The sequence below is a fragment of the Strongylocentrotus purpuratus genome, unplaced genomic scaffold (assembly GCF_000002235.5).
Source record: "Strongylocentrotus purpuratus isolate Spur 01 unplaced genomic scaffold, Spur_5.0 spur5_scaffold_17, whole genome shotgun sequence".
Lineage (NCBI taxonomy): Eukaryota > Metazoa > Echinodermata > Echinoidea > Camarodonta > Strongylocentrotidae > Strongylocentrotus > Strongylocentrotus purpuratus.
In genome coordinates, this window is record NW_022145602.1 from 16531877 (window position 1) to 16603965 (window position 72089).

Genomic DNA, 72089 nt, shown 5'->3' on the forward strand with positions numbered 1-72089 from the left:
AAAGACTAGATGGGTCATCGACTACGCGCAGTCGAAAGCAATGCCTACGCCATAAAGTGATGTTACAAACGAAAACGGAAGCAATCTTCAAAATTCGAGTTTGATTGTAATCCATTAACAGGTTCTCAGAATGCGGTGATTACATTTAAGCTATTTTGCATATAAGCCTACATGTATGACCCTTTGTTCTTTGACCTCATGACCCTAAAATCTAATCAGTTTATTGGCTCTGCAAGATACATACATGTCCTGAGCTTGATAGTAATCCATCTGTCAGTTCTAATGCTAATGCGTTCACAAGCTTTTTTTTGCATACATAATGAGCCCCATGAACTTGACCTTTGACCTCATGACCCTTAAATCTAATCAGTTCATTGGTTCTGCAAGATACATACATGTCTTGAGTTTGATGGTAATTAATCCATCAATCGGTTATAATGAAAATATGATCACGAGCTATTTTTGCATACATAATGAGCCCTGTGACCTTTGATCTCGTGACCCCAAAATATAATCAGCTCATTGGCTCTGCAAGATACATACATGACCCAAGTTGGGCGGAGTCCATCAATCGGTTCTTGAGATAACGCGATCACGAGAACGTGGAAGCATGACTACAGCAACAAAATGGCAATTCTTGGGAATCAATAGTTCACTGTGACGGCAAATGCAACATGGTCGATAGACAGGGTTATGTGGCTTCAGGTATGTCCAATCTTTTCCTGTATCACTCTTCTCAGTTGTGCAAACGTCATGGATGACTCATCTGAAATGAGGATAACAGGGAAAAATCAGTTATATGTTTAAATACTTTGTGTTATTATAAGCAAATAATTACCGTTGGTGTAGGTGATGGGACAAACTATCACTTCCGAGGCTATCTGGATGTAGCGCTGAGGAAAGATAGCGTATACATTCAGATCGCCGAGGAAGTGATAGTTTTCCATCGCCTGAAACCAAAAGGTGATTATTTGCTTTATATTCCACATCGATTCCACATCAATTAACAGCTAACAAACGGTGCACGATACGTACAGTGCAAGCAGTATACGTACGTACGTATACGCAACGTATACAATCTTCAGTGAAAGTGCGTTGCACTGTATAGATAGTGCTACTATCGTCAGTGAAAGTGCGTTGCACTATGTAGATATATACTACTATGTAACGAACTTTTCGTCTCCCATCAATGATGGGCTAACTATCTTTCATCACGTCGTGATTTACTTTTGACCAATCTTAGAGCAAGTTTCTTAGTATGTTGAATATAATTTAATTTAATCCATCGATGCTTGCAGCTCTAGAAGCGTTGACAGATTATTTGGAATAAATATAACTGTAACACACTATCAAAGTTAGTTGTTTTTGTGTGTGGCAAGGAGTGTGGTTCAAAAAGGAAATCCAATCCAATAGTACAGTCAAACCTGTCTATAGCGACCGCCCACGGGAAAACACAAAATTATGGCCTTTGTAGACAGGAGGTCTTGGTAGACAGGTTCCTTTAGTACGTGTTTTTAATTAGAAGCCATTTTGAAGGGAAACATAACATGTGGTCTTTGTTGACAGGTCACTAAAGCAGGTTTGACTGTGAAACAATAATGATAGGGTAGGGGTGTGACTTATCAGCTATTCAAGGGTGACATTGGGTTAGATACCAGACTAACAAATTGAGTAATATCATAATTAAAATTTATAATTTCGTCTTATTTACCCAAAGCAGTATTAGCAACATTTTTCATGTAGGCTCTGCAATCATTATTACTTCAGCAACGTCCTGCATGTTTGTTGCCTGGTTAAAGCCCATTATGTCAGAAAAATCAAGTCAGGTCACATATTGCTTATGAAGGCTGTAACTTATCAGCGGAAATGTTTGAGTTAAAGGTTTTTGTATTGCCATCAGAAGTTTAAAACTTTCAAACAAGATTTAATAGTAAATGACAAAGTTGTCGAGTGCCATCTCAGTCTCAGATATGATACTTACGTCCATGCGGGAAAATGTCGGCTGCATATCCCAACCCGGCATCCTTCATGGCAGTGCGGAGTCTGTCCACCTGGTCACCCGGCCTAACCCTACGTCTCCAGTCACGGAGCATCTCGTCGAAGCCTGACCTGGAGACACTGTTGAAGGTCGAATCCGGTCTGTTCAGATACTTCTCTACGGCTGAATGCGCGAAGCCGAGCTGGTAGCCCAGACCCTGGACGTCCTTAGGTGTGAACAGGACGTTGGTCAAGGTCTTAAGCAGCTTGTCTGAAGCAAAGTTCTGCTGCCCTTGCCTGCAGAGCATCAAAACAAAGATGGAGATGTTAGAAAGCAAATTCATGAAGAAGAAAATGAATTCGGTTGTAGATATAAAGGGACAGTTGAGTTCTTCTTCCAGACCGCAAATGCCTTCAAAGTGCATGGTTATTGCTCTTATTCTTATTTATGACATTTCTAGTGCCTTGTAAACCTAAAACTGCTATGAAGGTAATTTAAGACCTCAAAATGTGTGAAATTTAGCAAATTCGATCATACCAATCCCCCAACAACCTAACAAAAAATACGCAGACCGTTAATTAATGAATTAATCAACAATAAAAAATACATGGGCCGGCTGGTTGTGCGTACTATAACCAACAACAAAAAGCCAACAAAAAGTCAACATCAGTATTAGCTGGAATAACACGTATTAAATTATTTAATATTTGTGGTGGTAGGCCTACACAAATATTAGAAATGGTTATATTTATGCATATTCCAGCCGTCTCTGAACCGATTTTGATCAAACAAAGATGATTTTGTCATTGAAATTGAATGTTCTTTCAAATTTGACACTCATTTTTTCATTATCTCACATACAAATTATTTTGTGTACCGCCCTGTGCGACGCGGTACACCTTAACCCTCATGCAGATATGACTGGGTAAACTTAAAGCCTCATTAAGATATAACTTGGTAATTCTTAAACCTCATTCAGATATGACGCGGTAAACTTTAAACCTCATTCAGGTATGACGTTGTAAACCTTAAGCTCCATTAAGATATAATTGGGTAAACCTTAAGTCTCATTCACATATGAAGCGGTGAACGTTTAGGCCCATCTACATATAACTTGGTAAACCTTAAGCCTCATTCAGATATGATGCGGTAAACCTTAAGCCTGTTCATATATGACGCGGTTAACCTTAAGGCCGTTCCGATATCACGTTGTAAATCTTAAGCCATATTCAGATATGATGCGGTAAACCTTAAGCCTCATTCAGATATGACGCAGTAAAGCATTAACCCTAATAAGGCCGGGCTATTTGAAGTCTTACTACGGCCGGGGGGGGGGGCATTATGCCCCCCCCCCTAAGATCTCGGCCGTGAAACGGCCGATCTCCGCGAAAATTTGCACGCATGTCAAGTGAAGTGTATAGAACAATATGATAATTTCAATTTTTTGAAAAAAATCCCTCATTTGCATATTTATGGTAATTTATGCAAATAACGTCATAAAATCCCATTTTTACCCATAAATCCTATATTATTCATATTTAAGCATTCTTTTTCACTACATTATATTCATTAGACCATTTGGGACAATAATACGACAAAAAAAAAATTGGAAGAGCCAGCTTATTCCTTATGTTATCTCTTGTTTTGATAATTTCTTTTTTAACTTATTTATGTTATTGTTTTTTTTTTTTTCATTTCTTCCTACAATTCAACTATTTTGACTCCCAAAACAACCACCTTAACTTTAAACAAGACTCAATAACCAATGTTTGATCTATTTTTAGGAAAAATGACATTTCCATATGTTTTGTACACAAATCACAAAAATGAGCGATTTTCGGGCTGACATGCAAAGACAAAAGGTCACGTGACCTTGTAACTATAGGTCCGATTTTTTTTTTTTTTTTTTAAAGATGCGCAAGACTCTTAAGAAAAAAGTCAGCGAGCGGCGAGGCGCCATCCATATGCGTTCTCGAACAATCAGAAAAATCGTGGAGGGGGGGGGGGGGGCCATAATGGCCCCCGGCGTTATTAGGGTTAAGCCCCATTCTGATACGATGTGGTAAACCACAGCTTTTCTATTATGATGTAATGGTATTTCTGTATCTTATAATACCGACCTCAATGAATACGGTTATGGTTTTTGCTGCACGCAGTTGAAGAAAAAAACGCTACGATTTACTGCTTCGAATCCGATTAAGCATTTAGGGTGGGGGTAAAACAAGATTGTACATCCTTTTTTAAAACCATTATGGCGGACCCTATGTACACAACTCACAACAAATTATCCCCTTTTTTTAATCTTTAAAGGTACCTGAAATTGCGATAACCATTTTCTTTGGTGTCGTAGTCCAGTGGATAAGTCATCGGACTGAAGATCACAAGGTACAAAGTAAAGTCCTTGCCATCATTACACTTATTACCAATACACTCTGGCAAGACATTAATCTATTTTTGCCACAATCTACCCAGATGAGGTAAATGGGTCCCAGGAAAAATAAGTCCTTCGAATTCGCTGTACCCTGTTAAAAATGTGATATCACAACAAACATTCAATATAAAAGGGGAAATTGGGTGTTACTTACGCGTCAGTGATGTTAACACCATAATCTGGTTCCGCTGTTGTTAATAGAATTAAGGGAGAGAAAAGACATTGAAGAAAGCCATAATTTGGATATGTCCAATTCAATACGAATTTTGTTTTTCTTTCTCACAGTTCATAATTATTTTTTTTTTGCAATACAGGAAAGACTGGAAACAGAGTGGGAACAAAAACAAAAATGATGTAAAAAGTTGACACAAATAATTTGTATCTTCCTGTCTTAAATTGTCTAAGATGAATCAAATGTATTTTTAAATGAACCAATATCATTGAAAATTACAAAGTGTATTTAAAAGTACAAGAAAATAGTGATTATAAATTGTAAAATCGGTCTTACTCAAGAAATCAAACACTAATTTACAAGGCTACTGATTAGGTGGACGTCTTAGTTGAGGCGTTTTCCCAATCCCTTTTCCCGTCTCCCTTTCCTTTTTTTCTTCTTCACAATTTGACTGGGGGCACGTTTCCCTACCCCCAACATCCCCCTGTATCTATCTACACAACTGTATATGGATACTTACCTTCTATTGAAGTAGTGAGGCTCTGTTTTACGAGTGTTGACGTTCCCTGCTGGATTGAGAGATTGAAGGTCTTCTTTCCCTCCTCAGACGACGAGAACTCGAGCTCGATGCTCAGAACACTGCTCTCCTCCACCAGTAGATTGCCAATCGGGATCTTAAAGTTTTGAAGTGGAAGGAAATAAAAGATAAAGGCTGGCGCACTGTGTTATAAAAGAGCTTGAACTCACATGGTTGTGAATTCAATTACTCTAGCCAAATACTTTTATGTGTCTCTCTCCACCCAAGAGTAGGCAAGAAGTACCTGACAGAACGAGATTCTTTGAATGATTTGAATCTCACACTTTGTGCTGTTTGGCTAAAGTCCCGGATAGAATTTTTACAAAAAATTGACAAACTAAATGGCATCAGTTTGGTAGAATTTGTGCTTGAAACACTAGAATAATCCACAAATTGTATGAAGACAAAACGAAACAAATCGAAAAATTGAAAAATATTAACTTCAGCCTCCTTTTCATCATATTTTCTTTTCCTTTCGTTATAGCAAATAATAATATCTACTATTTTAATGCTAATACCCATCCCAGAGGATGCAAAAGGCACCTAAACGTACTATTATTGGCCTGGCTTTAGTCAAGATGCCCTACGTTCTGCAAGCATTCATTAACTTAATCAAGCAGTAGATTAATGATAAATTATTTTGTATTATTACTCACTGTTTTCTGCTTCTCTATGAAACGATCACTGAAGCACATCAATAGATCCTTTGTCGTTGATTCTACTGAAAACTTGGTTGCATTCGTCACGGGGCAGAATGGTTCTGACAACTCTTTTTCGGCTCTCTCAATATCCTAAGATAAAACATGGTCAAAGCTCGTATTGAATGGAATAATACAAGAGAAACCGCCTCAAAATCATTTAAAAAAGTTTATAAAGCTCAGTGGCATGTCCCCTTCCATCTATAATCCAACTACAACATGAAAATACAATTGTTGAACAAATTTTAAATGCAAAAGCCTTTCAAATAGTCTGTATTTTAAAAATAAATTATAGTTCATATTATCAATGTACATTTTGTAAGACATGTTCAGTATTTTCATTTTTGGGGGAGTATTGATTGTGATATTAAATTCATTTTTTTTTTTTTCTGAACTATATATGTACTGAAATATTTTTTTTAATAGCTGTAATAGGCTCTTCTAGCACTTGTGCTAGTATCTGGCCCCTTTTACCAACCAATAGTTTCTATTCTTGTATATTTGAATATCATTGTATGAAATGTATTGCTGTATTGCTGTTGGTAAATAAACCAAATCAAATCGAAATAAATTAAACAAATTCAAATCAATCATACCTTTATAGGTCTCCTATAGGGGTGAGTGACGTAAACATGGAGGATGACTTTCCGGGAAGATGGCATGAACAGAGGCTGGAAGGTTACACATCTGAACTGAACTCCTTGGACGTTGGTGGAAGACAAGGCAAAGAGTTGCAGATGGTTTGTAGTGAAATCAACCTTGTCCTTGGAGACGTTGAAACCTTCTGATGAATAAGGAAGCAACCTCCTGCGACTGAAGGTTCCTTGATGAATAAAAGAGAGCTTACTGCTATATTAAATCTTTAAATCTCGCTAGAATATTTCAAGAAAATGAAAGGAGTAATCCACTCCGATATAAAGTTGGCTTTAATAACAGCAGCAAAATGAGAAATACAGAACTGTTAAAGTTTGAGCAAATTTCGATTAAACATATTAAGAAAATTATGAGTTTTTAAAGTTGCAATCTATAAAACACATGTTGACAAGTCTGTGATGTATCTTACATGGGCTATCCCATTTGTTTTGTATTTACATTTCATTATTTCCTGATGAAGGAATAGATGTTTGTTGTCATTCAGGGTTTTTGTAAAAGTACCAACATTGTCATATACAGATGAAACAGTGATTAGTTCAGCCCTTAAATAATTTAATTTATGTCTAGAAAGGGTTAATACCTAGTCCTGTTTGGGTGTACAGGATCATCCCTGAGCCATCGCCGCGTTGATTAGGACCGACGCAATGTGGAAGCACTACCGTAGCAGGTTCGAGCAGTCTCTGAGTTAGAGAACACTCCACGACTGGAGTAATCAACACCTCACCGTCCCTGAGAGGAATCCTGGCAGCGCCCTCTCTAGGTACTCTGATAGTGACCACAGACCTCATTCCCCTGTGTAACGCCCCGACAGGAATTGAAACCCGGATATCGAGTTCACGCAGCTCCACTACTCCTTCTCTGTGATCTAAGATGCTGCTCGAGATAAACTCTACAAAGCCTGGATCAGCTTTGATGGCTGTAATGATTAAAAAGTGACAAGTTTAAAAATGTAAGGGGTAAAAAGGAGTTTTAATGGCAACGAAACAGGGGTAGGAGGTCAACTTTGCTGGGTATCTTTATCCAACATCATGAAGTCAATCTACAATTTTGGTAAGCTAACACAAAGCCACTCTGTTCTATATGTTTCATTCACTATTTTGTTTTGGTGGGGGGGGGGGGATATTTGTGATATACGAAGAGATGCCAAATATTGTATATCCTCTCTTGTATTGATTTATAAGAAAATAACAAAAACAATCATTACTTGCAGCTATGCTTTCTACCGCATCGTTGAAATGGAAAGCTTGGACAATATCCAAGAGTCTCCCTCGGGTTCCTCCTCTCCTTAGCCATTCTCTGAGCATGTGCAGAACAACCGGATGTACTACGTACGGGGGCAGGGTGACGTTCTTACACATGGCACGCATGATGTCAGAAGCGCCAATGTCCAGGCGTGGGGCAAGCTGAAGCAAGTCTGACATGGAGCACATCGTTTTGAAGAGTTCTTCAAGAGAGTCATCTAGAAATAAGCACATGATAATGATAGAAAAAAACAACTAATATCATCATTTTCATTATTATCATCAATAATATCATTTATTATTTACACCATTGTTACAATAAATATTAATTTAATTATCACTAATATTTTTAATTTTATTGTCGATATTATTATTACAATTATTATTATTATTTCCATTTCTATTATAATAATTATCATTATTATTATCATCGTTATTATCATTTCGGTTGTTGTTGTTAATGGGCTGAATGCAGACAGGAAAAGAAAAGTATTAAAGAAAATGAAAGTATGCAAAAGGAATATGACTTGCAATGTGAATCTAATGGGAAGTCAAACTTTTGGCAATTTACAAGGTTCTGGAACCAAGGACATGCTCGTTGTTTAAAATGATTGTCAAAGTGAAGGTACGGACAATTCGATAGAGTCTCTTAGGTACCCACCCACGCACCCATCCATAAATCCACCCACGCATGCTCACCCACACATCCACCCACACACGCGCTCAAACATCCAAGGCAAACCTGTTTGGTTGTCCTGAATATTGTATTCCAGGAGAAGCTCAGCCATTTTATCGCTCCTTTCCTTCCTATCTAAACCAATCAACGATTCATCAACGAGCTGTCTTGCAACCTTCGTCAGTGTTGTCAAATCAAGAGGCTCAATGAGTGGAGCAATGACGTCGTCCTCCAAGCAGAGAGCTTTTCCTAATTCCCAGGCTAATTGCAAACTCTTCACTGCCCGAGCGACACTCCAAAGCTCCTCCGAAGTTGGCGATCCTCCAGACATGTTGAAGTCATCAACAGAATTGTCCTGATCTATAGTAAATTCAACAAAAATCGTTTTGCGATTGAAGGCTTTCGGTACCAGCATGTGACAGAATTACTGAAAGGCTGTTTATATATTCTATCACCAAAAGTATCCGTTTATGGTGTGTCCAGAGGAATTAAGGAAAATATAAAGGAAAGGGCAGAAAAGGAGAGAGATATAATGATGAAATTAAGTTTTTGTATACACTTCGAGACTTTGTTTTTGGTGTTCGTACACAAAAACTGAGGTGATATGGAAAAAGGAAACGAAGGGGAAGGAAGAAGTGATCTAGATCAAGAACTTTATGAGCAGATCACAAAAGTTGAAGTGTGAAGGGTGTAGTACTGAAAAGAACTACCGGTATTCCTCTGTAGAGAAAGAAAAATCAAGGTGCGCATATACCCTGAATCATAGCTATTTGAAAGAGACAGTTGCATCACTGAATGTCGTTTCTAATCAATCAGTTGTTTCATTGAGTATACTTTTCTATACTTTCTATGGGAATTTTGTTGTTGTCACCTACTGTTTAATGTTCTTCTATTATTATTATTATTTTTTTTATTTTTTATTTATTTATTTATTTTTTATTTATTTTTTTTTGGGGGGGGGGGGGAGAAGACAATAATACCATTCCCGAAGCAAGATGATTAAACAAATGAAATCAAAGAATAGAAAATATTGTTTGATAATGAAGAAGATGTTACTTTCCTGAATCCGTAGTCCTGATGATTTCCACATAGTCCGCATCCGTTCCTTTGCTTGGTGGAAGTCTCCTCATAGGTTTGGTTATGGTCTGCTTCTTTTCAGGCAAACTTCTCTCATCTACAACTAAAGATATAATAACAATTAATGATCATATGATGATCTAATAAAGGTGTAGTGGTCTTGTGAAAACGTCACCGGACTGTGGATCACATGGTTCGCGGTACAAGTCCCGCTGCGGCACTAATGTCCTTTGGCAAGTCATTAATCTACATTTGCCACTCTCCACCCAGGTGAAGTAAAATGGGTTCCCGGTAGGAAGAGATTCCTTGACAGCTTAAGCGCCTTATTATGGCGGCTTAGCTACAGCTGGGGTAAATATATCATACTTTGTATCAAGCACATTTAGTATATTCATATTGTTGCTGCGGTATAAAATGGACTTATAATTATCATTATTATCATGGTAATATATCTATATTGCTATACATGTATATCTAAAAGGGGCCTCAAAACTATCAATTTTTGTTGGCCATGCAATGTAATTTTTTCTTCAGTCTGGTGTCGGTCTGTATGGTCTCGTTGGTGCAATTAAGGTATTAGGGGTGGTATTCTGCACTTAATCATCATTTGTGTATGACTTGTGAAAGTCGTTTAATTGTCTTAAGAAATTGAAACATACAGTTGAGAGATATCTGCGTCAGCCATCCATGGTCATTGTCTTTCTTTTCCGGGCAACATTAAGAAGTGACGATTAGCGACATTAACTAAAATGAAAGAAAAAGAAATTTCCAGAATCTGGTCCTAGGCCAACCTTTCAATTCCTCTGTTCTCGATGTAGGCTCAGGTTCAAGAGAAAACACTCCATTCCTTGGACTAGAATGTCAACTCGAGGCCCCGCGCTCCAATGCACTTTAATACGCTATACTTCTCGCAAAGAGTAGGCTGTAGACCTCGTTTTTAGTGTGCCTGTTTACAAAACTGGTAATCTTTCTACAAATCTTTGGGATAGGCTGCATAGCCCTTGAAGATTAACAGAAGAAGAAGAAGAAGAAGAAGAAGAAGAAGAAGAAGAAGAAGAAGAAGAAAAGGAGACAACTATGTCAGGGTACAGGCCTACCTTCAAATTTCTCTGATTTTGATGCTGTTTGGATGGACTCCCAAACGCGTTTCAACACCTCTATAGCTTCTGGTCCCGAATGCTGGGATGCTTTCCAACTAGACAGCATCTGGATGTTGGCATCCTTTCTGTTTGCAAACGTTCGATGTTGTATGTGTTCTAACTCCGTGCGGTTGAATTCCAACTTCTTGCCAATCTCAAAGAACTGCTCTGCTTTGATCTGACTGGCCAACGCAAGCAGCATCTTGTCGGGAACCTCACTGTGATGGATAGTAAAGTGAACCAGTTATTACTTCGCGTCGGGTCGGGTGGTCGCGTTATAGGGCCTTGTGTGACAACATCCCATTTAATTAAAAAAGGTGGGTGGTCATGCTTGTAAAATAAACCCCTCTCATCTAAAAAAAAATAGTGTAATCCAAATTACAAAACACTTGGTGAAAACCCTATACAGCAAATCTACGAATTAAAGGTCGCACCATCTTCCACTTTCGTCTTCGTTTCATGCAAGGTCGTATAAGGGACCATCAAACTGGACGATATGACCTAATGATTCGAAGTAATATAAGCTCTTATTAAGGACGTTGCAATTATTGTCTATCTATGCATAATCTGTTCACGTACATGGAATTTCACTGCCATACAACCTAACATGTCAAATCCTATGGCATCTGTGTCATCATACAAACTGTTTTTTGGCGGGCCAGGACGCACAATAGTTTTTCGAAATGGTGCGCCAAATACTGACTCGCAAAACGAACCATCATATGAATATACTTACCCAGTTGTAGCTGGTTATGATACATGTCGATCAAGTGGCAGACGTTTTTGATAATGACGACACATGGCCAGGAAAGTAGAAAAAGAACACAAAATTATGATAAGTTGGGAATCACTCCAAAGACATAATATAGGAAAGAAAGATTTAAACAAATTTAGAAAAAACCTTCCACCTGAACCTTTGATAATCACCCTTGCATGATGGCCTGGCCAGACCGTACCTTTAGCGATATAACTATAATGATGAATCGTTCCCGATTCAGAAGATATTATGAGGGCAGTGCTCCTACTGATTTATTTACAGAGCCCCAGCTATTTTATTATTTAGGGCTCCGTCTAATAAAGAGTTGAGAATGAAATATATATGGATCAATCGCAAGTCCTCTAATCAATCTCAAGTGTGCAGTCCCCCATCTCTTATGTACGTAGTTGCAATTGATATCAACTCTTTATAAGACGGGCCCAGGTGTACATATGCAGATCATTAATTGTTAGGTTCGACCAGGCCTTTCTTCAGTTTTTTGACATATCGTTTCTTTCCTCTTTTCTGACAAACGGCTTCTCCCTTCTTTTTTTTAAACGTTAAACAGAATGGCCCAAATCCGCAAAAAACAAAAAACTGGTAGGTAGTCCATGGATATCATGGGATGCCTGCATGAAAGTCGTTAATCCCATTGACAATAAATACTTACTTTCTTGCGGGTATTCTACCATATACTATGATCAGCCTAGAGAGGAAACGTGAACAGTCATAATATGTATGAAAACAAGCACAACATCTTTATTCACGTTTAAAAAATTAAGAAATAATCATTACAAATACTAGCACTATAAACCTGACGGTGATTGAATTTTCTCCTGCAACAATTGATCCAGCTTATATTTTGTCAAAACTAAGGGGTACGGATTAAGGTTAGGTTAAGGGTTGTAACTGGGTTTTAGGATAGGTTTAGGGTTAGTATCAGGCATAGTGTGGTGCAGGGTTGAAAATAGCTACTCAATTGTAGGAATTTACCGCAGAGCGATTGATGCAAGAGCAAGTGCCATTCAACTAACCTGAAATCTCTGTCTCTTCGGCTGGCGAGACCAAAGATTTCATGAGCGAGATGAAAGTCTTCTTCGCTTCTTGGCCGGAGGCCTGTCTCTTTCTCCATGTCACTAGCATGTCATACATGGCCTGCTGTCTGTCACGGAACCTCCTGTATTCTATGACATCCAACTGTTGTATGGTGAAACCAAGAGCCACTCCCAAATCATAGAATTGGTTCACCGTCATCATCTGAGCTATCGTGATAACATTAATGTCGGGAAGGTCACTGCCAGAGAGCTCTTCCACAGCCCTGGAAAAATATACAGTCAAATCTGATTTGGCAACACCTATACAGAGATACTATGAAGACCGTATACTATGTGCCCCTATTGTTTCCTATTGAGTCTCGTGTGTAAAGACGATCTGCCTTTAAAGATCGCTTTTCTTTTCTCCCTTAAACAGTATCCATATACAGGTCCCCCTACAGGAACTCTCACATTTTGCTTGGGGGGGGGAGGGGAGTGGCCGGTTCAATACAAATTTATTTCCAAAATAGGAATAGACTTATGGTTAATCCTTCATAAATCTTTGATTTCTCTGCGTTGACATTTTAATATTTTTTCTTATAATGTGAAGAAATGATTAGTGTCAATGTAGTGCAATGAATGATATTAGGTGTGTATAGCTGTAGTCCTTTTCTTGAGAGGTATCATGTATATCAAATATTAAATCAACAAAAAGAAAGTGAATCCTTCAGAGATACATTTTTTGACAACAGTATCATAAACAAGAGAGCTTACCGAATAAATGAAGAGGGCTCAGTAGATACTTGGCATGTCGAGTCATCTGCAATAAAAGGAATGCATGATTTTAAAAAGAGAAAAGAAGAAATGGGTGTGGTAGAATAACATTTTATTAATAATGATAACACTAATTATAAAAATAACGATGACAATAATAATAATGACAATGATAGTACCAATATATCTTATTGACCAAATGTAGCCTCATCAGTATAAATACTGTTTTCTCTGGGGCGCTGCAACTTGTCACATGAGCCTACATGTTAGAAAATTGAAACCACAATCATTAACAACAACAGCAAGTACGGGAACAGGAATATAAATAGGAACAACAACAAAAACGATCATAACAACACCACACTCAACCGTAATGATGATAATACTGATTAGTATATGGTCGTATTTACCCAGGGTAGCCTCATAAGTATTTAATAATACTTTAATATTTTTAATATAAATTTGTTATTTTTACCTTAATCCTGATACTATGCTTCAGGCGCTCAGTGTTTTTCAATGAATTATTTTGTACTGGGTACCTATTTACTTTACCTGGTGGAGAGTGGCAAATATAGATTAATGCCTAGCCAAAGGATATTGGATGAACTTCGATGACTTTATTAATATGACATTCTAAATCTAAATTCAAATCCATTTTAAATCCAAATTCATATTCACACCCAAAATAAAATTCAAATTCAAATTCAAATTCAAATTCAATTTCAAATTCAAATTCAAATCCAAAATCCAAATCTAAATCCAAATCTAAATCCGAATTCAAATTAATTAAATATACCTGTTTACTAATTATATGCATAATTTTCCCCCTTGAAGACTGAATAGCTTGCTAGAGGCTTACCCAACATATCAACAACTAATGTATGCAAAGTGAATTCCATCCATTTTACATAGCAGGTGAATCAAATACTTGGTAACAAAGGATTCAGGACAGAAATAAGCATAAATTAAAATACATTTTAAACAGGTTTATTTGCCCCCCCCCCCCGCCCCCCTCCCACAAAACCTTTATAAATCTCTTTTTTTTAAAAACTAATCTGAAAAAAAATCTTAGAATAATCATCATGACTTTCACCAATCTCTTTCATGGGGAATAACATTTTCCACCCACCTGTGTATCTGATGACGAACGCCAACGATTGAGACCTCCTGCCTAGTCTTCCAGCCTGTGAAATCGTCACGTAAATGACTGAGAATTCTGCATCATCCTCGCCAGGAGTCATTGATAACAATAAGTTGTGTCTCTTTCGGCTGTGAGTATCCTTCAAAGAAAGTACCTGTGGGCAAACAAATACAACCAAACAATTAAAGTGAAAGATCTGTATTAAAGATCAACCAGGGGAGGTAACAAAAGTGGTCTTTACGAGCAGGCAGTCTTTATGTACAGGTTTCTATAATACATGGTTCGATGACAAACACAATTCAAGGAAAACGTGGTCTGCATAGACAAGTGATCTTTCTTGCAAGTGGTACCTTAAGGCAGATTTGACCTTATTTTATTCAATGCAATTAGCTATTAAATGAAATTTGAAAGGAAAAGAGCCGATTAAAGATTTTAAAAGATGTTTGAATGCCAGTCAAGGGGAACAAATGTTACCAAGCATTTTTCGATTTTTTACTTGTTGTTGTTTCATATGGAAGGGAACAATCAGAGTTTTACATTAAAGATAAACTTTAGTACTGGTAATGCGATTGCATTGTGAAAGAAAAGGTGTGGAAAGGATCAGAAACAGTTGATCATGTAGCATGTAAGTATTGGTGTGCACTGCAAGGTTCTGGAGTCATCAAAATCATAATAAATTTGACCGAGTCTTGGTAAAGTAACAAGCACTCACATAGAAAGCTATATATGGGACAACAGTCATGGTGTCGGGGCTATTACTACCTTGATTTCCTTGTCTTTCTATGCTCATTACTCAGCCAGTATACATTTTCTTCCAAAATTGTTTGGCACATGTAATTTATTTGTAATCTTGAACATTCAGTGTAAGTTTCGTTTGATTCTGTGAGAATTTTTTACCAGTACTGGAGTTTATCTTTAACATGTGTCTTTAAAGGCCCGGTCCCACTGCACTTACGGATGCAAAGAGGATATAAAACGTAAAAAAATCTTGCCATCCGTTGGAAAACGCTAGGCATCCGTTGTGTACTCATTGCATACGTGTTTCATACGCTCTATCCATCGAGCATCCGTCCACTGTGATTTCATCCGCGCAAAAAGTTTTGAGCTGCACAAAACTTTTAGAACGGATGAACTTCCGCCGTTTACGATGTAAATCCGCGACAAATACGAGCAACAAACGTTCTATGTTCGTTATCATCCGTAAAACGTCCGCTGTATCCTCTCTGCATCCTCTGGGCATCCTCGCAACTCACATCCGCTGCAGCGGACAACGGAAAGAGGGAGGAAAGATAAGGTACATGGAACGTCTATACATCGGTAGTAGCACGGAAATAGAAAGGATGTAAGCGTATGCATCTCGTATATAAAGTATTCAAAGCTGTCATCCACTTCCATCCGCTTTCATTCGCTAGGCTTCCGATGAACATCTGTTTAACATCCCCGCTACATACTACCCACGTCCGTTATTTTCCGTTCTGTTTTCGCAAATTTTGTCCATTTCTGGAGCGGATGAATACGGATGGAGCCACCCCCGAAATTTTGCTCGTCCGCTGTGTCCTTTATACATTCGTTTTGTGTCCATCGGCCAGTGGGACCGGGCCATAAGCTACAAAGTTACAGGTGTTAAAAAAGTGACTTCTCAAGGCACGATTATTTCTATCATTTTACTGCAGAAGAAAAAGAAATGAATACAAATAAACCTGCTTAAGCAAGCAACTGTACATTGAAAGACCACCTGGCCATAAAGACCACATTATCTGTTTCCCTTGAATAGCGTTTGTCATTGTGTACTAAAGGAACCTGTACATAAAGACCACCTGCTTTTTCTGTCTCCCTTGATCGGTCCTAATACATTGAAACCTGTATATAAAAACTGTTAAAGGAGACTAGAAAAGTGGTCTTCAGTGGCAGATGGTCTTTACAGACAGGTTGCTTTAGGACAGGTTTCAATATGAATTAATGTTAAAGGGGAACACCACATAGGGTCATTATAGGCAGGTAGGCTTTCTATACAGCTTTGTATACAGGTATCACTTAATTGGAACATGTTTGCATACCTTAATGTTGCTCATCTTAACTGCACCATCACAAGTTACTGAAATGTCACCGGATTTAGCTTCGATAGAGATCGGAAAGGAGCGATGTGCACTGTGGTATGAACTCTTCTTCTCTTCCTTTTGTACCTCCTATTTAAAAGAAAAAGAACAGAACATAGACTGTATCTCATTCATTAACCATTACAGGTCAGGAATATAGCTACGAAGACAGATCTTTCGCCAACGCGGCACCCGTTCTCTGAAACTCACTGTGTGTGTTATAAATACATATATCTTATTAAAGTTATCTCTGAAGGGCTCAACTGGTTACATAGTGTTCTTCAATTGGACAACAGTAACTTGTTAAAGGGCCACTCTAACCAAAACGGGCTAAAAAGAAAAATAATTTTTGACGGAGATTCCGAACATGACATGAATTTCTTAGAAATCATCACTAATTCTGGAATCTAGCTTTAAAAACTACGACTCAGAACGCTCAGAAAAAGCCCAGTTTCGGAGCTGTATTGCGCAATAGAATATGATGTCACTGCAGGAGCCTCTCCGGTGAAAAGGAGGGTTATTTAGGTATTAAAATGTCTTTAAAAGGGCAAACTATGATATTGATTGGGGGGAAAAAAGACATTTATTCGAGAGAAAAAAATATACACTTGATAATCTCAGTACGTTTCTGGCAATTTTGTCATTCCTAATGTAAGATCCTTAGTTGTAGGACAAATCGGACATGCCCGCAATGACGTCAAATACGTCTTCAAGGCCACGTGACCGTTTTACCCTTTTTCGAGGGGCGTAGCCCAGCAAGCTTTAGAACTGTGAATAATGGATGGTTATTATTATTTTTTGGTCAATTTAGAGATTTTCTGAAAAATCAGAGACTGGAATATTAATAAGTAGAGGTGTATTCATGTTTTGAAAGGCTATGTTAGTTGGGTAAGGGTGGCCCTTTAATGAGACCAAATATTCCAATGTCAGTTTCTACTTAGTTATATGTAATATCTTCAATCTACTTGTATGGACCCAATGTATCTACATGCATGTCTATAATTATGGTGGCCCAACAGCTCCGCAAACAATTGGTCCAGGATATATCTAAAAGTCTAGAAGCTCGTGTGTAGAAGGGACACACCCTATGCAAGCTAGTTTATACTCTCTCAAAGATAAGGGTGTATATTTGGTTTTTAGTGTGCTCTCCAATGGCTGCAAATTACAAGAAGATGAAGGAATAATCATATGGGCAAAATGGGGTTGCCCATATAGATCCCATTTGAATCTTCAGTGCTTACTCGTATGGGGCCCATATGGGGATTCCAAAGAGGGGGCTATATGGGAACTTCCACCCTTTGATGCCCATAAGGGATAGTGCACATCATGCCCACAATTTTCCCCACACCAGATAGGCCCTGGGACGAACCCATATGGGCCACCTGGGATGGCTCATATGCTCCCTATACGAATGGTGGGTGCAATATCATATATGGAGTCTATATGGGCAGACCCATGTGGGACCCATATTGGAACTCAAGGTACATGTGACCAATATGAGCATGCTCCCTGGGAAGATATCTTAAGGGAGTGAGATCATAAAAGTGAACCGAGTTGAACCGAAGTATTTCTAACTGACCATTTCAATCCCCGGGATATCTGCATTCAGGTGGAGATGAACATCAAACTCTTTGCCTCGTTCAATCTTGTCCGGTACGTATGGGGTACACATGAATTGAAGCTGGATGATTTGTTGCTCAAGAGGGATAAGAACCCACCACTCGGCAGGGTGGTCGATGTACAACTCAAGATGTCTCTTAAGGACTTTGCAGTACGGCCATTTGTCAGCTGCAGCAGATGATTTTGTCCTCGAAATACTCGGTAAACCTATGATTAGAGTCACAATGTCTTACATTCTTTAATGATCATTTGAGCAACATGAGGCAAGATACATGCCTATTATGGAAAAGAGATTACTGTTTGGAATGATAATGACTTTAAAGATCAAGTTGATTACTAATCATGCAACTGGATGTTTTTAATGATTTTCATGAAAAGAAACTGACACATTTTCCCATAAAATCAGATGCACAGACAGAGATGTGTACACGGAACTAAACACAAATGTTTGGACCAAACTTTATTGGTATTTATTACCACATTTTGAATAAGAACATAAAAGCAATCTTTTTTCAGGAGACTTTTCTACTAGGGTATTCTTCCAAAATGACAAATGAAGAATGAAAAAAAAATCAATCATAAATTAATTTTCATCTTAACCAGAGCTCAACCTTCTCTTTAAGTCATTTAGTATTTAAAGTACTTTGGTAGCCATTTTAAGGTAATCCTTTCAACAGTTATCATAAATGCATTGTCCATATGACATATTAAGGTCATCCTGTCAACAGTTAGCATAAATACATTGCCAATATGACATATTAACAGCCCTTGAGTCACGTTTCAGTCTATGAAGATTTAAATTAAGAATGATTTTTCAAAAGACATTTTGGTCCGTTTTCTACTCATTCAATTACCGTCATAAAACCCTGAGTCAAAGATCATGTTCAACTAAAACCTTAAATAAATATTCTTATTTAAACCTCATTTTTGACACAATCATAGCAAACTATTGGGTAGTACAACTACATGAACACTTTTACAAAAGCATGTTCTTTGAAAACTTAACTGGTTCATACATTCACTTGATTCATTTAAACGTTTTATTAACACTGTCTTGGTTTAAAGACCAGGGGGGTGTTTCACAAAGATCCTAAGTAGAACTTAACACTAAGTTGGACTTAAAAATTATGGACAGCCATTGGAGCCTTAACATGAAATATATTCAAAAGCAGAAATTCAAGTATTTTAGACTTTTTATAAATTCCACATCAAGAACATAGAATCTCCCATGATAATAGAAAATATGAATGATTTAAATCAACATTTTATGTCTTTTAAAATAACTTTTACAAAATGTTTTCAAGGATGCTAATGGCTTTCCATAATTTTTAAGTCCAACTTAGAGATAAGTTCAACTTAGGATCTTTGTGAAACACCCCCCTGGATCCCTTGGGTAACCAGGAGGAAAAGAATGGTTTAAAGTAGTTTAGTTTGGGAAATAAAATTTCAATAATAAACGTTGCAACAATGGATCTAACCTACCCTTTCTTGGATCCCAAATATGTGAGACGATGTCTGGTATCACTTGTTCAGGGTGGGTGACCAAGGTGGAATGTGGTATAATGATCTTAACAGGTTGGTGGAAGACCATGTTTGGAGGGTCACATCTGATCCCGTATGCTGCCATTGATGTGTCATCTTGGATGACAACACCGGGGAGGTTTCTCACAACGGTAAGGGTGATCTTGCAAGATTCGTTCTGTTCGACAGCCCCAGGTGGGATAGCCATTGAAATGCCATGTTGTTCCAGTTCGAGCTCTTTACCGTCACATCCAACCTCAGCAGAGACAGCGTTGACCACTGGTGGTGTCGACTCTTTAGCTGCACATCAAAATTCATCAAAGAGAGATTAAGAATGATTCGGGCCAAAAATAGAGCTGAGTACCTTTCCACTGAAAAAACACTATCCAGAAGCAACGGAAATAGTTTGACTGTGTTTTACATAACAATCGATGTAGGTTTTGGAATGATAAAAAAAGAAAAGCAAATGATTCCTGCCATATTGGTATGGGTTTAGGAGAAGCCAATAATGTCAATCATTTATCTGTACTTCTGAAAGAAAATTTGGCAATTCCCCTCAAGTTTTCTTGTTCTGTTCTGGCTCTTACAATGCACCCATATCAATAAAAATTGAAAACCTTAAGAATTGTTGATTGATCATTATTTGTTTATGATACACTATGTTTATTATTTATTTATTAGAGAGTGTTACCTCGATAAGCTCTGATGATATCCATGTTAGGAGATCTGAGAATAAATGCAAACGACAACAAAGACAAATTGACAATATCATATTGTTTCAACCTTCAGGATATTCTTGGGCAAGCAAAAGGTACTTCAACAAATATCCACAGATCTGTTACCCATGGATAAGTCCCACTCTCTTGCTTTTCAGAATAATTATTGCTAAAGTAATGGAGGTGCTTCATATATGACTACTTTTTGTTTGTTTTTTCTTTAAAAAAAAAACAATTCCACCTGGATACTACAGGATATACTCTTGGTGTATATATTAATGACTGCATACTTTTATATTCCCATATCCAGTGTTTGTCTCAAGTTTTATTTCTTGCAATTTTACAATATAACTAACTGGTTTCGAATGGAGTTACTGAAACATTAAGTGTTAATCTTCACATACTGCTCTTTATATTGGTTAAATAAAGAAATCAAATGTATAAATCAGCCCGAAACCCAAATCCAAATTTAAGAAAGCAATGTTACTCATTTTTATTTGTTTTTAAAATACTAATAACTATATTTTGTAAAGCAATTTACCAGTTACAACGTAGACCGCTCAACTATGACACCATTTCTACACTTCTTCAAAATGCCCATGTTAATTTAATCCTTCCCTACCTTGAGAATATCATCTGGCGGATAATTTCATCCTTGGCATAGTGGACTGGTAGGTTGCCATGGTTATCCTTGATGTTCGGCTTTGCTCCGTGGTCCAAGAGATAGAAGACCAGGGCCTTCCTGGGAGACAATTCATTCTGATAGAACTCTTCTGAGATCTAGAACAATAGAAACGATTGTTTAAACTTTGGGAGGCCCTTGTGTTTCTGAAGATTTATCCACAGGTTTATAATTCCAAAAAAAAAAAAATCGTTTTCTGATAGTTCGTTTATGTTTGTAATTCCGAACGTTAAATAACTATCATTACTCCAAAGGTTTGCATTCCGAAAATAATATAAGGTTCGTTATCTCAAAGTTTTAATTCTATGATACAAAATTCTTTTGTCATTTTTGCAATAATGAACTCTATTTCTTTTTCGGAAATTACGAGTCCTCTGTGATTTTCAGAATTATGAATCCGATTAAATTTTTTCAGAAATAAGAACCTTAAAAAAAAAAATTGTATTTAACTTTACGAGATGGAAATTTAACATCGAAATTCGAATGGCAATGTGCCATATGTAATTTTCTTTTAGAGACTAATTCATTGTTAAATTGCTATGCTCACTCATGTGTGAATGGTATGATTCAAATTGCATAATTGTAAGTAATTCGGTTAAGCCCCCATCACACCAAACTAGTTCTCACTACGTTCTGTAACCGTCCTAGAAAATCGTAAAACTGGTTGTGATCGGGGCCGAATGTGTAAATAATTTATATAATAAGATTCTAGTTCGTTCATAAACAGTCCTCAATACGTCCATCTCGTCTGTACCCCGTCCACAGTCAGTTCATAAAAATTAAAATTTGCCATTTCCAGGCAGTCCACGCCAAGTCCGTAGTCCGTTTAAACCCATTATTAACTAGTTCTACCTCGTTTCTAATATGTCCAAACCCATTATAACTAGTTCGCATCTTGTTCTAACTAGTTTTTAACTCGACCAACCCGTTCAGAGACAGTTCAACTTGACCTCATCTCGTTCTTAGTGCGTTCCAACGCGCTCCTAGCGTTTGGAATCCCGTCCTGGCTCGGGAGCTATTCGCGTTCTCGCCATTCATCATTCCAGTTCAACTTCAACGCTTCAAGCTTTGCAGATCAAGACGTTCAAGTGAAGCCCCCATCACACCAAACTAGTTCTCACTACGTTCTGGAAAATGTTGCCAAACGGGCTCAAACTGTGTGCAAACGATGTGAACGTATTATCAACTATTTACGATCTTTTTAAGAACTGTATGGACGGGCACGGACTGGCTTGTGCAGGAAGGGTGATCTAGAACTTTAAAACTGTTTAAAACTTTCCCCGTCCTGCAACTAGATGGAGTGACAACGTACTTAAAACGAGATGGACGTACTACGGACGGAATTGCCATACTATAAACGGAATTGCCGTACTTCGATCCTACTAGAAACATGCTACAACGTGATGTGGTCGAGCATCGATTATTAAGAACGCGATGTGTTTTATAGCCCTCGAACCAAGACGGGATTGCACAAGCACGGTAGGAGCGTGTTCGAACGCACTAAGAACGAGATGAGGACGAATTGGACAGTCTCTGAACGGGGCGGTTGGGTTATGAACTAGTTAGAACAAGTTGCGAACTAGTAAGAATGGTTTGGACTCCTTGGAAATGTCAAACTTACCCGATCTGAACGTGATTTGAACTGACTGTGGACGGGTACAGACGAGTTGGACGTATTGTTGACTGTTAATGGACGAACTAGGATCGTATTAAAGACATGAGTCAAGTCCGAGCCCATCCATGAATCAAATCGTAATTAGTTGATTTACGTTCCTCTTTGTTCGCACACAGTTTAAGCCCGTTTGGCAATATTTTCGAGAACGTAGTAAGAACTAGTTTGGTGTGATGGGGCTTAAGTTAGGAAATTACTACAGAGCAGTTGCCGTACAATCCCAGGGACAGTGTGTTCTAGAGTTCATCATCTTACCTTTTGGAGTACTGGTGTTGCTTCAACTTTAAATTCCTTTCGACCAGAAAGTCTGATGGCTTCGTGAAGACAGGTCTGTCCGTCTATGGACTGGATGTTGAGATCGGCGCCATGAGAAACTAATGCCTCGATGATGGAGGTGTAGCCATTTTGCGTGGCTAAATGAACTGGTGTGCAGCCTTTCTCAGCATGTTGTTCAACAACCTGTGTAAAACACCAGCCTCAAGAATTAAGAATCTACAAACAGAACAGCTTTTTATAAAGCAGTTCCTTTTCTAGTATTCCATATCTTTAATCACCACATAGACTTAAATATATACAGATATTAACATTTAAGCAATTATTATACCGTGAGACCTGTCTGTTTTGCTCACCCATGGGAGAAAAAAGAGTGGTCACTGTAGACAGATGGCCTTTCTACCTAGGTTCTCAAACACACATTCCTTTCTCTAGAGGGAGGCAAAATAAACGGCTACGACAAAAAAGTGGCTTTCAAAGATAAATGGCCACTAAGAAAGGTTTGACTTTATGTACTGGAACAAGATAGGTTTTGAAAATTCTTTGTGGAATCATTTCACCCTTTTTCATAATTTAGACAATCTAAGAAAGTTTTAAAGGTACTATGTCCCATTTGCAGGCCAAAATAATGAAAAGGTTAAATTCCAACGGTATTTGAAAGATAATATTAATTTAGAACTTCCCTAAAAAAAGGGGTGTTTGAAAATGTCTGCAAGTGGGAAAATAACGACTATTAGTTATCGAATCGACTTAGGAGCTATTGAGCCAATAAGTAATAGTCTTGATATTCAGACCATTGTAGCGAATGGCTGTACGTTTTATGCTGCGCAAAGATTCAATCAGTTTAATTTTGGCCATTACAAGAAGTGGGTAATTGATGTAGACAAATGCTAATGTACCCTTTACAGCTCATTTTATGTTTGTTATTACCAAAGAAGAAAAAGCCAGTCAGTCACTCAATAGTGTCTGGCAGTAAAGTCTAGCAAGTAAACGGGTTTCCTTGCATAATTTGAATATTAGGAGACTACTAACATTTAAATATCACAGTTCTACAGAATTTGAGGTTGGCTGCAAAATGGACACAGTATCTTTAATAGGTTATAAAGGTTATTTCAATTTATATTGGTATGACTTTGATTCTTGTGAGAATGTTGATAAACAGTATGCTATTTATTTCATTTTAAATCTATATGAATTATGAATTAAATACCCTTTTCTTCTTATCTTCTGTTAAACCCTCAGTGTCTGCATGGCCACTATGGGAAGAAATGTGTTTCTGCCCTTTAGCACACCACGTATCCGGACTTGTCCCATGCACTTGGTCTTGTTCTGCAGCGAGTTGCAACGCAGGTTTACTCAGATTTACTTCAGCTCCGTGCTCCAAAAGATATCTTGTGACATCGGTATGTCCATTTGCTGCAGACAAATGCAATGCAGATGATCCCTTCTTGGTAACCTTGCTAACATCTGCAAGTTGCTGAAGTAGACACCTCATGACATCGATGTGACCGTTCTGAGCAGCAATGTGCAAGGGAGTCCAACCGTCATTGTCTGTCGCATCAATTTCGGCTCCGTGGTTGAGCAAGCCTTTTGTGATATCGAGATGACCATTCTGCACTCCAACATGTAGGGCTGTAGAACCTTTCTCCTTGGTGGCTCCGTTGACCTCTGTTCCTCGCCTAAGGAAATGCTCGGTAACGTTACAATGGCCAACAAATGCAGCAACATGCAAAGGCGAGATATCATCAACATCTCCTCTGGCCACTTCAGCTCCTTGTACAAGTAGATAATCTACAATATTAAGATGACCCATTTGCGCAGCAAAGTGCAGAGCAGTCCAGCCAACATTGTTGCTTTCATTCACATCAGCTCCTCGACTGATCAGATACCGAACAATTGCAAGACAGCCGCCTTCTGTAGCATATTGCAATGATGTGCGACCAACCGTTCTGCCTCCTTGACTTACAAGAAGATCTTGAATGTCAAGATCAGACAATCTCAGTGGCAAATGCACAGTAACCATTCCACCTTGAGCTGTCTTATCCTCATCACCATCTTGAGATTTGATTCTACCAAGATCACTTTCTGGAGCACCTCTAAAGACAGTGAGAGAATCAACGAGTCTGCTAACTCCATGACTTACATGACTCTGCACACATCGCACAACATCATAGTGACCATACTGTCCATCAAATTGTAACATGACAGAGTCACGCACACTTCTCTTATTCAGTTCAGAACCTTGGCTGAGCAGATACTTCGTAATGTCGATCTGCCGACAATATACAGCATAATGAAGAGCAGTGGCTCCATGTGCGTCGCAATTACCTACATCAACTCCATGATCGATTAGGGATTTGACGATATCTAAATGGCCAGACGATGATGCAATAACTAGGGCAGTCATTCCAAAGTCATTTCCTTTATTCATATCGGCCCCTTCACTGATCAGATATTCCACGACATCCAAATGGCCTTTCTTTGAGGCACAATGCAAGGCACACCTACCAAAGTCATTGCTAGAATTCACATCAGCTCCTTGACTTAGCAAATATTTTGTCATATCAAGGTGTCCATTACTTGCTGCAATGTGTAAGGCTCTCCAACCAAAAGAACCAGCTTTATCTAGCTCGGCTCCTTGACTGACTTGATCTTTCATGGAATCAAGATCGCCTCTCTCTGCAGCGGTATGAAACTCCGTCCAATGAACTATATTGGCTTTGGCCAGCTCCGCTTGCTGACTAAGCAAAGCCCTTGAAATAAGAACATGACCAGCAGCTGCGGCAAGGTATAAGGCTGACCATCCTTGGCCATTGGCCTTATCAACATCAGCTCCTTGTTTGGTCAGATATTTGACGACATCAAGATGACCATTCTTTGAGGCTAGATATAATACACTCATAGCGTCATTTTCTACTTTATTCACCTCAGCACCTTGACCGATCAATTCTTTGATAACATCAAGATGACCATTCTGTGAAGCTAGATGTAATGCATTCCAACCATCATTTTCGACTTTATTCACCTCAGCACCTTGACCGATCAATTCTTTGATAACATCAAGATGACCATTCTGTGAAGCTAGATGTAATGCATTCCAACCATCATCTTCAACTCTATTCACCTCGGCTCCTTGACTGATCAATACTTTGACAACATCTTGATGTCCATTTAGAGCAGCTGAATGTAATGCAGTCCAACCATCACTTTTGCCCTTATTGACCTCGGCTCCTTGACTGATCAGATAGTTTGTTATCTCACGATGACCATTCTGTGCAGCTAGATGTAATGCAGTAAAACCGTCATTACCAACTGTATTCACCTCGGCTGCTCTACCGACCAGTTCTTGGATGAGGTCAAGATGACCATTCTGTGAAGCTAGATGTAATGCATTCCAACCATCATCTTCAACTCTATTCACCTCGGCTCCTTGACTGATCAATACTTTGACAACATCTTGATGTCCATTTAGAGCAGCTGAATGTAATGCAGTCCAACCATCACTTTTGCCCTTATTGACCTCGGCTCCTTGACTGATCAGATAGTTTGTTATCTCACGATGACCATTCTGTGCAGCTAGATGTAATGCAGTAAAACCGTCATTATCAACTGTATTCACCTCGGCTCCTCTACCGACCAGTTCTTGGATGAGGTCAAGATGACCATTCTGTGAAGCTAGATGTAATGCATTCCAACCATCATCTTCAACTCTATTCACCTCGGCTCCTTGACTGATCAATACTTTGACAACATCTTGATGTCCATTTAGAGCAGCTGAATGTAATGCAGTCCAACCATCACTTTTGCCCTTATTGACCTCGGCTCCTTGACTGATCAGATAGTTTGTTATCTCACGATGACCTTTCTGTGCAGCTATATATAATGGGGTCAAACCGTCATTTTCGACTTTATTCACCTCAGCACCTTGACCGATCAATTCTTTGATAACATCAAGATGACCATTCTGTGAAGCTAGATGTAATGCATTCCAACCATCATCTTCAACTCTATTCACCTCGGCTCCTTGACTGATCAATACTTTGACAACATCTTGATGTCCATTTAGAGCAGCTGAATGTAATGCAGTAAAACCGTCATTATCAACTGTATTCACCTCGGCTCCTCTACCGACCAGTTCTTGGATGAGGTCAAGTTGTCCATTCTGCGCAGCACTGCTTAGTGCACTCTGCAAATCTTCAACACGGCCATCTTGTTCATTTCCCTCCTTACTGTCTCTGTGGATCAGACTTTTGGCGTTGCCTTTACGACTGACCCCCTTTTTGAAAATCTTCTTCCACATTCCTAGTGAAACCTAAGGGTCTCTCTCCTGGCTACAAGTTCATGAACTCATCAAAATCTTTTAGGGCTGTTTTATTTTTTTTCGTACATGATGTATCTTCTCATTCCACTGTCAAATTCTTAGTGAAAGCTGGAAGCTGACATCAGTTTATCATCCAAATACCTGGAAAAAAGGAACATGTTAACATTTTTCGCAAATTCGGTCAGTGGTGAGGTACATAGTTTGTTTAATTGGATGGAAAGGGTATATCTTGAAGTAACTCAGTCCAAAAAGGGTACGGTTTTGGCCAGGCACGATTGATCTAAGCCACTGAAAGTTTTCTAGAACTTTAGAGGGCGCTATTTATATCATGCGTGATTATTGGAGCGTGAAATTGAGCTAGGTTATGTGCATTGATAAGATTAAATACTGTAGAAGTTTGAAACAAAACGAAATTGGTATGAGAAAGTGACGGCATCTTATGTTTTTTAGGAGTCAATACTTATAATATGCATATATGCGTATCACTTATATAATTTAAAGCGATTTTTGGAGAGTCGATTTCGGATTTGAATTTTCAAGTCAATGGTCTTTGTCAGGCGGCCAATCATCTCTAATCATGTCACTTATTTGAGTCTTTTAGGAACAATCCAAGAGTCCGATCTTTCACTTTAATCATATGTGTGTTGTTGGATTGCTTTCAATAAATGTACAATGTAGAATTGTTTATTTTAGATGTGATCAAAAGTCCACAACTAGTTTCCAATTCTAATCTATATTTTGTTCTTGTTTTGTTTTGTTACGTATTCTATATTTCATAAAGCACTTTTAATTAGCAGTTACAACGTAGACCACTCGACTATGACACCATTTCTACATTTCTTCAAAATGCCCATGTTGATTTAATATTTCCCTACCTTGATAATTTATCTGGCGAATGATTTCATCCTTTGGATAGTGGACTGGTACGTTGCCTTGTATTGTTAGACAGGTGGTCTGTGTAGACAGGTAGTCACTGAAGCAGGTTTGACTGTAATTAAAAACAGGGCTCTCTTGCAAAGCAGTTTTGATGTACTGAAAGGACCTCCATGTATATGGAACACATGATATATAAACTTTTGAACGAATAAAGATACATATATTTCTAACAACCAGTTTTTCAATGAATCAAAAGTCACATCTCACTCTCTGTTTTAAGTTTATTCGGTTCGTTGGGTCTCATTATAATGAATTCATGATCCCCCTTCATATGCAATACTCAATTTGGAAATTCCTTTAAAAGTAAGTACAAGCGCCATTTACTGTCCAATTATGTGTAAGTTAAACGCAATTTAGTATGTAACCGTCAACTACCTGAAGTTGATAGAATATTTTTTATTCTTTGTAATGAATGTATCAACTTGTCAAGCCGCATGGGTTTTTACAGATACACCCTATTTCATTTTCTAACACAATTTGCATTTAAATGTAATTACTTTGTTTCACATATTTAGGTCGAGTTTTATAATTATGTACATTGTAAATGTTTACAGCCTGTTTTTTTAAACACTGAATTTGAAATAAAATGGATCAATCAATCAGATGTAACAATATTCATTGTCACTATTCCATGATAGCTATTCCGATCTGTATTTGACCTTTAATACCTATACATAATAATAATAATCTTTTAGTCCACTCCAAATTTCATTAAACCGAAAATGGAAATTCTTTTTTTTGCAATTGATCGTGAGCCCGGCAGCCACTGAGCAGCGCCAGATCGACGTTGCTCTATCCCCTTATTGTTGAACGCCAAACAAGATAGCAGCAACTCCCGTCTTAAAACGTCTTTTGGTATGACGCGGCCGGGGTTCGAACCCACGACCTCCCGGTTGTGAGGCGCACGCTCTACTGACTGAGCCAACACATGACATTAAATTTCAAGATAAACATCAGAAGTGAATCATACTCCCTTCAGAAGCTGGGAATACACCTATCTAGGATCTTGGATCTTGGATTGGATTCCTCCGGAACATTCCACTAGGGAATTTTAACTGGAGGTGTGGCTTTGAGTGGTCAGTTACTTTTGGCTTGTGGGTTTTAAGAAAGTGAACAGCTCTGCTTTGAATGCAGAGGTAGTTTTGGCAGAAATTACTGAAGACGGTAGGTTGTTCCATTCCTTTGTGGTTTTGGGGAAGAACGAGTTTGCATGGACATCAGTTCTCGTGTGATAAAGCTGGAATTGGTGGTCATGCCCCCGTGTTCTGTTGTGGGTCTTTGGGGTGATGTATTTCTGATGGTCGATATCCATAGTCCCATTTAGTGTTTTGTAGAGGCAGGTTAATCTGTTTGCTCGTCGTTTTTCTTGCAGCGGCAGCCATCCAAGGGATTCTTTGAGCGACGTAACACTTGTGTCCCTGCCATAAGTTGATGTAGTGAACCTGGCTGCGGCGTTTTGGACACGTTCAAGGTCTTTGATGTTTTTAGCAGTGAACGGATCCCAGGCTGACGTCGCATAGTCCAGGTGAGGCCGGACTAGTGTCTTATAAAGTTTCTCCTTGGTTGACTGCGAGGTATGGTGAAAGTTTCTCTTGAGGAAATTCAGTACTTTCGATGCTTTGGATCTTGCATAGTTAACCTGTGCATTCCATCTCAGGTCGTTTTGAATGTAGACACCTAGATATTTACTTTCCTTTGTTTTTTCAAGAGTTACTCCCATCATGTTATATGTAGTGTGTGATTTGTTTCCTCCCCTGGAAATCCGCATAGTGGTATGGTACATTTAGACGGGTTGAATCTCATGCCCCATTCGTCAGCCCAGTTCACCAGTTTATGCAGGTCTTGTTGGAAGGTATCTTCATCTCTCTAGGATTTGATGGTGTTGTAAACAAGACAGTCATCTGCGAAAAGTCTGACGGTGCTGGATATTCCATCGTGTATGTTGTTAATGTGAAGCAGGAAAAGGTGGGAGCCGAGTACTGTACCCTGGGGTGCTCCACTGAGTACGGGGGACCAGTCAGATGACTTTCCATTCACCACCACCCTTTGGAATCTCTTTGTGAGGAAGGATGAGATCAAGTCTTTCGTTTTAGAACGTATGCCATAGTGCTCTATCTTGATGAGCAAACGCTGGTGAGGCATAACGTCGAAAGCCTTTGCAAAATCGAGGATAGCTATATCCGTTGTGAGTTTGTCGTCCATGTTTTTAGTTAGGTCGTGGTTGGTCACAATCAACTGTGTTACACATGATCTCGCTTTACGGAAAGCATGTTGTTGATCTGAGAGAATATCATGCTTGGACAGGTGTTTCATTAAATTACTATCGATGATGTGTTCCAGAAGCTTGCAGGAGGTACAAGTTAAGGACACCGGCCTATAGTTTGCTGGGTCAGTTGTTTGCCCTTTCTTATAGATTGGCGTGATGTTTGCTCGTCTCCAATCTAATGGGAGTTCCCCCGTGTCTAATGAAAGGTGGAAGATGTGTTGCGGTACTCTTGCCAGTTCGTATGCTGCCAGTTTAAGGGCTTGGTTGGGTATGTTGTCTGGACCAATCGCCTTGGCTACGTTGATGTTTTGTAGTAATTTTCTTACTCCTTCTTCCGTAACTATAATAGGTGGCATTTCAGGGAAAGGGTCAGCTTTCATGGATGGCTTGGGTGTTATCTCGGCGTCTTCCCGTGTGAAGACACCGTTGAACTGGTTTGCGAGGGCTTGTGCTTTGTCCAGGTCATCTGTTAAAAGTTTCCCTGGGACTTTCAGTGGTTTAATTCCTGTATTTTCCTTCCTTCTAGATTTTACATAGCGCCAAAAGGATTTTACATTGTCAGAGTCTATGATGGAAGCAACAAAGTTTCTGTGGGCACGTCTAATTATTTTATCAGTACTTTTCTGAGTATTTACAAAGAGTTCCCAGTCCTTATCATTTCCTGATCTTTTTGCTTTAATATAGTGTTTCTCCTTTTTCTTGCAAAGTCTTTTAAGTTTGCTAGTAAACCATGGTGGGCGCATACGCCCTTTAATTAGCTTGGTGGGAACTAAATCTTCAATGATATTGGACAGGTTATTCCGGAACCAAGACCAGTTTTCTTCTACTGTGTTCTTCTCTGGGTTACAATCGAAGTAATCAGACAGAAGCTTGGAAGCCCTCGTCTTGAATTTTTCCTCTGAGACGTCTTTCCACAAATAGATTTTACGCGGAGACATGGCATCTATTTTAGTCTTTGTTGATACTGATGCTTTGATGATACAGTGATCACTGATTCCAGGGCTAGGTTCAACATTTGACATTAATGATGGGTGGGTGGTCAAAAGCAAATCAAGTGTGTTTTTAGTTCCATTTGCATCTTGTCGGGTGGGGAAATTAACTATCTGTGTAAGATGATTTTCTTGAATAAAATTAATGAGTGTGTCGTGGAGAGCATTCTTCGGCTCTACAGGATCCTCTGACCAGTCGAGTCCAGGGACATTAAAGTCACCTCCTAGGATTATGTGTGGTGACTTTTTTTTATTTTTATATAGATTTCATTATGAGCATCTCCTAGATTCTCGATGGTCTTGGACCTATCATTTGGGGGTCTATAGTAGGTTCCGAACAGGACAGTATCATCAGCTTGGTTAGATAATGAAGCTTGGCACCAGACCGATTCGATGTCCGGTTGTGAAAGATATTTTCGTTCAAAACAGGGTATATTCTTGTTTATAGCTGTGAGGACTCCTCCTCCCATAGAGTTTCGGTCCTTTCCGAAGATGTTGAAGGAACTAGGAAAAATTTCTGCGGAGTTAATGCTTGCGTCAAGCCAAGTTTGGTCTGGTTTCTCTTGATCCAATAGTGATTCAAGGACGGCGACTTTCCCTTTAATGCTTCTGAAAATAACTACGATGACCTTGAGATCTCTGTGGTGATTTCTCGTTTTCGCCTTTCCGGCCTGGTATGTCTGATGATCAGCATGGTTCCTTGGGTGGAACAGGTTCTTTTTTTCTTTTTTTTACTGATTGTGGGGATCCAATCCAGGGCTGACTGGTCGCACTCGTTAGCGGTGTACTTGTAGTTGTACTCCCACATGCGTGTCCTACACTGTGTGTGGATTTATTCTTCCCTTTTACTACTATCCATGATCCCAGGCAGTTTGAGATCTTTATTGGAGAGACAGTTTGGTGGTCAACTCTATGCCAATTATTACCCTTTTTTCCTAATCTTCACATCAGGCTTCTCACCACGGAGATTAGGCCCTTCAGTCTCACTTGAATGAGGCGTGTCCTTTGGTAAATTCATTAAGGGAGGACAAAATATTAAAAGAGTTACTTGTTTGCAGGTTACTACTGGAGTTTGACAAATTCATGTCATCACACACTGGGCATATCCAAATGAGGCTAGGGTGGTTAGCATGCAATTTCATTGTATCGTTGGATATTCCTGAGCAATTTTCATGGAACCATACATCACAGCTTGAGCACTGTATGCAGTCAGTTTTGGCAGCATAGCCACAAAGGCCACATGGAAATTTAGGTTTGCGGCCTCTGTGTCTCTTCTTCTCAGGGGCCAGGTTTACAAGGCGATTTCTAGTGGTAGTGCAAGGGTCTATTTCTGTAGTCGAGTTACTTGTGACTGGGCCTGGATTTAGGCTTATATCTCCAGCCAGGAGTTTTATCAAGATGAGGAGTGGTAGCCTCCCACGTGGCAATCCAAGAAAAGGTGTTGAGTTTAATCTTGATCTCCCTACTAGATTAATTTTAGTTGCATCAGAAAACGATATCAAGTAAGCTTCCTCAGTACCAAAGTCAGCAGTTTTTAGTACACCTACAGTGAACATAACTACTCTAGCGGTTCTGGCAGTGGCAGTAAAAGATTGGATTTCTTTACTAAATCTCGGGTTGAAAGTAGTATACAAAAATTGTAAGATCCTACCGTATGTGCGCCCTCCTGTAGTTCCCGTTGTAAATGTTGTGAGAAGCGCATTCCAGTGACCAGAAGTGTGATACAAACCAATGTATACAGGGCAAAGGCTGTTGTTGTGGTTGGACCACTTTTCCGATTTCGTCTATAAATCTCCATTGCGTTAGGGATGAAGGCAAGATGGCGGATATCCGGGTATTCGATTATAATAATCAGGCTCGTCCGAAGCACGTTAGTTAAAATACAGTTAATTCACAAAATAACCAAAGGAAAAAAGACTAAACAATTCCACAGGAACGATGACCAAGTTTTAATCACAAAAACGCTAAAAAGTTGAGCTAAAAACTGTTAAAATCCCGATAGGTGCTGGATTGGAAATGTGCAGAGTCATGTAGCACGATGTATGTATCTTCAATGTACGCGTACTCCACGCTGTATATCATGTACATTCGCTACTGCACGAAACGCCACGCCGTCCAATTGAAATGGCGCGAAAAATAAGTCAGCTTAAAATGCTGAATTAGTGATCAAAATCTACTCTAAAAGGTTCCAAATGAATCACTCAGGTTCAATAAGTATCTAAATAGGTCCATATTTAATTAAAGATAAAAAAGCAGTAAGATTCTGCACAAAATTTAAGTTAAAAACGGGAGCGCCGAAAAGATACGACCACTCGAGACTACACAGTTTTATACAGCACATTGGACTCAAAAGGTTTATGCAAATCGCCTAACATTGCCCGGATGTTGAACATTTCTCTAACGACATGAGATCACGAATCATCACCATTACCATCAACATGACCATCAACAAGAACAACAACAGCAAATCTTCCCCTACGACAACTACCCCCTAGGGTACCCACCCTCTAGGACAATTACCCCCCCCCCGGGAAAACTACCCCTGGACAACTACCCCCACAGACAACTACCCCCTAGGACAACTACCCCCTAGGAAAACTACCCCCTAGGATAACTGACCCCTAGGGCAACCACCCCCTAGGACGACTACCCCAGACAACTACCCCCTACGACAACCATCCTCTAGGATACCTACACCCCTGTACAACTATCCTAGGGGGTGGTTTTCTGGGGGGTTGTTGTCCGGGGGTAGATGTCCGGGGGTAGTGAACCTAGGGGTAGTTGTCCAGGTGGTAGTTGTCCGGGGGTAGTCGTCCTAGAGGGTAGTTTCCCTTGGGGGTAGTTGTCCTAGGGGGTAGTTGACTGGGGGTTGTTATCCGGGGGTGGATGTCCAGGAGGTAGGGGTCTGGAGGTGAATGCGTTTGCGTGCATTAGGGCTCTCTGGGAGCAGACGTGCGTGGGTTCGAATGCATGTTAGAAACAGGATTTTGTCTGGGCTACGGCCTACATTATTGTATACTCTACTGTAACATGATAGTCCATGTCCACTGCCTCGCTCGGGTGACCTCGTTCAATTACCTCGTTTAATTACCTCAATATTTAAAGTGACTATTGTCTCATTTCTTTGGTAACAAATTAATTTGCTTGCTGTATTTGCTATTTTTGCTATTTTTGCTTGTTTCACTTTGTATAATCATCTTATGTTGAGGCCTCTTGCCCACCTATTATTACTGTTACGTTCTCTACCATTACAACTATTTCAACCAAATGTTAGTTTTATTTATGGGAACCTATAATCTCACTATGAACATGACAGACAAAGAAAGCGGACAAAATATACAGTTCCTCAGGTAGACAAAGGAACATCCCTTCACTGCTATTATGTAAAAAGGTGAATATGCATGTGACACCTGTTCTACACATTTTTACATAATAGCAGTGAAGGGATGTTCCTTTGTCTACCTGAGGAACTGTATATTTTGTCCGCTTTCTTTGTCAGTCATATTCATAGTGTCTACAAGCTAAGCTTTTTAATAGGTTCCTCACAGTTCACTCTGTATAACCTTCTATTCATTACAATTCATTTCGATGTCTTTTCAAAGAATTAATTATATAATGTGACACTTTTAGTATATTTCATATTATGTTCTATTTTTGTCAATTATGTAAATTCTTTTCATTTGTGAAATGTAAAATAAACTTGAAACTTGAACTTGAAACTCTGATACGGTTCATGATATATCATTAGGATAAGTGTTTCTGTAATATATACATAGATTGTATGTAACTCTATTCCGATGAGCTTATATAGTGGCTATTGCTTAGAACAACCAAATTAGAGGTAATGAGTCAACACATGTATATTAATTGTACTCACTGTTTGCCTAGATCCTGCTAAATGCGAAATGAATCGTGGAATGAGGCGTCGAGTCCTTTCCTCATAAATATTTATCCAATTATAGTCAACTTAAAAGGAATCACACGTAAGCTTACACAGTTCAAATAAAAGTAACTGGCAACAAGTGACATGAGATGTCTCTTCTAGAACGTGTTATAAAGGTGTCTATAATGTCTCTTTCGCAAGATAAGAGGAGAGTTTGTCTCTGGGTCATGAATCCGGTGTGAAAGATGCCAAAATATGTAGTGTGTCGAAGTAAATGATCTAGAAATCAAACTAATGCAGATTCTATTTGCAGAAATGTGCTTCGTTCCATCAGATTTCCATGTAACCGGTATGAAATGAAAGACATAGGCTGCGTGAGTCTGTATTTCAACGTCTGGTGACGTGGCATTGAGCAGTTTATACCTAATGAACTGAGTCAGTTGGATCATGTGGTACAAAAACGATACCAGAGGCAAATACAAATAACTAGAGCGAATAAACCAAACAAAAGAATACATATCTCTTGCTTAGTGAGTCGGTCCTGATGGACAATGTGACGCAAATAGCTTCATGTGATAAAGTGGCCTGGGCATTTTGCTCAACAGGTGGAAACCTTAGTCTTTTCCCAGACAGAGAAGAAACTACTTTAAAAAACGATGGGGGGGGGGGGACTTCAATATATATCTATTGCCATTGCATCTGAGTAATTTTCCCGACTTTTCTCGAAATTCAATCACTTAAATCTACTACACTAGCGAATCTAGACAACGCAAAATCTTCTGTTGCAAATCTAATCATGTTATTGGGGGGGGGGGGAGTGGGGTTAATAAAAGGCCAGCATTTGGTTTCCCAGTAACTATTTGATTATGTTTTGAATTTTTACAAACGAATTTCGTTTTGATTATGATATGTATACATGTGTTTATTTATTGGTACCTAAATCTCAGGGAATTTATACTAAAATTAGGAACTTAAACTCAACGATAATTGCCCCACAATATTTGAGAAAACCCTTCATGAAATTCGAATGGAGCAGAAACAAAAATATCGAAGCGCAATGTAGGCCTTACTTTGTCTCTTCTTTGTCATTTTTGGCTGTGAGTAATCGTGAAGGGGAACGCATTGCTGTGGTGTGTGTGTGTGTGCAGGCGCGGATCCAGGATTTCTTAGGGGGGGGCCCAAATTTGAAATTTTGCGAGCCAAATATTGGTACGTAGTGGTGCCCAACAGTGACATAATGCGGGGGGGGGGGGTCGGTGCAGGGAGGGGCGAGTTTCCCCCTCCCTCCTCCGCGAAACGCGGAAGCTTTGACGTTTTATTAAATTATTAGAGAAAGAAGACGATTCGTTGTACCGTTCTCGAAAAAAATTCTCGTCTGAATTAAGTTTTTCACCTCCCGCGCGAAGCGCGGAAAATTTTACGATTTATTTAACTATTAGAGAAAGAAGACGGTTCGTTGTACCGTTCTCGACTCTTAATCCTTGTCTAAATTCAGTCCCCCCCTCCCCCTCCTGCACAAAGCGCGGAAGCTTTGGCGTTTCAATAAAATATTAAAGAAAGAAGACGATTCGTTGTACCGTTTTTGAAAATAATCCTCGTCTGAATTTAGATTGTCCCCCTCCCGCGCGAAGCTTTTAATTTTCATTAAATCATTAGAGAAAGAAGACGGTTCGTTGTACCGTTCTCGACTCTTATTCCTTGTCTGAATTCAGGTCCCCCCTCCCGCGAAAGCTTTTAATTTTCATTAAATCATTAGAGAAAGAAGACGATTCGTTGTACCGTTCTCGAAAATAATCCACGTCGGAATTTAGTTTCCCCTCTATCCCGCGCGAAGCGCGGAAGCTTTTATGTTTCATTAAATCATTAAAGATTCGTATTATAGTTCTCGCCTCTGGATCCTCGTTTGAATTCAGGTTCCCCCCCCCCCCTCCCGCGCGCTAAGCGCGGAAGCTTTGACGTTTCATAAGATTAAGAGAGAAAGAAGACGATTTGCTGTATCGTTCTTGATTCTGAATTTCAAAGATATCCTTTGTCTGCTCCTTTTTCTTTCTACGCCCCCGCCTGGCTACGTGCCTGCGGTCCGATAAACATATTTTGATACCTTGTCCGACCCCGCAAGCTCAGGGGTTTAAGGCAATAACTTACGGTCAGATAAGCATTCAGGGGCCCGCCTTAGGGCCCCTGGTGGGGTCGAGACGGCGGAGCCGGCCCCGGAAGCTCAGGGGTTTTAGGCGTTTAACTAAGGTCCGATGAGCTTTTTTTTTGTATACCTTATTTTTTTTGTGACACTGGCAGGACACTATTGGCGTGGTGTACAGGGGGCAGAGCCCCCCCCCCCCCCCCAAAAAAAAAAATCAGGGGTTTTAGGCATTAAATTACCGTCAGATAAGCATCTATGGGCCCCCGTAGGGCCCTATAGGTGGAGTCCATGGGGGCAGAGCCCCCGGAAGCTTAGGGGTTTTAGGCATTTAATCCAGTTCAGATGAGCATATTTTGATGCCTCATTATTTTTTAACACGGGCAGTTAACTATTCTCTCTTTCTTGCTCTCATTCTATTTTATTTCTCTTTATTACACTTTTTCAAAAAAAGTGTAGGGGGGTGGAGGGAGCTCGAGGCTCCCGATTCCTGCCGTACCTCGGGCCCTGACATGTAGGAATCTCAAGAATCATATTTCTTGCCTGGCTGTAAATTTAGGAATTTGTCATTTTCCAACAAAGACATACAAACGTATAATTTACTAAAAAGTGAGGAAAAATCTCGGAAAATAAGTAATTTCAGCATTATTTGTAATCCACGGTTGTGGAATTAGAAATAAACCACGTTTGAATTTGATTTCCCCCAAGCCCCCCCCCCATCCGTACGCAAGTATCTCCTCTTTTCCTTTTTTCTTTCCCTTTCCTTCCTTCTCTCTTATTTTTTTGATTGGGGGGGGGGGGGGTCAACAGCCTGGGAGGCAAGGCTCTTTCGGCCCCCCCCCCCGATCTCCTTCTTTCCCCTTTTCTTTTTTCTTCCTCTTTTTTCTTTCCCTTTCTCTCTTCTTTCCCTTTCCCTTCTTTTCCTTTCTTCTCTCTCTCTTTTTTTTTTTTTTTGCGGGGGGGGGGGGCCAAGGCCTGCTCGGTCCCCCCCCTGGATCCGCGCCTGTGTGTGTGTGTGTGTTATGTTAAATGTGTGAGGTGGTGCTTTGTTTGGGGTTGGGTAGTAAGGGAGGGGGGTTATAATTTGTTTCATATTATAACTGATTTCATTCCACGCACAAAAAGCGATCGTAATTTGTGAATTGTACACGTATTAAATGCGTTTCATGGGGCTCCGCCTCTGACCCCCCCCCCCCCCCCCCCGCCGGGAAGCGCATATTTTTTTTACACAACTGTTTAGCCACTTCAGTCAAATATACTGTGCAAACGACTAGAGACAGAGCCGAGCGCTACCCTTGGCAGTTTTGTTGGATTGCTGGAGCTGTACATGTTTACATAATCATACTCGTTATTTGTTTCGGGTTAAATCTATCCTCTCTTCTCTTTCATTATATATTTATGTGTTTTCCTTCAATCTATCCTCTTCTCTTTTGTCATGTATTTCTTTCTTTTTTCCTTCAATCTATCCTTTTTCTCCTTCGTTATACTTTGTTTTTCCTTCTATCTATCCCCCAGTTCTCCTTCGACCTTCGTTATGTATTTCTTTTGTTCTCCTTTATTCTAACCTCTTCTCTTTTGTTTTATATATTTCCTTGTTTCTCCTTCAATCTATCCTTTTCTCCTTCGTCATGGCATCTATTTCTTTGTTTTAATCTGATAGATTCCCTTTCTCCTTCTTTATGTATTTCCCTGTTTTTCCTTAGTCTAGATCTATGATCCTCTTACAGTCTTAGCTCTTCAATTATGTATTTCTATGTTCTTCCTTTGACTTATCCTCTTCTCTTTCCTTATGTATTTCCTTGTTTTTCCTTCTCCATATCCTCTCCACTGTCGTTGTCTTCCCCTTTCTATCATCTTCCCTTCCCTAGGTGTACGTGCTTGCATATTATAGTGCGCTGACGACTTAGACTCTTTCACCAGAGCACTTCTTGGAATTTTTTCGCGAAAATGGCTAAACAGTTGTGTACAAAAAATATGCGCCGCCGGGAATTGCCCCTGGACCCCACGCCAATTTACGCACCACTTGCTTTGCTCGCTTTGATCGTAAATACTTTAGCCCCCCTCCCCACTTTGAAAAACGTTGCCAGCTCCTGTGTATCATGTAAGAGTGGTGGTGATGCAGATTTTTTTTCTGCCCCCCAAACGTTTTTGCTCATTACGCCACTGCTCCCTCGTCCCTAGCATTTCGTCCCCCCCCGGTCACCAAAAGAAATCGCCGCCCCTGATATCATGCCACAGTATCGTAGGTGAATAAGATATTTCATACAGCTGGGCTTGTATCAAGGGTAACAGAAGAAAGAAAAACACATTTGAAAGGAACTTTCTGAAAGGAAACGTACCTTGATTGAAATCATTTGTAACGATTTTCACGCTGGTAGGTTTTCATGAAAAACAAATCATTTTATGATCACTGATTGTGACCTTGAGGAGCGTGGGTGCCTGGAAGCTCAAAAACATGTTTGTCGAATGGATTCTTTAGAGTAAAACTACAATGAAAAAATATTGGAAGTATAAACATGTCCAAATTTGGGCATTACTTCGTTCCGCTTTGATACAGACATTCCTCGCTAGAATAATAAACGAGAAAATCCAGACAGACGTGTAACTAAAGTGAAAAATGGAAACAATATTTCGGCTTCTGTTTATGACACTTTACCTGATATTCAGGTCCACCATCCTTAACAATATTTCACCTTTATATATGTATCATAATGTGATTAAGGAAATAAGTGGAAACCCTCAAAACTTAATAACAAAATACATTTTTGCATTTAGCTATGGTATGCTATACTTGAACCTAAGAGGGCTTTTAACCGTTAAGCTGGTGTTGAATAGATTGCGAAAACCCGAATGTTACAGTTTTTTTTTCTTTCGCAGCGTTACACATTAGTAAAAGAATATCATAGATAATAACAATAATAATAGTGGGTTCTTGTATAGCGCTCATGTCAGTCAGATTTGACCCTCCTGGCGCTCCCGTTTAGTATATCTAGGCATACATATCATGTGTATGGTGAAAAACACACGGGCCCTTCAAATGATCACATTGGACTCCTTTGTCCCAGGTACAAAATATGTGTACTTATGAAGATTTTTTTTGGGTGCAATTTAGTCAGGCTCTGGCATACTCTAAAATAAAATACCAACGACCACTAATCTATGTATCATACACCCTAGCCTATAGTCATATTTGGATCACTAGATATTGCTTTATAATACAAATAGATTTGGGTGAAAGATCAGATGAACAGGTCACGACACGCTCTGTGGGACAAATGGCTTTCCATACTAATATAATCATGCAGGGTATAAAATGGCATCTAAAATGCACCCCCTGAAAGATTCTCAAAATTCAGCTTCGAGATTATGAGATACCCTGCGTTTGGTCACCCAGGCTTGCAAGATTTCGAGGTGGAAAAAAGAACGGAAAGGGGACGAAAAGCGTTCTGCAAAATGACGCCATAGCCAATGGTTGTTTTATTATTGTGAGGAAACCCATTAGTAGACTAGCTAAAACACAATATTTATTTTAAAAAAAAAACACTTTTAACGGCATGTTGGGGGTAATGCATGACATCCTTGCTAAAACTCTTGCGAAAATACTAATGAATAACATTGGGGGGGGGGGTCAGATGCCACGCGCATTTTCTGCTCAGAATCCAATTTCTTTTGCTCAAAATTTGAAAGAATGTCCTAAACTAATGATTTTTTAATTCTTTAATTTACCTAATATGCATTATTTGAAAATTACCTTTCAATTGATATTATTTTCATTATGAGTTTGAAGAAACAGACCTGTTTGAAATACATTTGAAAGTTGGATGTTCCACACATGATGTATGGCCTAATAAAAGATGAAAGTGGCGTTATTAAAAAGTTGTTAAACACCATAAAGTTGCCATTGAAACACTTGTTCTTGATTAAACAAATAGTAATCATACATATATATATTTATATAGATAGAGGTTAAAAAGGTTCAACTTTATCAGTAATTGTTTCACCCGAAGGTTCATCAGCAACTAAATATTCTTGTATTCACCCTTAATAGGGTATTATTATGTCTCTTTTTGTATTCTTGCCTGACTAAACATGAGTATTTAACAGTGCCTTGTGTAAAATGTATATAGTTGCTGATGAGCCTTCGGATGAAACAGACTGTACAACACTTAATTATCATATAGCTCCGTTTAGTCTCATTTGACAACGCCCCCTATCGTCAGAGTCAGCAGCCTAACATGTTAGCCTATGGAAATTTTACCCCCCAAAAATCGTTAAAAAGCACATCCACCCCGACGTACGTTATCACTAGCTCTTTCATTGGAACCCTCATATCCCATTGACCATCTCAGTTCACCCACCGTAATTTGATTAAAATAGGTTGCAAGCTCGCCATTGTCTATATAACACATGTGAAACAAGTCGAACTTTGGACTCAGTTTGCCAAGCGATTTTAAGATTATATAGGTCAAGCACACGAAGGATAAGAAGCATGAATTATCATTGATCACTTCTGCTTTGTTCATTATGTCCATTTCATCCAACCCCCCCCCCCCCCCCACCGTAATTTTTCCATTTAGTAAAAGCAAACATGTCGCCGAAGTAAGCAAAAACATGAATATTCATGATCACCATAGACTATTGGATTATTTACAGAGGGGTGCAATTGTGCACCACATTTAATTCCCTTACTTTAAGTCAAGTATTTCTTGTACTATGTAGTTCGGTAGGTTTGTTTTAATAACTGTTTAATTATCAGATATCAATGATAATTTAAAGATATGGAAAAGGTTCTTGTATTTTGTATTTTATATTTTGCAAAGCAATCTCACATACAAATTCACTACCAAGTGTCGTCTAATCTGCCGATTGTCGTCTGCTATATACGTCCAGCATGCGAAAATGAGTCAACCGGAGCAATATGTAAAGTTGAACCTTTTCAACCTCTATATCAACATTAGTTCAGTACTGTCGGAAATTACAATTTTACTATAAAAACTGGCTTATATATATAAATATATATACCCTCCTTTTTTTTCTTACCCAAGAATAAGTAAAAGAAAACGATAATGACAAATTGATAACATAACAAGATATGCTTTCGTATGTGAGTTTGTATTTCATTATTTCATTATCTCTCTCTCTCTCTCTCGTTATTCCCTTACTTTCTCCCCCCCCCCCCCCCCTGTTTCTCTTTTCCTCTCCCCCTTTCTTAGTCCTTCTCCATCTTTCAACGTTTATTTCCACCACATCCTTTCTCTCCTGATCACACTCTCCCATCCTGTGAAAAGCGCTTTGCCCTCTTTCTTTCTTCATGTTGCCCACCTCTTATCAGACTATCCGACTCATTCCAGTTTACGTGAATACAGCTCTGAGGTGATAGTTTAAAATAAAAATGGCTACCATAACTATTTTATTCAATTTCTTGCAATACCTTGTACTTTGTTCAACAACAACAACATTAAACATCTATCAGTTCATTCAGTTATATATGGAACTTTCTATTTTATACATATGCATGAGGGAGATCCCCCCCCCCCCCACATCCCCGGTATTTGACCAAGGGGGCTGGTATATGTTATCATCCCCCTATGTTATGGATATGTTTATGATACAATGCTCACCGTAAAGGCGTTCATATTGCATAAATCTCAACATGAGTCTATACAAAGATAAAATAATATATAAATCATACTCAAAGGCCCATTCTCAAATGTTATAATTGTTAGCAATAAATAGAAATTGATAAAAGACGACCCGACCCCAAATCCGTACATTCCGAGAGTTTGATCTTGGCTGATAGGTGTTAACTTGACGACATCTTATTTGTTCTTTATCGACGCATACTTAAAATGGATGCCTTGGCAAAGCCTAAGTTTTATATATATAAAAGATTGCTTGACTTAGGCTGCCGCTGTACATATATATTTACAAAATACAACAAACGTCTCAACGCAACAAACATAAAATCCATAAACCATGGATGTATAAGGTGTACGTCATACCAAAGATAACCAAATAATTTGCGTATCACATGATGAAACAATAGTTTAAAACAAAATATTTCGATTAGAAATATATTCTGTTAGACTTACTGCTTTGGTAAATACATGGAATTGTTGGTTCTACAGTTACTGATGAAATAGATGCAAGTTTTTTCCGTCTTGCAACAATTCCATATTTCGCAAGTCCTTCTGTTAAACTCGTCACATGTATTCTTTGTTTCTACTATATTCACAAACCAAAAATATACACTCTTATATATATTTGCCAAATAAAGTCCGATATAAAAACGTTTGTAGAAAGACATGAATAAATGCAATGTGATTCCTTAGCTGACAACATTATACACATGTATATATATTTACATAGTCAACACATTCCGGATATCAATAACACGTTACAGCAGTCCTGGAAATCCATGAACATTGAAAATACACATGTGTAACAAAAAGAGGAATTCACAGGCTTTCAGATGATTTCAGATTTTCACAAGGCACTTAAAAAGCCTGTAAGAACAGCAATATTTTCAGTACAGCTCGAACAGAGAAAATACACCTCTCACAACGTTACACACGTTGTAAGATTCCACTTAACTTTCCCATATTTAGGTGTACTGCATACAAACTGGCAAATCATTACAACTCAGGTAATAATGGAAACGATCACTACAATATAGACATGAATGGAAAGAAATTAGTATACATTATACATTACATGTATTGGTAAAACACTGTACAGGAGCGATGGATGTTTGCAATAAAACTTGAAAGAATTGTCACTGCATATATAAGAATAAACCTTTGACAATTCATAAGATATCATATGAGTCTATGTCCTATTTAGATCTATTGATCATATAAAAAATATAAACATAACTACATTGCATCATTGTGATGGGAGATACAAGATACGACATTTGGTTTCCAATGGCGTTACATTAATATTCAAGAAAATCCATAATTAAAATAAATAAGTACATTACGTTTATAGAATGGATGAAATAGAAGAATAAATACATGCAAAAGATATTGAAGCGACAAAAATGGTCATTGGTACTTCAAATCATGAGCTTCAAAATTTAGCCTTGGTTATTGGTATTTCAAATCATAATAGTTTCAGTATTAATTAATTTCCGACGCAGAAGTCTAACGTTTAACCTGTGAGTTGAATAAGACACGCATTATAATGATAATAAAACAAAACGCCAAAAATCCTGTAAATCGCGAGATGTGTTCCATCGTACGCAATCTCCCAAACCAATTGATGAAAATTTCTCTCTGCTTAACTACTCCTGTTTTACTACTTCTCTCTGTATTATTCTGTCTTACTTTGACGAATGTTGTATTCATTACTCAAAAATTCTAGATTACATGTATGCAAGATCTAAATCATGATTTAGTTAAATAAAATAAAATTACTACAATGAAATCGAAATTACTAATTCCTATCTCCTATATAGGACCCAAGATATAGATGTTATAAATTAATCCCCAAATTCAGAGTTGATGTAGACTGTAGAGAACTCTCAACCACTAGTTGACAACTGGTAACGTTATCACCGACTGCCGCATGTACAACGGTGGTCATAACTCCGTAGAGTTAGTAGATATTTGTAACAGAAGGGAAGAGACGGATTACATTTCAGGACAGGTGGAATCCGACAGACATGTTTTGGGATGCTAAGTGCTATCAAGATTACCCAGGAAAATTGTTATGACATAATACATTAAATTCGTGATGTACAAATTATGATTTATTGTGGAATAAATATCATCTCAATCTGAGAGAATACAAATAAAACCATCGTTGTCTGCCATTTTGAAAAAAATGTATCATTTCGACCCGCCCCCCCACCCTACAAAGATTAAAAGTCTGTATCATTCAACATTTTGCACAGTGTAGTCATAACTTCACAGGAACCCCGATGGTGTTATTGTGTTTATACAATACAATACCCAATAATGAGACACCACATAGTCGAAAGTACAATCTTGGACAAAGACCTTTGGAAATTAGCCTCACAGAGTAATTTCTCGACATTCCTCCCTTTCAACAGAAGTCTATCCTAGAGCACAGACTTCCATTCTGTACAGTATAGATAACGCATCATCACTGAATACATTTTTTTTCGCTCTCTGATATTTCTTATGCGCTTAAGAGTATAATTGGAAACCACAAGAGGTTTGGAAATGCCCTATATTTTAAAATATGAATTCGCTTCCCTGAGATGGTCTGATTGTATTTACACGATTGTATAGCTTTTTGAAAATGAACATTTTTAGGTTTGTAGACCGCCATACAAATGAATATAGAACGTCTAACCAAAAGATTTAACGTAATTATGGGAAGTTCATATTAAAACCTAGACAACAACGATATAAAGTTGACTATCGCCCTATAAATAGACAAATCAGATATTAAAGAATTCATCCAACCAATAATATAAATAAATAGTTGTTTTTCACATTTTATTCATGCAATTGAAAATAGTAACCTGTTTTAATAATTTTTGACGCCCTTTTAGGGTTAAGTAATTTGATTCAGCCGGTGTATCAATCTCCTGGAATATTTCTTACAGAATGTGTATATCATTATTGTACCTGACGTTTTTTATTTCATGTGACTGTTATGATAACACTTAATTATTCACTTGAAATAAAATTCACTTGAAATAAAATTAAATTTAGTGAAATAGTAAGCTTTCTGTGTGCATCATTTAGGTTAAAAGCAACAACAATTTCTTAACTTCAGATCTACTTCATATATTCACTCCATAAACCACCTAAATGAATATTATGAAAAATCCTATTCAAGTCGGTGATACTTCCACCCGACCTGTTTTTCCATACAGAAAGGCATTTTCTCATCGCTAGCGTAATGTCACTACTATGATTATTCCGAATTACTGATGCCTCGTTGAACTCAATACCGAGTCCCACGGACAGGTCATTGTATTTCTCGTAAGGGATGTGGGCTGCAAGAATATTCAGTTGTCCATCCGATACCGCATCACTGTATGACAAGGATTTAAAAAAAAGGGAATTATTATGAAAAGTATTTCTCAACTCATTGTGAATTTCTGCTGGGTCGTATTGTTTTAATTTCCGTGAGCACCTCTTCTTTACATTAGTTGGAAGATATTTACCAATTCCATTGCGTTGTCATGGGAGACTTAGTACATTCATATTTCAATTATCGTTACGTTTTGGGTAGATACCTCTCTGTAAGCTTTTAAGTCGTTTTGAACATTCATCCTCCAAGCATTGAGAATATCAAATTCTTCATAGCTGCAATCATCTTTTCGACTACTGGATGTCTTGCAAAGCATCAAGTTTTATGAACAAATATTTTAATTATGTGTTATTATTATTATCAGATGTAGTAGTAGTAGTAGTAGTAGTAGTAGTATTAGTATTATGTATCTTTTCCTTCGGGGCGGGTATGATTTATCAAGTTTTGACCTATCCTTTCAATGAGATTTTAATCAAGAATGATCTAAAAATAAAAATAATAAATAGAAATAAACAATAAATCTAACCTGGTTTGAGAAGTGGAAACTCCATCGGCTACTGCTGATTCATCTGGAGGAGGAATTGCGACTGAAGTGGATACCAAGGATAACGGGGAAGCAGAAACTGTGTTTCCTAGTGATGTCTTGGCTGTTGCTGATGGTAAAGGTGGGAAATTGTCTGAACTTCGTAAAAATATTTGTTCATTACGTTCATGTAATTGGTTGTAGAATTATGTTAAATTGTAGATTGAATTACGATTCGATCACACAAATATCAATTTGTCATTGATTAAATCTTGTTACCTCATTTCATTATTATTTTATCAAATCTGCTGATGATCAGCATGCATTGTACGTTGGTGAGATTAAGTTTGATTTTGAAGAAAAAAAACTAATGTTAGCAAATTCCTAACATCTCAATTTGTTTTTTTTCTTAGAAGAGGAGAGGGATGGAAACAGTAAGAACAAAATACATGCTAAAGAAGAAGTGTAAAGGCTGCAGAGGGTGTGTTTTTATCTTGAAGACGAAGTTAACAGTTTTTTTTGGTCAAAGTTCATGTCTGCCCATGACACTCATATTGTCCGTTCATAACAAAGAGTTTTCACACTTATAACTGAAGTTGGAGTTTGGTTTAGAATTAAATCGATGTGACAAATAAATCAACTTCCCTCATCAATATTTGCAGCTGAATTTAAATGTCATTGTCAGCTAGTTAATATAAAAAGAGACAAAATAGAGCCTAAGTCAAGATTCACGTTTCTATCTCATCCGTCAGTGACAACGAACTTTTCATTTATTCTTTACTAGGAGGTAACCAAGTGTTTTTAATTTATTTTTTTATTTTTTAGCATGGTTGATGTAGTAATGGTTGCTGCTTACAGTTAGAGTGAAACACATAGCCTCACTTGAATCAAACGAAACAGATAAACAAATATTCTTTTTTAAACTCACGAGAAGCAAGGAAATTGGTCTTGAACATTATTTCCATTGGAAGCTTAGACTGTATCACTTCCAGATTCACCAGCAGGTCATCTGCTTTCCCGATAAAGTCCAATTTGAAGTAGACAGTATGCTTACTGTTTTCGATGAAGCTCGCATCCACAACCTGTCATTGGATATAATTGAGTGTTCATATTAGCACAATATACAGGAAAAGAGGATTAAAATAAAATTTAAATACATTTGTAGGGGAGTACACATAAAGTTATTACATACGATGAACAAGTAAAGATAACATTAAATGCATGTTCTATATAGAATACAAGGTGGTGGTACTATGGAGGGTAGGATCATAGATATATTTGTCTCCTTGAAGGTGGTGAAGGTGAAAACAATCAAATTTCCAAACGCCTTCACATATTAAACTGGTCGGCTTTTCAGGATCTAAGCTACAATTCTACGTTAATTATCGCCCGAATTGGTTTTCTGAACGCACTGTAAGTGGTCTAGCTACTGAAAATGGATCTTGTGAACAATCTAATGAAACTTAATTGTATTGGGTTTTCACCTACTTTGTTAAGAACATAAACAAGATGAGATTCATGGCGTAACGGGAGGGTCCGAATTTAAGCGTGACCGATTGTTCTATTTTATTTGGGCAAGTTTACGATTGCTAATTCCTACCCAATAAACCTGTTATATAAGTTCTCCATATCTAATATTGTTCAGTATGTACTATTAAGTAACTTGCTCATTCAGCGTCTTTATACAAAAGTGCACAGCTTTGCCAATGTTACGACGCTACGCCGCCGTACTGATCTCTAGACAAATGTTACATAGTAATGTCTTTAAGTCAAATGAAGTGGTGGTTCTTGAATTGCTGGTATCTCCCAGATTACGGTCTTTCATATCAGAACCAGTTTTTATTGTCATCTTACTAGGTAATATATGAATATGTATTCACGATCAGACACATGGTGTGTAAAGAATAAAGAATAAACCGATTCATTATACTTCAGATAACGATCATACAGTCGACCTGTTCGAACACAAGACCAACAACATCTAATACGGGAAGGGGAAGGTAGGGGGGATAGGGTTAGGGGACTCTCACCTTTCTACATGTGTCATTATCATTCAGTTGGCAAGTGATTTCCATAGCTTCATATTTGACATTCATCTCGTCATCATCATCTTTAGCGGGTTGATACTCTGCTTGCTCCTTGATTTCATGAACATCTCTCTATGACAAGGTAATGTGACAAAACGATGGTTATTTATACAAATTTCAGACTTGAGAATACAAACATTTTGCATGTATCATTGTTCAAACTGGCACAAAATGTACTAAAAAAAATGTAATAAAAAAAAAAAAAAAATAGCTTTGGAGGATAGTAAAACGGCTGAACTTTGAATTATTTATTGACACACAACTTCCAGAAGAATTTATCATTCACTAGGCCCACCTTGAATCCAATATGAATAAATTCAACATTCCATAAGTTTTCCGTTTAACCATGTCGGGTTGGAAATGGGATAGAATAAAAGGAAAGCGAGCGTGTTCTTTCGATATTCCTTAAGAGGACTACTTGATATTTTAAGGAGAAATGTAGGAAAAATTAAGCGACGTATTATTTAGTGAGTGCCTGGTCAAGTTCACCATTCTGTTATGGACTACCAATATATTGTGAAATCGCAAAGTTAAAGAATATTACACATAACACCATGCAAAACATAACTTTTGAAGATTATTTGAATCCCTTGAATTTGTAGTCATTTCAAACAGCATGGATTAAGTCTTACGTCTGTCATGTTAATGGAAATGGAGCCGATCTTATCAGAGCATCATTATTCACTTAGTGGGCAATCGGTGAACATTAATGTATGTGTGTTTTAATGAAAAGGATAGTGGATATTTAATCGAGATTACTTCATATGACAGATATTTATGCCGTACCCAAGAGTTTCCATGAGGCTTGTTGGTCATACGAAACTCCAGCGGTATTTCCCTAGACTGTGGCATAATCTTTGGAAGAAAAGGCATGAAGGACATTCGTTTGCTTTTCATATAGAACAGATTTGTAATGAAGGCCGGAAATACTATTGTGAAGTGCTCCAGTAAAATCTCCACATGGTTGCATGTAACCAGACAGGTTCTTGAAGTTTGTACAATGCGATCAGCTTTTCCTTCTGTAAATAAAAATGAAATGAATTGCACACAAACATATTACTAGTAGTAGTTGTTTTTGTGGTAGTAGTAGTTGTTGTTGTGGTTCTAGTAATATGATTACATTTAGTTCTTTCTTCAATATCAGTGGAAACATTACCTGTTTTTGGTAAGCTTTCACTCGCTGAGCTACAAGCTTCTTTAGACCTTTGTATTTCTTTCCACTGTTTGTGAAGAAAGACGGAATTTTCAAGCTACATCACCGACCAGATGAACCTCTTTGGTGATTTAGTGGAAGTCGAGGTTGTAGTGATTTGCTACTCGCTACCAAAATGTAAATTGGTACCTTGTAATTGCTGGGGTAATAATAATCGTAGGGTCATAAGAATGAGTAGCATTGATACTGATGATTCTTGCGTATTAAAGTAAAATTTGTATTATTATCATTATTATTAGTAGTAGTAGTAATAGTAGAAGTATTATTATTATTATAATCATCAGTATCATTATTATTATTATATTAACTACTACTGTAAATATTCACCCTGTTCTAGATCCTAGACGAATTATCACATTCTGTCTATCTACGATCCTTTACCCCACTCAGTTGTTAAACGGGTATTTGCTCGGATGCTTTCAGTTTTGGATGATTAGAAATTACATCCCTGTAAAATGGCGACTGGCTAGAAAGCTCTCCATTTAGTTGGAGGGTATGTGGTATTATAACAACTACAAAAAAAAATTCTTCTTCTTCTGATTTCGACATGTTAATGAACTTTCTGTTTCTTGATCACACTGCTTTACCGTGATTCCAGAAGTACAGTACGACCTGCACTTTTGTCGGATCAATGAGGTTGGCACAATGAGGAATCTTCAACGTGACAGGTTTTTCTGATACAAATTGTAATCCTGACGGAAGACACTGGAAGCCATAGGTAAGGAGCGTCTCGTCGTGCCTCAGGGTGATTTCAGGTGGGATGTCTTTAATAACATCTAAACTGATCGTTTCACTAGAACCCTCTTGCAGCGCACCGGGAGGGATGGAAAGAGTGAATCCGTATGACGGGATCTGAAGCTCTCCTCCATTATGGTCAAAGATCCCTTCACAATGGTATTTGTCTACGGTTAAAATCATTTGTAACATTATCAACACATGTATCAATTATGATGCGAGGAGATCTTGACTTAGGTATTATAAATATTCAATGTATTCTGTATTTGAAATACTTTCCAAAAACAATTTTTCGAACTTGAGTCACAACAGTGTCATATAATGCCTGGAAGCCCTAGAAGTAGGTTTTTGTCCTGTGTGATCTCTTTTTGCAACGCTTTTTACATTTACGAGGAACTACGTCGACTTCACATTATGCAACAATATTAATAAATGTAATAGCCTACTCATTATGCCCCCGAAAATTACACCCTACGACAATTTCCCCCTGGAAGAATAACCCCATGGGACAATCACCAAATGGACTATCATCCCAGGACAATAACCCCCTTAAAACAATACCCGATTTTGTTTAAATTATTTTTTTTTAAATTTATGTATTTATTTTTATTTATTTTTATTTTTATTTATTTTTTTAAATATTCTTTTTAGTGAAATCCTCCCCTTGGACAATCAACCCATGGTAATTACGTCATTAAGACGCTTGTCACAAGGGCCCATTACCTCAAAGACAATCATTATTTCCTCTGATTACCATTACCCCCTAGGGCGAATACCTGGATGATAGAACAATTACCCCTCGGACCATTGAAAAAAAGCACAAACATCATGTACGAGTCCTCTCACCCTTTCACACACACACACACGCAACCACACCAACACACACCCACACACCCATAATGGCCGCCTGTTGATATCTTTCTGGGTTTTCTTTTTCTTCTTTTTTCTTGTTTTTGTTGAGGGAGGGAGGGGGTGTGCGTGCGGGAAAAGAGTGTGGTTTTTTGTGTGTATTTGCATTCGGCAGGGACGATAATTCTTTTAGGTAAAAACAATTTTAGAACAATATGGAAATTATTATTTTAATGCAAGTTTAAAATTAGACCGAAAGAACAAGAGATTACATCGCAAAGGACGATCTGACACATTAGAAAAGGCTACAAGCAATTCAATCCCACGCATGGACCCATTTATTCCTTCAAATACTCTCACGTTATGTCCCTCATTTGTACGCATTTCCCTTTTCTGTAATTTATGTTCAGCGCCTATCAAAAATGCATGAAAATATTTATATCTGGAGTTACAAAATCAAATGAGATAAATGTACCAAAAAGCGGAATACTTTTTATCTTTTTTTTTAACATTAAGCCCTGCATACCAAAAACATTAATATGTATTATACATAATTATATTGTAATAAAAGAAAGGATATTTAAACTATATCTAATCCTCAAAAATGGCATTCAAAGAATAAGAAAGCTCACAAATTATTCTTTATCTTCACCAGAACTCAACCTTCTCTTACGTGGCTCCAAAAAATAAAAAGTCCCCTCTACGCATTATGGACATTAAGCTAAACAATAAAACTGATCACAGCGTCTATCATTTCTCTCTTTTAAATATGAATTTGTACTTCTGAATATGAATTTGGCGATTGCCTAAATTTTTCCTGTTCTGTTCTTGTTTTTACAATGCACCCATGTCAATCCAAATCAAAATGAAAACCTTATTAATCATATATTTATCATTATTTGTTTATGATAATGCAGTTTTATTATTCATTTAACACAGAGTGTTACCTCGATCAGCTCTGATGATGTCCATGGCAGGATACCTGCGAATTTATGCGAATGAAAACGTAGAAAAGAAAAGTGATATTAACATATTGTTTCAACCTTCAGGATATACTTAGGCAAGCAAAAGGTATTTGATCAAATATCCACAGATCCTTTACCCATGGAGAGGTCCTACTTTCTACTTTTAAGAATAATCATTGCTAAAGTAATGAAGGTGCTTCATATATGACTACTTTTTGTTTGCCCTTCAAAATAATACTTCCACTTGGGTACTACAGTACATACTGTTTGTTCATAAATGAATAATGAACGCATACTTTCATGTACACATATCCAGTGCCCATCTCAAGGTTTTTTTTTGCACAGTTTTACAATTGTATCTAATAACTGATTTATACAATCAGCAGGAATACTAAGATTTAAGACAAAGTCAGGACAAAACGGGATGTAATGAATGTATGGAAATTATAGCTTTCAAATGCAATTTTTCACACATTTCTTGCAAATAAAGACTCTCCTATCTACAAAAAGTAAGCATGAGAATTTTCAACAGGATTTAGCACAATTAATATTTCAACTGGCCAATATTCTAAAATTCATCTAATGGAGTTACTAAACAATCAAGTATTACTATTCATATACTACTATTCATTATAGTTTAATTAAATTTGAACAGATTTTGTTGGATCAGTAGGGTAAATTTTACCCTATTTCATCCACATAATTCACAACCTGGTAGAAATCACATTTATAACTCAGCATGAAACCCCAAATCCAAATTTAAGAAAACAATGTTTATAATTTGTATTCGTCTTTTAAAATAATAATAACTGTATTTTGTGAAGCACTTTAACAGTTAGATTGTAGACCACTCGACTAATACACCATTTCTATATTTGTTCTAAATGCCCATGTTAATATAATCCTTCCCCCACCTTGAGAAAATCATCTGGCGAGTGATTTCATCCGTGGCATAGTGGACTGGCAGGTTGCCTTGGTTATCCTTGATGTCCGGCTTTGCTCCGTTATCCAAGAGATAGAACACCAGGGCCTTCCTGGGAGACAATTCATTCTGATAGAAGACTTCTGAGATCTAAAAGAATTATCAATAGAAACGACTGTTTAAACTTTGAGAGGCCTTTTTGTTTTAGAAGATTTATCCACAGATTCATAATTCCGAACATTTGTCGTGTTTTTCTGATGGTTCGTTTATGCTTATAATTCCAAAATTTTAAGAGGTATCACTACTCCAAAGGTTGTTAATCCGAAATGGAATAAGGTTCCTTATTCAAAAGGGTTTGTAATTCCAAAAAGTGATACCGAATTTTTGTCATTTTTGCAATTATGAGCTCAATCTTATTTTTTTAGACTTACAAACCCTCTTTAGGTTTCAGAATTATATGAATCCTATTTCATTTTTCAAGAATAAGACCTTTTTTTTATAATGTAGATTTAGAGACTTATTCATTGTTAAATTTCTATGCTCATCCATGTGTGAATGGTATGATTCCAATTGCATAATTGTAGTAAGCAATTTGGTTAGTGTAGTAAGCAATTTGGTTAGTGTAGTAAATTACTGCACAGCAATTTTCGCTGGGGCAAGTGTCGTACAATCCCAGGGATAATGTGTTCTTGAGTTCTTCATCTTACCTTTTGGAGTGCTGGTGTTGCTTCAACTTTGCTGTCCTCCCGACCTAAAAGTCTGATGGCTTCGTGAAGACAAGTCTGTCCGTCTATAGACTGGATGTTGAGATCGGCGCCACGAGAAACTAATGTCTCGATGATGGAGGCGTAGCCATTGTGCGTGGCTAAATGAACTGCTGTGTATCCTTCCTTGACATGATGTCTAACAACCTGTGACAGAAAATAGCCTCAAGAATTCAAAATCTAAAAACATAATCAGGCTTTGTTATGCATATAAGCAGTTTCTTTTCTAGTTTTTCATATGTTTAATCACCACATAGACATACATATACTCAAATGTACACACATATATTCAAATGTAAGCAATTATTATACAGTCAAACCTGTATGTTAAGGTCACCCATGGGAAACAAGAACAGTGAGCACTGTAGACAGGTGGCCTTTTTAAAGAGGTTCTCAAGCAAACATTTCTTTCTCGAGGGAAGTAAAATAAACGGCCACGATACAAAGGTGGCTTTCTAAGACAGACTTGACTTACATGTATATGCACTTGTACGAGATAGGTTTTGAGAAATCCTTGTGGAATTATTTTAACCTTTTTCATAATTCAGACAATCTACATACATTTACAAGAAAATTGTAACAGGATTATTACGGCTGAAGACTAGCTAACTCTTTTCAATTTATAGTGGTATGATTTTGATACTTGCAAGAATGTTGATAAACAGTATGATAATTTTATTTCATATGAAATTATAGGAATACTAAATCAAATACCTTCTTCTCATCTTCTGTTAAACCCTTAGTATCTGCACGGCCATTTGGGGAAGAAAGGTGTTTCTGCCCTTCAGCACACCGCGTATCTGGACTCGTCCCATGCACTTGGTCTTGTTTTGCAGCGAGTGGCAACGCAGTCTGATCAGGTTTGATCAGATTAACTTCAGCTCCGTGCTCCAAAAGATATCTTGTGACATCGGTATGTCCATTTGCAGCAGACAAATGCAATGCAGATGATCCCTTCTTGGTAACCTTGCTAACATCTGCAAGTTGCTGAAGTATACACTTCACGACATCGATGTGACCATTCTGAGCAGCAATGTGCAAGGGAGTCCAACCGTCATTGTCTGTCGCATCAATGTCGGCTCCGTGGGTGAGCAAGCCTTTCGCGATATCGAGATGACCATTCTGCACTCCAACATGTAGGGCTGTAGAACCTTTCTCCTTGGTGGCTCCGTTGACCTCTGCTCCTCGCCTAAGCAAATGGTCGGTAACGTCACAATGGCCAACAAATGCAGCAACATGCAAAGGCGAGATATCATCAATATCCCCTTTAGCTACTTCAGCTCCTTGTCCAAGTAGATAATCTACAATATCAAGACACCCCTTTTGCGCAGCAAAGTGTAGAGCAGTCCAGCCAACATTGTTGCTTTCGTTCACATCAGCTCCTTCACTGATCAGATACCGAACAACTGCAAGACAGCCACCTTCTACAGCATACTGTAATGATGTGCGATCAACTGTTCTGCCTCCTTGACTTGCAAGTATATCTTGAATGTCAAGATCAGACGACATAGTTTGCACACGCACAATTACCATTCCACCTTGACCTGTCTTATTCTCATCGCCATCTTGATATTTGCTTCTACCAAGATCACTTTCTGGAGCACCTCTAAAGACAGTGAGAGAATCAACAAGTCTGCTATCTGCACGACATACACCGATCTGCATACATCGCACAACATCATAGTGACCATACTGTCCATCAGATGTTAAGACGACAGAGTCATGCACACTTCTCTTATTCAGTTCAGAGCCTTGGCTAAGCAGATACTTCGTAATGTCGATATGACTAGCATATATAGCATACTGGAGAGCAGTGATTCCATCTACGTCGCAATTATCTGCCTCAACTCCATGGCTGATTAGGGATTTGACGATATCTAAATGGCCAGACTCTGATGCAAAATGTAGGGCAGTCACTCCAGAGTTATTTCCTTTGTTCATATCAGCCCCTTCTCTGATCAGATATTCTACGACATCCAAGTTCCCTTTCTCGGAGGCACTATGCAAGGCACACCTACCAAAGTCGTTGCTAGAATTCACATCAGCTCCTTGACTTAGCAAATATTTTGTCATATCAAGGTGTCCATTACTTGCTGCAATGTGTAAGGCTGTCCAACCAAAAGAACCAGCTTTATCCAGCTCGATTCCTTGACTGACTTGATCTTTCATGGCATCAAGGTCGCCTCTCTCTGCAGCGGTATGAAACTCCGTCCAATGAATTATATTTGCTTTGGCCAGCTCAGCTTGCTGACTTGAAAGCAAAATAATTGAAACACGAACATGACCAGCAGCTGCGGCAAGGTATAAGGCTGACCACCCTTTGTCATTAGCCTTATCAACATCAGCTCCTAGCCTGACCAGGTATCTGATGACGTCAAGATGACAATTCCTTGCAGCTAGATGTAATGGGGTCAAACCGTGATTTTCAACTTTATTCACCTCAGCACCTTGTCTAATCAATTCTTTGACGACATCAAGATGACCATTCTGTGAAGCTAGATGTAATGCAGTCCGACCCCGATTTTCGACTTTATTCACCTCAGCTCCTTGATTGATCAATTCTTTGACGTCATCAAGATGGCCATTCTGTGAAGCAAGATGTAATGCTGTCCAACCGTCATGTTCGACTTTATTCACCTCAGCTTGTTGACTGATGAGATATTTGGTGACGTCAGGATGACCATTGTTTGCTGCCAAATGTAAAGGGGTAAAACCGTCATTTTTAACTTTATTCACCTCAGCTCCTTGATTGATCAATTCTTTGACAACATCTAGATGTCCGTTTATAGCAGCTGAATGTAATGCAGTCGAACCATCAGTTTTGCCTTTATTGACTTCAGCTCCTTGACTGATCAGATATTTTGTTATATCACGCTGACCTTTATGTGCAGCTAGATATAATGGGGTCAAACCTTTATGTTCAACTTTATTCACCTCAGCTCCTTGATTGATCAATTCTTTGACAACATCTAGATGTCCGTTTATAGCGGCTGAATGTAATGCAGTCCAACCATCAGTTTTGCCTTTATTGACTTCAGCTCCTTGACTGATCAGATATTTTGTTATATCACGATGACCTTTATGTGCAGCTAGATATAATGGGGTCAAGTCGTCATTTCCGCTGTTTTTCACCTCGGCTCCTTGACTGATGAGATATTTGATGACGTCAGGATGACCATTGTGTGCTGCCAAATGTAAAGGGTTCAAACCGTTATTTTCAACTTTATTCACCTCAGCACCTTGTCTAATCAATTCTTTGACGACATCAAGATGACCATTTTGTGAAACTAGATGTAATGCAGTCCAACCCCGATTTTCGACTTTATTCACCTCAGCACCTTGTTTGATCAATTCTTTGACGACATCAAGATGACCATCCTGTGAAACTAGATGTAATGCTGTCCAACCATCATTTTTGACTTTATTCACCTCGGCTCCTTGACTGATGAGATATTTGGTGACGTCAGGATGACCATTGTTTGCTGCCAAATGTAAAGGGGTAAAACCGTCATTTTCAACTTTATTCACCTCAGCACCGTGTCTGATCAATTCTTTGACGACACCAAGATGACAATTCTGGGAAGCTAGATGTAATGCAGTCCAACCATCATTTTTGACTTTATTCACCTCGGCTCCTTGACTGATGAGATATTTGGTGACGTCAGGATGACCACTGTTTGCTGCCAAATGTAAAGAGGTAAGGCCGTCATTTTCAACTTCATTCACCTCAGTACCTTGACTGATCAATTCTTTGACAACATCTAGATGTCCGTTTATAGCAGCTGAATGTAATGCAGTCCAACCATCAAGTTTGCCTTTATTGACTTCAGCTCCTTGACTGATCAGATATTTTGTTATATCACGATGACCTTTACGTGCAGCTAGATATAATGGGGTCAACTCGTCATTTCCGCTGTTTTTCACCTCGGCTCCTTGACTGATGAGATATTTGATGACGTCAGGATGACCATTGTGTGCTGCCAAATGTAAAGGGGTCAAACCGTCATTTTCAACTTTATTCACCTCAGCTCCTTGATTGATCAATTCTTTGACGTCATCAAGATGACCATTCTGTGAAGCTAGATGTAATGCAGTCCAACCGTCATTTTTGACTTTATTCACCTCAGCTTGTTGACTGATGAGATATTTGGTGACGTCAGGATGACCATTGTGTGCTGCCAAATGTAAAGGGTTCAAACCGTTATTTTCAACTTTATTCACCTCAGCACCTTGTCTAATCAATTCTTTGACGACATCAAGATGACCATTCTGTGAAGCTAGATGTAATGCAGTCCAACCCCGATTTTCGACTTTATTCACCTCAGCACCTTGTTTGATCAATTCTTTGACGTCATCAAGATGACCATCCTGTGAAACTAGATGTAATGCTGTCCAACCATCATTTTTGACTTTATTCACCTCGGCTCCTTGACTGATGAGATATTTGGTGACGTCAGGATGACCACTGTTTGCTGCCAAATGTAAAGAGGTAAAGCCGTCATTTTCAACTTCATTCACCTCAGTACCTTGACTGATCAATTCTTTGACAACATCTAGATGTCCGTTCATAGCAGCTGAATGTAATGCAGTCCAACCATCACTTTTGCCTTTATTGACTTCAGCTCCTTGACTGATCAGATATTTTGTTATATCACGATGACCACCATGTGAAGCTTGATGTAATGGGGTCAAACCATCATTTTCGGTGTTATTCACCTCGGCTCCTCTGCCGATCAGTTCTTGGATGGGGTCAAGTTGTGCATTCTGCACAGCACTACTTAATGCACTCTGCAAATCATCAACACTGCAATCTTGTTTATTTCCCTCTATACTTTCACTGGCGTACTGTTTATTTGTTATTCTATACCATGGTGATTTACAAATGTTGTTGAAATTAAATGATTTTCCGGGGTTGTTTTCCTTCTGCTCCTCAAAAAGTTGTTGCTCATAACGCCACTTCATACTGTCTGAGAGCTCTGTGGATCAGACTTTTAGCGTAGCACTTTTTGTTGGGGGGGGGGGGTGGGTACATTCCTAGTGGAAGCTAGAAGCTGAGACATCAGTTTATCATCTAACACCTAAAAAAAGAACATGTTTAAATATATTTTACATTCATACATACAACTGCTTTTTATATAGTGCAAAATCCAAACAAATATTGCTCAATTTACATTGCATGACAAATTAATGCTAAAGACAAATGAACAACAAAATGAGGAAAAGAAATATAAATAATAGTCAGTTATTGAAGAGTTGTGTCTTAAGTTCTTCAGAGTCAATCAAAGTGAAAGTATTGCCAAAGGAATGGAGTATGTTCCTTATTTTGGGGCTGTAATGAGAATAACCACACTCCTCCGATTCCGAGTTGACACATATTAACCTGAGGAGTGAATGACCATTTGAAGAGCGGAGCTGACATTATGATCGGATTGGTGTGTCCAAAAGAATGGATAGATAATTGGGTGAACAGTTATAATTCATAGACTACGAGTGACCTAAGTGATCAGAACTGAAAGTGATTTATTACCCATAGGAATGGATGATAAAAACATCGAACATAGCACACCAGAAACAATGCATTGACTATGATTCCATAAATTCATACATATTGGATTCTAGATTATATAACCCACGCGACTTCATTTGACTGAGCCCCAATTTTTTGTTAATCTCTACATTTGCATTTCATTTGTTTGTATTAGGTGTGAATGTGTGTGTAGATTTATGTGTCTGAGTGTGACTTGCAATACTACTTCTGCTACTCAGTCATGGTTGTGTGCAAACTGTGTTTCATATATTTTGCCATTTAATCACATATCCGACGACAGCGAATTTTACCTGAATATAAATCATTACTTTCACTGATCGAAACATATTGATATTGTAAGCAAAGCGCAGTCACTAACATTAAGCCCTATAAACTCAAATCTAGCCAAATTATCAAATTACTGATAGTAATGAAAGTCTTGATGATACGCAAAACAATCTTGATACAGAATCGGCCAAAACTGTCATTTATTACGTTCGGCGATTTTATGCTGAAGATACAAGGGATCACTCTTACTTTTTAGTCTTCACGTAAATTCAAGAAGTCTTCAAAGAAATTTGATCAGTTTAATTCACTTTTTGAATTCAACTTCAGTGTCATGGCAGTCAGGGGCGTCGCTAAATGGGGGGGGGTAGGGTGTAACACCCCCCCCCCCCCCACACACACACACACACATACACTTTGGTAAAATTGCGCTGCTGTCGGAAAAAAGGGAGAAAAAGAGAAAATGAAACAAAAGAAACGGGGGCATAAAAGAGAGGAGAGAGAGGGGGTAAGAATGTGTGATAGTATGGGGTGGGAGTAAGAGACAGAGGGGGGTTGTTGGGTGGAGTCGTCTCGTCAAGGGAGCAAGAAAGATACGCATAGATATGTTGCTATGTCGGTATTCTCGCTTGATCCTCGTGTACTTATACCCCCCACTCAGTGTTATTTAGAGTATGCATATCCATGTTCCCTCCTTTTGAAAACACCCCCCTAAGTCTGAAAAAGCTTGATATATATAGGAAAGACCTAAGACTGCTAAAAAGTCTATATTGGAATCAGTTTGCATGTATCAGGGTAGAAGGAGAGTGTAGTGAATATATTAACATCAGACGGGGAGTCAGACAGGGTTGTGTTATGTCGCCAGACCTGTTCAATATGTATAGTGAAATCATTCTAAGGGAATTGGAAGATGAAAATGAGATACAAGTGGGTGGCCATTCAATCACAAATATTAGATATTCTGATGACACTGTTTCATTTTCTGAATCAGAGAAAGATCTCAAGACTCCTGAATGTAGTTGTAAAAGAAAGTGAGAGAATAGGACTAGAGATCAACTATACCAAGACAAAGTGCCTGATGGTATCCAAGAAGAGCAATCCAAAATGTAACTTGAAAATGAAAGAACAGATTATTAAACAAGTCTCCTCATTTAACTACCTCGACAGCCTGATTACCGAGGATGCCAGATGTGAGATAGAGATCAAGAGAAGGATAGCTCTCGCTAAATCTGCATTTTCAAAGTTAGGCAAAATTCTGACAAATCGAACAATGAGTATGAGGACCAGAATAAGAGTATTGAATTGTTACATCTACCCAGTACTTATGTATGGTAATGAAACATGGACTTTAGCCTCTGATACTAAAAAGCGTTTGGAAAGTTGCGAAATGTGGTTTCTAAGAAGAATGATGAAAATCCCCTGGACTGACAAAGTTAGTAACGAGGCAGTTCTTACATGAGATGTTGATTAGGCAGTTGAAGTTCATGGGTCACATTACACGTAAAGAAGGCCTAGAGAATCTTGCTTTGACAGGGAAAATTGTGGGAAGAAGGAGTAGGGGAAGAAGGAGGATACTTTGGATGAACAGTCTGCAGAAATTGTTGGAAGAGAGAGGAGTAAAAGAACTGGGAGTGGTACTAATACAGAAGGCTAGGAGCCGAGTGTCGTGGAACAGCATGATCGCCAAAGTCAAACGATATGGCACTTAGAGAGAGAGAGAGAAGTCCGGTGTGTAAAGTCAATACGAGCCGGATTTTTTGTGTACTACGAGCCGGACTTTGGTGCGTGAAAAGTGCTTCTTTACCGGACATTTTGGTAACACACATAGTATCCCTCCGTTCACGGAGTTGGGGGGGGGGCGGGACTATATCAATACAGAAGTTTGAACTCGGTGAGATGTATAATATCGGTCGGCCGACTTCGAGAGAGACTACAACTAAATTATTTATATTTTTCCCAAAGTTTTACCAGCAACCATTACAAACTGTCATTGTGAACCTTACTTTAATATCAACAAAAGATCATCGAGTATCGAACCCGAGATCTGTTCAAGCGCAACGCTCCATCAAACCATGCCACATCAATTACTTGCTCACCAAAGTCGCACATTTCGTTAACATAGCTACGATGCTGACTAGTGTTGGCGAATGCGTATGTATAGATAGTTCGTAGGCAAATTAGCTTACGGCCCCGGGTTTATACGGTTATATTTGTAGACATTCGCGCATTGGCATTAATATATTTGTGGTTAATTGGTGGCTAGTTTTGTCGGTAATCAGTGGCCTCTACACACGTCACTGAAAAGGGTCTAGCGACGCTCCTGATGGCAGTATCCGAAACTTGGTTTGATTTAAATACAAATCAATATGCAATTGAAAAGTATTCTCTGGTTCATATTTTTAGACAAGATTAAAACTTATCAATACTAGTTTACAGGAGGGATTAGACCGCCCTGCAATGTCACTGGACAGGTGGTTATCTCATCAACTCAGCTCTCAGTTAACATAAGAAAAAGAGGATCATGGGGGACCAATGGTCACCGAATATGCATTGTTTAATATAGAGAGGGCGCAAGTAGCTACAAGTAGTGCAGTGGGCCTTTAAATTGAATTGCTGGTGGAGTTGCATTGTAAGGAGAAATGGATTTCATAATGTGTTAATAAATGACTAGTCATGTATAACAAGGAATTATAAAATGAGTTTTATAGAAATCAGTAACAATAACATATCCATTGTTGTAGCATGTATTTATCGCCCAACAAATAACGATGTAGGCTACTGGATTTTAATTCTAAAACGAATAACATACAAGAAATATTGGGGAGTGAAAAGAAAGGAATTTACCCAATGGGTGGCTTGAATATAAATTTGCTAAATTAAAGTTTACACAGTAAAACTAATGACATCTTTGATATGAATTACTCTTTCAATATATACCAACTAATTACACAAAACCAACTCGTATAGGCCTATCAGTGATTGATTAGATTTGATTGTTTTTCTCTCTTCGTGGTCTTTTTCCCTAATTACAAAGTCATTACAACATAAATCATGATAAAAAAACAAATTCTATAATTAATACATCATCAACGTTAAATACTTACATTGTTAATACTTACATAAGATATTCATGAAGAAGGATCGACACATAAGGTAAGCTTAAAGGCGTGGTAATCCTTTAGGTACTTTAGGTTTGCTACTAAAGGTATAATTGAACCTCTTTTGTTGACAATATCTTTACCAATACACTTGTATACAAAACAAATTTAAAGGTTGAAAATTGTATGCTATTAAATGATTTTTCTGATCACTTCCCATTATTTGCTCCTTTTTTAATGAAACATTTAACATTAATAAATAATTGTCATCTGAGGAAAAAGGCAATTCGATCATAGGAGATTTATTAACGATGGAATTATGTTGTCATTTAAAGAAAATTAAAAAATATTGATTGGTCAAGTGCTGATGGTTCTACCAACATAAACGAAAGGTAAATACTTTGCATGATGCATGATTTCCCTTCAAGGACTGTTTGCAGCAAAATAAAAGAAATGCCTCAATTTAAGAAACCTTGGATAACTTGGATATTTTATATCGAAACCCAAATCCATTCTCTGGTAGACCTACACGATCGGTAAAATTCTCAAATTTTAGGGACAACTTTTTTTTTTAATGTGCTCTTACCGTCACAAACTTATAACCAAATTGGCAATTTCTGTAGTGTAAGTTCCATAGTTTTTCATACTTTAAAAAAATCATAACTTCCTTATTATTTATCCGATTTTACTCAAATTTCTTTTGCTCTGTTTCTCTGGTTTTCCTGCAGGATCTATTAAAAGCAAATTATTTTTGGAGTGGACTTGGCCAGGACAGGTAGCAACCAAATGTTACTGATATTTGTGATTATGGTGACCTGGAATAGGGCTAGCAAGGTGATAATGAGACAGATATAGCCATCTGGAAGGCGCGGATCGAGGGGAAGGGTGGCGGGGGGGGGGGGGAGGGCTGGCAAAAAAAGTTTTAAAAAGACGGGCCCCACCCCTGGCAAAAGAAAAATGAAAATAGAAAGATGGTAAACACAAATAAAAATGAAAAAAGAAAGATGGTAACCACAAATGTTACCCTTTTTTTAGTGCTAGAAATAGTAATTTTCGCGATAATTTCACAAAATATATTTGCTGCCGCATGCAATATAATAATAATAATAATAATAATAGCCTAATAGTCCACTCTAAATTGTATTAAACCGAAAAGGATCGACGTTGCTCTATCCCCTTATTTGTTGAACTCCAAACAAGGGGTAGCAACAACTTTAATCTTTTTACGTCTTTTGGTGTGACGCGGCCGGGGTTTGAACCCACGACCTCCCGGTTAAGAGGCGGACGCTCTACTAACTGAGCCAACACTCGGGTATCATTGACAGCTGATTGGCTAGTTTGGTAGTGACGTCGAGCGAGCTACGTTTGTGCTGTAGCAGATCCAGCCAGCAAAAATGAGACTATCGGACCAGAAACTGAGAAAAATTGCGCCTGGTCGGTCACGCATGAGTGATTTTGTAAAGCGAAAAAAGAGGTGACCTTGATTTGACGTGGGAAATAACGCCTACAAAATTTGAAAGGAATCGGGCAGCAGAAAGGGACCCATATAGGGGTTACAAGCACTGCGTGCAAAAGAAATAAGATTTCAGGCCACAAAAAAAAGTTAGAAAAAAATTAAACAAGTTGTTAAAAATTTTAAACAACCCCGAGTTAACCGGTGAATCGCTCAACTGTTGTTTGAAAATTAAACAAATTAAGGTTGTTTACATTTTGAACACTTAGTTGTTTAAAAATTAGGAAACCTTTTAAACAACAGTTGTTTAGTAATAAAATTGCACAACTCGGTTGTTTAAAGCAAGTTGTTTAAATGTCAAACAATAATGTTTAAATTATTAAGCAACTGTTGTTTATTCAATATTACTGCACAACTGGGTTGTTTAAAAGGAGTTGCTTAAATTTTAAACAGAACTGTTTAATTGTTATTATCTGGTTGTTTGAATTTGTGAAATGACCTACTGGAACCACTCCTGCAATAATCACAACGATTTATACACTGTAACATGCAGAGCTTGTTGCCAATTTACTTCAACATTTGTTCATCATATTCATTGCAGTGACAGACAACATTATTATTTGTCTCTATAACTTCACCTAAACCCCATCGGCGAAGCCGAGAAGAACCAAGTCGTCGCCTTGCCCTTGTTCCGCCATTTTCGTCTGCACTGCACTGCACTAGCACTTGCACTGCACACTAGCACTGCATGCTTGCATGCATGTATTATGTACGTACTTTGTGCATATCGCATGTGTGTGCGCAAATTGCAATCGCGTATCGAGAAAATATCAACGACGCCCCCGGGACTTTTTAAACAACTCTGTTTAATCAAATATTTTTGTCTTTTAATACATAGTTGTTTAAGTCAATCGAGCACTGATTTTTCGATTTTGAACAACGTTGTTTACTTTTTTAAAAAACATTCTTTTAAACAGTGATATTTTAAACACCGTTCTAACAGTGTACTTGACCGTTATAACCTATACATGGCATTAAATTACAAAATAAACATCAAAAGTGAATCCTACTCCCTTCAGAGGCTGGGAATACACCTATCATGCACCATCATGGTACATTGGACTCAAAAGTTTAATATGCAAATTGCCCAACATTGCCCGAATTTTGATTGTTCTGTAACGACATGAGATCACGAATCATCACCATTACCATCAACATGACCATCAACAACAACAACAACAACAGCAAATCTTCCCCTACGACAACTACCCCCTAGGACAACTACCCCCTAGGACGATTACCCCCTAGGAAAACTATCCCTAGAGCAACCACCCTCTAGGACGACTAACTCAGCAACTACCCCCTACGGCAACCATCCTCTAGGATACCTACCCCCTGGACAACTATCTTAGGGGGCATTTGTCCGGGTGGTAGTTGTCCGGAGGATAGTCGTCATAGAGGGTGGTTGCCCTAAGGGGTAGTTGTCCTAGGGGATAGTTGTCCTAGGGGGTAGTTGACTGGGGGTGGTTATCCGGGGGTGGATGTCCAGGGGGTAGGTGTCCGGATACGGTTCATGATATATAATTAGGATAAGGGTTTCTGTAATATATACATAGAATGTATTCCGACGAGCTAGAGGCTATCAACCAAATTAAGAGGTAACGAGTCAAAAATTATATATTAATTGTACTCACTGTTTGCCTAGATCGTGCTAAATGCGAAATGAATCGTGGAATGAGGCGTCGAGTCCTTTCCTCAGAAATATTTATCCAATCATAATCAACTTTAAAGGACTCACACGTAAGCTTACACAGTTAAAATAAAAGTAACTGGCAACAAGTGACATGAGAGGTCTCTTCTAGAACGTTAACGGTGTTTATAATGTCTCTTTCGCAAGATAAGAGGAGAATTTGTCTCTGGGTCATGAATCCGGTGTGACAGATGCCAAAATATGTAGTGTGTCGAAGTAAATGATCTAGAAATCAAACATTCAGATTCTATTTGCAGAAATGTGCTTCGTTCCATCAGATTTCCATGTAGAAGTGACGGATAACCCAAAAGAAATGAAAGACATATAGGCTGCATGAGTCTGTATTTCAACGTCTTGTGAAATGGCATTGAGTAGGTACCTGTGCAAGTCAGTTGAATCATGTGGTTCAAAAATAAAGCCAGAGGAAAATACATCTAACTCGAGCTAATCGACCAAACAAAGAAGATACATATCTCTTGCTCAATGAGTCGGTCCTGATGGGCATTGTGACGCAAGTAATGTCACGTGACAAAGTGGCCTGGGCATTCTGCTCAACAAGTGGAAACCTTAGTCTGCTCCCAGACAGAAAAGAAACTACTTTAAATGACGATGGGGAGGGGGAGAAGGGACTTCAATACACATCAACTGCCATTGCATCTGAGTACTTTTCCCACAATGCAATCACTTAAATATACTACACTAGCGAATAATGTAAACATGATATTTCTTTGTTAAAGCGGTTAAGGGTACGCCACGCTTTTGTTACTCGGTAACTATTGAATTATGTTTTCAATCTGATATTCGCGTTTTGTTTTGTCATGATTGTTATACATTTATTAGTATCTAAATCTAAGGAAATTTGTACTACAATTAAGAACTTAAAGATAAAGTCGAGTTCTAGTCATGCGACTGCATTGTGAAAGAAACGATGAAGAATCGATCAGAAAAGGTTGATCAAGTAGCATATACGTTTAGGAGTGTACTGCAAGGTTCTAGAGTCATCACAATGATTACAAATTTTGTCCATCTTCGGTGAAGTAACAAGCAATATACAATGAAAGATGTATATGGGACTACAGAAACATGTGGACTAAAAATCGGGCGTCATTTTCAAGCTGATACTTGTCACATTTAGAATAGAAAAACCATGCATTTCAGGAAACATTTTTTCGCTAATTTCTTCCACACTTGCATTATAAAAATGATAAAGCTCGTAAGTTTTGTTTTATCTCTCCCCAGAACTCAACCTTTTCTTTCAACTCAACCATAATTGCCCGACAATGTTTGTGAGAACATTCATATAATTCAAATAAAGCCATGAAATTATTATGTCATTATTACATCATGTAGAAAAGAGGATCTCTATGTAAAGTTGAAGATTCTATCATCACCCGACATTCGACGATTCTACAAGTAACCTTACTCACAGCCTAACGAATGTTCTTCTCTATATTAAAAACATTGTTATGGAACCGATTGTGTGTGAAGCATGTTCTGGTTCTTCTTCTTAGTTTATATTATGTATCCTATACGGGTTTGATTATGGACCCTGGATTTTGTAATACACAGAAAGAGAAAGAGAGAGGGAAAAAAGAGTGACTTTGCCTGGAATTTACACAAAACTATGTCTGATCCCATTATTCATATCGTGGTATACGGACTGGCATACTCTTATTATCATGTCAAGTATTGTAGGTGAAAAAGATATTCCATACGACTGGGCTTGTATCAAAGGTGACAGAAGAAAGAAAAAGCACTTTTGAAAGGAACTTTCTGAAAAGAAACGTACCTTGATTTATATCATTTGTAATGAAGCTCACGCTGGTAGGTGGTACTTTGAAAAAAAGTTTATGAACACTGGTTGTAACCCGAGGAGCGTGGGGGCTTAGAAGCTCGAAAACATGTTTGCCGAATGGATTCTTTAGAGCAAAATTACAATGGAAAACTATATTTAAAATGTAAGCATGTCCAAATTTGGGTATTTCACTTCGTTCTACGTTGATACAAACATCCCTTGCTAAAATGAGAAACGACAAAAATCAGACAGAAATATATATTAGCTGAAGTGTAAAAAAATAATAACCAGATTTTGGCTTCGGTTTATGACACTTTACCTGAATTTTAAGTCCACCATTCTTAACGAGATTTTACATTTATATATCTATCATAATTTAATTCAGGAAATAAGTAAAAACCCTTCAATCTCAATCAGAACTTCATTCATACTTATAGCTAAGGTATACTATGCTTGAGTCCAAGAGGGCATTCGACCGTAAAGCTGGTGTTGAATAGATTGAGAATTTGACAGAAACGTTTGTTTTCTTCTCGCAGCGTTCTAAATTTGTAAAAAGAATAACAGAACTGTACAAAGTATATATGCATACATATCAGGTATATGGCGAAAAACAGACAGGTTCGTATTTCAATAATTCACTTGTTGACACTTAAAATGATCACATTAAATTCCTCCGTCCCCGATACAAAAATATTACAGATATGTGTAAAGGTAATCTGAGTATTTTTCCCGAAATTCAATCACTTAAATCTACTACACTAGCGAATCTAGACAACTCCAAATATTCTGTTACAAATGTAATCATGTTAGTCATTTGTATTAAGCGCTATATAAAAATTAAGTATGGGGGAGGGGGGGGTTAAGAAAATGCCAGCATTTGGTTTTCCAGTAACTATTTGATTATGTTTTGAATCTTTACAAACGAGTTTCGTTTTTATTATGATTTGTATATATGTGTTTATTTATTAGTACCTAAATCTCAGGGAATTTATACTAAAATTAGGAACATAAAATCAACGATAATTGCCCCACAATATTTGAGAAAACCTTCATGAAATTCGAATGGAGCAGAAACAAAAATATCGAAGCGCAATGAAGGCCTTACTTTGTCTCTTCTTTGTCATTTTTGTTTCTAGCCAAGGTGGCTGTGAGTGTTTGTGAAGGGGATCGCATTGCTGTGGTGTGTGTGTGTGTGTGTTATTTTGGATGTGTGAGGTGGTGCTTTGTTTGGGGTTGGGTAGTAAGGGAGGGGGTTATAATTTGTTTCATATTAAAACTCATTTCATTCCACACACAACAATCGATCGGAATTTGTGAATTGTACACGTATTGAATTAATAGAATTATGTTATTATGATGAAAAAGATTTATACTTCGAAGAATTATTTGTATTGTCCTAATACTGATTAAAAATACAAAATAAAAATTACGGCAAAGCAAAAAGGAGCATGTATGGGGTGGGTGAGTGAGTAGTTTATACGGGAAATCTGTTGTTTGCTGTTCCAAACGCACCAAGCAAACAATCAGCGATTATAGAAGTCCTTTTGACATTCTTTTCAAGATGGAGATTCCTTCAAGACTTGTTATTATATTTTATTCTGGCAATGATAATGTGGGTAATTACTTTCATGACTTGTAGGGGAGGGTGAATCGACTTAAATATTGTGATTAGAGTAGATCATTGATATGAACGTCATGGTCTGATTGACAATATTGACGTGTAAGAGAAATTATTTTAATGGTCTTTAAAATTACTAATAATAATATCGAATATTTAGGAGCGCTAAAAACAATAAGAACCATATCGCTTACAAATGCAAATATATGAAAAGAGGACAAAAATGTACAGTACAGGAAGTATATCACATAGATCATAGGGGGAAAAGGGTGAGTTTTGAGGGATCTTTTGAAGGTGGCAAGACAGGTTATTTCCCTTATGCTGTTCCAAGTCTTTGATGCAGCTACTGCAAAGCGTTTTCAGCTGCTGAGAGTCTAGATTTGGGAAATTTTACATGTGTCGGTTGCTGAACGAAGATTACGAGTTGGTGTATATATTTGGAGGATGTCATTAAGATATTTCGGTGCCAAATGATTGAGAATTTTAAAAACATACATACAGAATTTAAACAGAACACGTTGGTGGAGAGGTAACCAGTGGAGATCCTTAAGTAAAGAGTCCTTAAGATCAATTAGTTGATGCTGTGCATAAGGAGGGTGTAGATTTACTCCTCACAGGGTGTGGAATCGATCATATAGGGTATAAAATTCAACCCCACGGGTGTAATTTGAACCTATTTTTCATGAAAATGGAACCAAAAGGTGTTAATAAGCACCATTGGGTGCAAATTTCACTCCTTAAAGGGAGTAAAATCGTAACCTTGGGGGTGCAAATTTACACCTTTTTGTGGGGTGTAAATTTACGCCCCAATGTAGGGAGTAAATCTACTCCCTGAGGGGTGTCACTTTAATATGCGACATGCATTTACTCCCTATAGGGAGTACATTCAAACCTCTTTTTCTCTGTGTGTAGGGGGTAGTTGACTGGGGGTGGTTATCTAGGGTGTGGATGTCCAGGGGTTAGATGTCCGGATATGTAATTAGGATAAGGGTTTCTGTAATAAATACATGTACATAGATTGTATGTAACTCTATTCCTACGAGCTTATATAGTGGCTATTGCTTGGATCAACCAAATTTAGAGGAAACGAGTCAAAAATTTATATTAATTGTACTCACTGTTTGCCTAGATCCTGCTAAACGCGAAATGAACCGTGGAATGAGGCGTCGAGTCCTTTCCTCAGAAATATTTATCCAATTATAGTCGACTTAAAAGGACTCACACGTAAGCTTACACAGTTCAAATAAAAGTAACTGGCAACAAGTGACATGAGAGGTCTCTTCTAGAACGTGTTATATAGGTGTTTATAATGTCTCTTTCGCAAGATAAGAGGAGAGTTTGTCTCTGGGTCATGAATCCGGTATGAAAGATGCCAAAATATGTAGTTTGTCGAAGAAAATGAACTAAAAATCAATCTAATGCCGATTCCCTTTTTCACGTTCCAATTAGATTTCCATGTAGAAGTGACGGATAACCCCACAGAAATGAAAGACATATATGCTGCATGAGTCTGTAATTCAACGTCTGGTGAAATGGAATTTGGCAGGTACCTAATGCAAGTCAGTTGAATCATGTGGTCCAAAACGAAACCACAGGAAAATACATCTAACTAGAGCTAATCAACCAAACAAAAAAGATACATATCTCTTGCTCAGTGAGTCGGTCCTGATGGGCATTGTGACGCAAGTAATGTCACGTGACAAAGTGGCCTGGGCATTCTGCTCAACAAGTGGAAACCTTAGTCTGTTACCAGACAGAAAAGAAACTACTTTAAATGACGATGGGGAGGGGGGAGAAGGGACTTCAATATACATCAAGTGCCATTGCATCTGAATACTTTCCCCCCACAATGCAATCACTTAAATCTACTACACTTGCGAATAATGTAAACATGCTATTTATATGTAAGGGGGGGGGGTTAAGGGTAAGCCAGGCTTTATACCCGATAAATATTTAATTATGTTTTCAATTTTTTATGTCCGCGTTTCGTTTTATCATGATTTTAATACATTTATTAGTATCTAAATTTAAG

At 38.1% G+C, this 72089-nt stretch overlaps 2 protein-coding genes across 2 annotated transcripts; both read right to left on the reverse strand.

The window, feature by feature from the left end:
* Positions 1–12429: 12429 nt before the first annotated feature.
* Positions 12430–27229, reverse strand: LOC763867 (serine/threonine-protein phosphatase 6 regulatory ankyrin repeat subunit B-like). Its single transcript, XM_030988261.1, has 9 exons — positions 24140–27229; positions 22912–23115; positions 20925–21082; positions 20278–20312; positions 19548–19886; positions 18025–18272; positions 16407–16535; positions 14338–14503; positions 12430–12755 (listed from the first exon to the last, which is right to left on the reverse strand). The coding sequence occupies exons 1-9, from the start codon at positions 27227–27229 to the stop codon at positions 12430–12432; spliced, it is 4695 nt and encodes a 1564-aa protein (XP_030844121.1).
* Positions 27230–50869: 23640 nt separating this feature from the next.
* Positions 50870–58241, reverse strand: LOC593043 (ankyrin-3-like). Its single transcript, XM_030988262.1, has 6 exons — positions 58159–58241; positions 55246–56896; positions 54475–54678; positions 53760–53917; positions 52828–52862; positions 50870–51198 (listed from the first exon to the last, which is right to left on the reverse strand). Exons 1-6 carry the CDS (start codon positions 58239–58241, stop codon positions 50870–50872), a joined length of 2460 nt encoding a protein of 819 aa, XP_030844122.1.
* Positions 58242–72089: the final 13848 nt, after the last annotated feature.

Coding starts and splice junctions, on each gene's coding strand:
- LOC763867 (XM_030988261.1), bottom strand. CDS start 27,229: ATGTGGAAGAAGATTTTCAAAAAGGGGGTCAGTCGTAAAGGCAACGCC. Junction 18,273..19,547: donor TATTTGGGATCCAAGAAAGG/GTAGGTTAGATC, acceptor CTCTAATCATAG/GTTTACCGAGTATTTCGAGG. Junction 12,756..14,337: donor GTTCGTCATCAGATACACAG/GTGGGTGGAAAA, acceptor ATCTCTGTATAG/GTGTTGCCAAATCAGATTTG.
- LOC593043 (XM_030988262.1), bottom strand. CDS start 58,241: ATGACGGCCTTACCTCTTTACATTTGGCAGCAAACAGTGGTCATCCTG. Junction 53,918..54,474: donor CAACACCAGCACTCCAAAAG/GTAAGATGAAGA, acceptor TAATTCTTTTAG/ATCTCAGAAGTCTTCTATCA. Junction 52,863..53,759: donor CGCCAGATGATTTTCTCAAG/GTGGGGGAAGGA, acceptor ATAAATTCGCAG/GTATCCTGCCATGGACATCA.